At 40.8% G+C, this 72,089-nt stretch overlaps 1 long non-coding RNA gene and 1 pseudogene across 1 annotated transcript; both read right to left on the reverse strand.

The window, feature by feature from the left end:
• Positions 1 to 15,608: 15,608 nt before the first annotated feature.
• Positions 15,609 to 28,550, reverse strand: LOC137208899 (small ribosomal subunit protein uS2-like; annotated as a pseudogene).
• Positions 28,551 to 28,650: 100 nt separating this feature from the next.
• On the reverse strand, positions 28,651 to 40,884 carry LOC137218803 (uncharacterized). Its single transcript, XR_010940859.1, has 2 exons — positions 38,729 to 40,884; positions 28,651 to 37,089 (listed from the first exon to the last, which is right to left on the reverse strand). It is a non-coding gene; the product is annotated as an uncharacterized lncRNA (long non-coding RNA).
• Between the last annotated feature and the right edge of the window lie 31,205 nt (positions 40,885 to 72,089).

The raw sequence follows: 72,089 nt of genomic DNA on the forward strand, positions 1-72,089 counted from the left end.
GCTGCTCTGCTCCACAGAGTCATTCAGGAATCCAGGTTTCTTCATCTATATCTGCATTTCAGCCTGCAGGAAGGGGAAAGAGGAAGTCAGACTAAGCAACTTTGTCTGTTTTTTCTTTTTTTTTTTTTTTTTTGCCGTACGCGGGCCTCTCACTGTTGTGGCCTCTCCGTTGCGGAGCACAGGCTCTGGACGCGCAGGCTCAGTGGCCATGGCTTACGGGCCCAGCTGCTCCGCAGCATGTGGGATCTTCCCGGACCGGGGCACAAACTCATGTCCCCTGCATCGGCAGGCGGACTCTCAACCACTGTGCTACCAGGGAAGCCCACAACTTTGTTTTTAAAGTGATGACTGGTAGTTTCCATACATCATTTACACTTCCATCCTATTGGCCTGACTTTAGTCACATGACCATATCTAATTGCAAGGGAGGCTGGGAGAATGTAACCTTTGGCTGGGTAGCCATGTGACCATCTGAAACTTTGGAGGTTTTTTAATTACTAAAAAGAAAACAAAGAGAATGGATGTCAGGGCAGAGTTTAGCAGTCTTTGCCTCAGGCATGTATGAGTACATCCTCATGTTGTACTCCAAACCACTGCCTTCAGGTTCTGTTGCCAAATGTGGACCATGGCACCAGACTTCTTCCTTGTTTCCTCTAGACTCTCAACACCCCTCCTTGCAATGTCTTCCTGCTCTCATTTTACCATGCATCAAACATATCTGTAGATACTGGAACCTCAATTGTAGACAAGTTTCCACATTCTTACTGTGACACATGCAGTTCAAAATCACTGTGGTAAGTGACATAGGTGTAACCTTAAGATGTTCTGGGAACACATAGCAGAGACACATCTAACTCACGTGGAGAGGGCAGAGCTGGAGAAGGCTGACAGCAACACCTGGGAAGAGTTCTGAAAGAGCAGGGGTTCATCAATGCAAAGGCATTATGAGCAGCAAGAAGAGCGTGTGCAAAAACCAGGAAAGAGAGGGAGATAGTGCATTTGCAGAATAGCAAGTAGGACACTATTGCATGAGAGTCAAGTTTGGGTCAGAATGGGGGGTGTTTTTAGAAGATGAGGCTATGAAGGTAGGCAAGAAGCAAATGATGAAGGCCCTTGTAGACTCCAACTGTATCCTGAAGACAAATGGGATCTAATGTAGAGTTTTAAGGAGGGGAGTGACCCAAATGGATCTGCATTTGCAAAAGACACCTCTGATGGCTGGGTGAAGGAGGTATTGTAGCAGGTAAGATTGGGTGCTGCTAGAACAGTTGGGAGGTGATTAGAGAAATCCAAGGGAAAAAATTAACAGCCTGAAGTAGAGTAATGACAGGTCTGCCTCCAAAGCTCACATTCTTTCCATGCTAATGCTGGTTTTCTTCTCTATTTGTTTGTTTGTACAATGTCTCATTCCACAAAGGATATGGCATGACTTTCACAAATTCACAAGTACAGTTAGTGAATATGAATCCCGGTCTGCAAAGTCAGGTATATAAAAAGTATTGTATTCCTTTGTTTTCTATATGTCAAACTTAATATCTAATCCAAGCCCACTCCTACTGGGTAGGTGGGCTGGCCACCCTTCCCACCTGGCATCTTGCCACTTTTGTGAGCTCTGCTTCCCTCTGCTCTCTCTAAGGCCACAGATCCAAAGACTATGAGAATCACTTTGGCTTCTGGAGGAAATCCTCCTCTTTCCAAGTTTCCCTCAAAAGCCCTTTCTCTCCATGCAGGACACTTAGCTCATCCTCCTTAAAGATTTTAGGCTTTTCTAAATGAATCCAGAAAGGGAAGTCAACCATAATTTTATCACCTGTAAAGCAAGAAAGCACAGAACTTGCATGCTACTTTCAGAGAAGAAGGAAGAAAAGAAAAGTCATGAATTAACATGTCAAAAATGGTCCTGTCATGATATCATGTGATTATTTCACATATAAGTAATTCATGGAGAAGGGAAAATAAAATAAAATGAAATTAGTGAGACAGCTAGTGCTTTGAAAGCCACAACGTCAGCTCTGAGCTATCTAGTGACCAAAGCAAAAATGAAGACACAAACTAATATTGCAACTGCTCATGGCATCCACTAAAGAAAGCACATCTGTTTTTCAGAAGCAACATGGTTTTACCTACCCCTGGGATGAGAGGAAAGCTTCTCCACTGGATCCTTATGGAGTAGACACTGCATAATGCAGGCACCACCATGTTCAACAACATCCTTCCAATAATTACTTTTGTCTGATAACAATATAGGCAGCAGAGACTTAAAAAAAAAAAACACCTTATAAATGGTCTCTGCGCTCAGCGTGCCCTGGACTAGTCAGGAACACAGGTAAACAGACAATTGCCGCATGTTGTTAAAGTACCATGGTGGAGGTGTTGTACAAAGAGCAAAGGAAACACTTTTTCAAGTTCCTAGAAGAAGGAAGGATAGAGGGAGCCCAGCACCCAAAGATCATGGGGGCTGGGATGAGGATGGAAAATGCTCAGGTCATAATAAATAGAAAAAATACAATCTCACATTCAAAACAAACTTATACAAAATACTGAAAGGAAGTACACTAAATTACTAGTTGTTATTACCAGGTGATCATATTGTAGATGATTTTTTATATTTTGCCTTGAGCTTATCTATATTTTCAAATTTTATGATAAGAAAGTTATTAATAGTTAGAGACTAGTTTTAGCTGTAACAGAAGACCCAATAAAAGCAGTTTTTAGTTTCTGTCACACATGATGTAATCCAGAATGAAATGATATGAGGTCTGGGATTTGCTTCAAAATAATGTGGGGCAGAGGAAAAGTGGACAGGGGCATAGATGAGTCAAGACTGGTCATGAGTTGCTAATTGTTTAAACTGGATGATGGATGGGTACCTGGGGATTCATTATGCTGTTCTCTATTTTAATATATTCTTTAAATTTTGTATAATAAAAAACTGAAAAAGCAAATAAATAAGGAAAGTGACCTTGGCACATTAACCCCTCCCTGGTTCTGTTCACTCAATTGTAAAATAGAAACAATAAAAACACCCACTGCATAAGATAGTTGTGTGGATTAAATGAGTGAACATGTGTAAATTGCTCATAACAGTACCCAAGACTTAATTCATAACTATGATTGTATTATGATTGCTTAAACCAGGGACACAATGACCTCTTCAAGATCTCAGTTTCCATCTTTCTCCTCTGCCATCTCACGTGTGTTACCTGCTTTCATGGTTATGCGATGCTGAAGCTGTTCTAGGCATCACCTCCTTCTGTCGCCATGTCTAGAAGCAGAAAAGAGGTGAGGGTCTTTTTTGGTGTCCTCTTTTAAGACTCAGGAAACTTTCCAAGAAATCCCCTAACATGTTTCCCTTTCCTGTACTTCTCATTGGCCGGAATTGCATCATGTACCCATGCCTAAACGAGTCACTTGCCAAGGGGATGGATCTGCCAGGTGAGCTTAAACTAATCAAAAACTTATACCCTGGAGCTTTGTGAGTGTCCCTATAGTATACGGTACACAAATGCCAGAAGGAAGAAAACCATGGCTCTGTTAGGAAGGAAAAAAGTGAAAAAGTGGCTAATGGACAGTCAACAGATAGTAATTTCTCATGCCATGTTAGAAAACAGTGAGTAGTTTTGTGGGTCTGGTGCCTAAGATAATGTAAAGAACAGGAAAAAAGATGTCAGGTGATGGCAGGTGATAGACTGGGTGCCAGGCAGAAAACACTGCATTTTTTTCCTATAGGGAGTGGAGAGCCAGGAAGACTGAGGCACAGAAACTAAGGAAAGCACAATAAGGAAAAATATTACTAATTTTATTTTAACTCTGAATTTTCCTGAAGATGGTGTGTAATTCTATGCACATCATATGCAAATGCACTTATTACTCCCTCAAATATTTTACACAATTGGATGTGGTCTTTGCAAAAACAAACAAACAAAAACAAACAAACAAACTAAAACTTGGTGGAAATAATGGACTAGTGGACTCAGCAGTAATATCTCTAAGCAGGGAAACAAGTTAGCCTTGGATTTGATATTTACATCTTAACTTCATTTTCTACTAAGACCTTTTTATTTTTTTAGCTTCTCTACTAAGTTCTTTTATGATTTGTCTTCAAGGACCTGGTGAATATCCATAGTCCCACCCCAGTGTCTACCCTAGGTGCTGAGTGTAATCATGTGAAGATGAATTCCACATGAGTCTTTTGAAGAAGACAGAGCCTTTTAAGATATCATTTAATTACAAGTGAGAAATGCATTATTTGATTCATTAAAGAAGACCATCAGGCACAGAGGCTGAACTCAAGCTGATGAAGGCTTTTCAAATTAAGATGCTGGGAGCTTCATTATTGGAATAAGTGTTGCTTACTGGAGGGCCTGCACATGTGATGAAATGCAAATGGGTCAGGAAGGAGAAATTAGGAAGTATGCTTGTCACTTATGAGACGTTCTCGTATTTCTGAACAAGAAAGCATGATATCAGCCAGATCTTAGCTGAAAAAGGGAAGCTTATGATTTTTGTCTCCATGAAAGTCAAGCTGCCCCTTCTCCTCCATTGGCAGAAGTAGTGTACAATGAGAAAGGTAGTAAGTGCTTCCCATGGATCTGGTATGTATGAAAATGAGGATGTTCTTCTTGATGCACAGAACCTTGCATAAGTTAAGTATATACTCGAATTTGTTGAATAAATGAATATTACCAACCCTGGTGTAAGCCAAATTCCAAGCCTGAGCAACTGAAAAATCAAAGTATATATTACATGGATCGCTAATTGTATCCTTCTTGTTATGTATAGAGGCTTTTAATTTAAAGCCTCTGTATGCAGTTACTATTCTAGGCACTGGGAACACAATATTGAATAAAACAGCAAAACTCTCTTTTCCCTTGGAGTTTACATTCTGATGGAGGATGATATAAAACAAACAAGATAAACATGTAATATATATCTTATGTGTAGGTAGTGATAGATGCTAAAGAGATAAATAAAGTAATTAAGGGGACTAGGGAAATTGGAAGGTGGTCAGGAAGAATTGCAAATTTCATATGTGGCCAGGGAAGGTCTCAGTTACATGATGACTGATAACCATTAATATCATAGTCCTGTTGATCAATATTTCTGGTTCTTCTTCTGGGCACATGATAGATTATATTTCCTTGCTACTTTGGAATTAGAGATGCCCAGTCACTTGCTTTGGCTGATAAAATATGAGTAGAAGTGATTTGTGCCATTTTGGCACATAAGCTTTAAGAGCTAGTATAAGATTCTTCATGTTTTTCCTTCCCCCGTGCCACAGCAATGGTCCAAAAGTGCTGTTCCATCATCTTGGGACCTGGAGTGAGGATAACATGCGGCAGAGCCCAGCCACCCCAAAATGGACATGCATTATGACTTGTTTTAAGCTGCTGAGTTTCAGGGGTGCTTGTTACTGAAGCATAACCTAGCCCAACCTATCTGATACAATGAAAATTGATTAAAGACCTGAAGGAAGTTGAGGAGTAAGAAGTGTGAATATTTAGGGAGGAGCACTCCCAGCATGGGTAATAGTGCAAATGCCTCAAAGTGGGAATATGCTTAGCATTTTAGAGTCAAATGAGTGAGGAAATACAGTAGTAGAAGATGCAATATGAGAAATTATGGGCCTCCAGATCATATCGGGTTTTGTGTACCACTGTAAAGATTTTATTTTTTTCTGTAAGTGAAATGTCAGTCATTAGAAAAGGAATAACATGATCTGACTTAAAATTTTTAAAAACATTCTACTTTGTTGTTGGGGATAAATTGAAGTGGGAGTAAGATAGGAGCAGGGAGAACAGTAAGGAGGCTTTTGCTTTAAATCTAGGTGAGAGAGGAGAGTTGCTTGACTCACTGTAGTAGCTGTGGAGGTGGTGAGAAATGGTTGGATTCTGGATATATTTTTTATATAAAGCTGATATAATTTGCTGGTGGATCAGATACAGGTTGGAAGAAAAAGAATGGAGTCAAGGATGACTCCAAGATTTTTGCCATAAGTAAATGGAAGGCTAGAGTTGCTATTTCCTGAAATGGAGAAGACTGTGGTAAGTTTGTTGGGGAAAGCACAGGACCTCAATTTTGGACAATGTTGAGTTTGGGATGCTCTTTAGACTCCCAAGTAGAGATGTTGAGTAGACAGGTCCATGATGGAAACATAAATCTGGGGTCCACTGGTGTGTAGATAGTATTTAAAATTATGAGGCTCGATAATAGCACCAAGGGGAAAAGAGTGGAGAGAAAGGCATGGAGGGCTAAGGATTGAGCTTCTTAACTGAATGCTAAGAGATCAGGGAGATGAGGAGAAACAGCAAAGCAGGATAAGAAGGAGCTGCTAATGGGTAAGAAAAACAACAAGAAAGTGCATTGAAGAAAGACGTTCAGCACGTTAAATTCTACAGAAAGGTCAAATGAGATGAGGTCAGAGAATTGAGCATGGGATTTAGAAAATAGTGGTCATTTGTAACCTTGACAAAAACAGTTTGCCTGGAGTGATGTGCCAACAGCCTGATTAGACTATGCTCAAGAGATAATAGAAGAAAAGAAATGGTGACAACTCCTTCAAGGAATTTTGAAAAGGAAGTAATAAAAAATTAAAAAAAGGAGCCTTACTGGACAAGAAATGGAGTCAAGAGAAGATTGGGAAACAGATGGGAGAACTAACAGCAATTGTGTAGGCAAATGGAAAAGATCTACGAGAGAGGAAAAGATTGATAATGCTAGAGAGACAGGGGAGATTGCAGGAGCAGTGTTCCCACATAGACAAGAGGAGATGAGACCTAGTGCACAAACAGAGGGGATGGCTTTTGCTAGGAGTTCATCTGGGAGAAATATGCACAGATGCAGAGAGGTGGTTGCATATGGAGATGGGAGCATGTGCAAGTTATTATCTGAGTGCCTGTGTTTTCTTAGTGACATTGGAAGCAAGCTCATGAGCTCAGAGTAAGGGTGGCATTTAAGGAGAGATGAAAAGGTATAAAATGGTGGTTGAGGAGAGTGGGAAAGTGAATGGAATCAGAAAATAGACTGTGACTGCCAGGCAGCATTGAAGTGAGTAAACAAGAATTCAAGGGAGACCAATGAACATGTTAGTGTGGTTTTCTTGGGCCACTTTCAGCTGTGTGGGTAAATAAAGAGATGGGTTTACACAGGGTGGCGGTTTGCCATAGCAGTCTGATGAGGAAACAAAGGGGCAAGACAGCTGAGGATTTATGCAAGGGTGCAATGGTGTCATAATTAGCGATGGAATTTAAGTTGACCATTGAGGGAATGAGCAGGGTTAGTTATTATAAAATACATTAGGATCAATGAATTGTGAAAACAGTAGTAGTGGCCATGGCTAACTGAATGCCTACAATGTACCATCACTGGGGTAGGTGCTTAACATTAATTAATGCTAATTTACAACAACCTTGTAAGGTGGATTTTTTTTTTTTTATAAATTTATTTATTTATTTTTGGCTGTGTTGGGTCTTCGTTTCTGTGCGAGGGCTTTCTCCAGTTGCGGAGAGCGGGGTCCGCTCTTCATCGCAGTGCGCGGGCCTCTCACTGTCACGGCCTCTCCCATTGCGGAGCACAGGCTCCAGACGCACAGGCTCAGTAGTTGTGGCTCACGGGCTTAGTTGCTCCATGGCATGTGGGATCTTCCCAGACCAGGGCTCGAACCCGTGTCCCCTGCAATGGCAGGCGGATTCTCAACCACTGCGCCACCAGGGAAGCCCGTAAGGTGGGTTTTATAATTCCAAATGTATAGATTGCTAACAGACTGACCTCACATATTGTGACCACAAGTGAAGCAATAAGAGATAGTTGAAACTCAATCAGTTATCATTTCAATATCAAATACACAATGCATATATTCAATATCAATAACAAGGGTTATGTGACTCTAGGAACCTGGAAAAAATGGGAAGGTACTTACAGATGTTAAGGTTTTGCCAAAGAAATGCAAAACCCAACCAAGAGACTGACTTGGGCAAGAGTTACAGGCTTCCTAGAGCATACACAAAGAAATGTGTATAAATTGACTGCAGGGACGAGAGCAACACAAATAGTCACTTCTTGAAATTGATCTGCAACTATGAATAAAGTTCAGCACATCCAAGCGGAGTCAACAGGAATCCAGTCAGCATCCTGGCTGAACTCTGGAGTCTTTGGTGACAAACAAGCAAACTCAGAAAGGCAACCCACGTATGACATGGGGAGATATACTGGTTTTCTAAGTGAGTTGTGAGAGGAGTCAGTCCAGGTAGCTGAAGTTCCAGGTCTCTCAGTTGAAAGAAACCTCAGTGACTTTTGATGATATTTGTCTAAACAAATAGAGAATTGTTAAATATTAGTCTTTAAGGCTGAGGAATCTATGCAAGTTTTACATATTTCTAATGTTTACATGACTTTGGCCAAACAAAGTGACAGACTTGTGAATCCAACTTACATTATGTAATTGAATACCTGATTAAACTTGTGATTTTCATTTGAAGTCTCACTAAGTTTATCTACTGTATTAGAATATCTGAGAGTTACAGTTACCCACATTTCTAAGCTTAATTTATTAGACTTAAGGGTTTTTTTTAATTAAGGAAATTTTATTTGTTGTCAGACAACTGAAATCCCTAAGAAAGGGATGAAATACATTAAACTTATAAGTGCACTTTAAAATATTTGAAGACGTTTAATTAACCAAGTTTGTAAATGAAAGTCAAATGCTAGTCATAGGCTTCTTAAAAAGTTATTGTTAAAATTTACCAGCCTTATCTCACTCCCTCTTGAGAGAGCACCAGAATCACAACTAACCGCTGAACAATCATTGACAGGAATACACTGGAACTCACCAAAAAAGATACCTCACATCCAAAGACACGTTGGGTGACTGTTTGGGTGATTGGTTGGGTGACTCGCAAACTGGAGAACAATTATACCACAGAAGTCCACCCACTGGAATGAAGGTTCTGAGTCCCATATCAGGCTTCCCAACCTGGGGTCCTGCAATGGGAGGAAGAATTCCCACAGAATCAGACTTTGAAGGCTAGTGGGATTTGATTGCAGGACTGCAACAGGACTGGGGGAAACAGAGACTGCACTCTTGGAAGGCACACACAAAGTAGCGTGTGCATGAGGACCCAGGGGGAAGGAGCAGCGACCCCATAGGAGACTGAAGCGGACACAACTGCTAGTGTTGGAGGGTCTCCTACAGAGGCGGGGGGGTGGCTGTGGCTCACCACAGGGACAAAGACACTGGCAGCAGAAGTTCTGGGAAGTACCACTTGGTGTGAGCCCTCCCAGAGTCCTCCATTAGCCCCACCAAAGAGCCTGTAGGCTCTAGTGCTGGGTTGCCTCAGGCCAAACGACCAACAGGGAGGGAACCTAGCCCCGCACATCAGCAGACAAATGGATTAAAGTTTTACTGAGCTCTGCCCACCAGAGCAACACTCAGCTCTACCCACCACCAGTCCCTCCCATCAGGAAGCTTGCATAAGCCTCTTAGAGAGCCTCATCCACCAGAGGGCAGACAGCAGAAGCAAAAAGAACTACAATCCTGAAGCCTGTGGAACGAAAACCAGATTCACAGAAAGATAGAAAAATGAAAAGGCAGAGGGCTATGTACCAGATGAAGAAACAAGATAAAACCCCAGAAAAACAACTAAATGAAGTGGAGATAGGCAACCTTCCAGAAAAAGAATTCAGAATAATGATAGTGAAGATGATACAGGACGTTGGAAAAAGAATGGAGAAAAAGAGTGAGAAGATGCAATAAGTGTTTAACAAAGATCTAGAAGAATTAAATAACAAACACCCAGAAGAATTAAAGAACAAACAAACAGAGATGAACAATACAATAACTGAAAAGAAAAATACACTAGAAGCAATCAATGGCAGAATAACTTAAGCAGAAGAAAGGATAAGTGACCTGGAAGATAGAATGGTGGAATTCACTGCCACAGAACAGAATAAAGAAAAAAGAGTGAAAAGAAGTGAACACAGCCTAAGAGACCTCTGTGAAAACATTAAACACACCAACATTTGCATTATAGGGGTCCCAGAAGGAGAAGAGAGAGAGAGAAAGGAACCAAGAAAATATTCAAAGAGATTATCATCAAAAACTTCCCTAGGGCTTCGCTGGTGGCACAGTGGTTGAGAGTTGTCCCCTGCCTGCCGATGCAGGGGACACGGGTTCATGTCCCAGTCCAGGAAGATCCCACATGCCACGGAGCAGCTGGGCCCATGAGCCATGGCTGCTGAGCCTGCGCGTCCAGAGCCTGTGCTCCGCAATGGGAGAGGCCACAACAGTGAGAGGCCCACGTACTGCAAAAAAAACCCCAAAAACTTCCCTAACATGGGAAAGGAAATAGCCACCCAAGTCCAAGAAACACAGAGAGTCCCAGGCAGAATAAACCCAAGGAGAAACATGCAAAGACATATAGTAATCAAATTGACAAAAATTAAAGAAAAATCATTAAAAGCAACAAGGGGGTTTCCCTGGTGGCTCAGTGGTTGAGAGTCTGCCTGCCAGTGCAGGGGACACGGGTTCAAGCCCTGGTCTGGGAGAATCCCACATGCTGTGGAGCAACTGGGCCCATGAGCCACAACTACTGAGCCTGTGCATCTGGAGTCTGTGCTCTGCAACAAGAGAGGCCGCGATAGTGAGAGGCCTGCACACCGTGATTAAGAGTGGCCCCCCACTCACCGCAACTAGAGAAAGCCCTCACACAGAAACAAAGACCCAACACAGCAAAAATAAATAAATAAATAAATAAAAATTAAAAGCAACAAGGAAAAAATGACAAATAACATACAAGGGAACTCCCATAAGGTTAACAGCTGATTTCTCAGCAGAAACTCTATAAGCCAGAGGGGAGTGGAACAATATATTTAAAGTCATGAAACAGAAGAGCCTACAACCAAGATTACTCTACCCAGCAAGGATCTCATTCAGATTTGATGGAGAAATCAAAAGCTTTACAGATAAGCAAAAGCTAAGAGAATTCAGCACCACCAAACCAGCTCTACAATAAATGCTAAAGGACCTTCTCTAAGTGGGAAACACAAGAGAAGCAAAGGACCTACAAAAACAAAGTCAAGACAATTAAGGAAATGGTAATAGGAATATACATATTGATAATTACCTTAAATGTGAATGGATTAAATGCTTCAACCAAAAGACACAGGCTCGCTGAATGGATAAAAAATAAGGCCCATACATATGCTGTCTACAAGAGACCCACTTCAGACCTAGGGACACATACAAACTGAAAGTGAGGGGATGGAAAAAGATACTCCATGCAAATGGAAATCAAAAGAAAGCTGGAGTAGCAATACCCATATCAGATAAAATAGACATTAAAATAAAGAATGTTATAGGAGACAAGGAAGGATACCATATAACGATGAAGGGACCAATCCAAGAAGAAGATATAACAATTATATATGCACCCAACATAGGAGCACCTCAATACATAAAGCAAATGCTAACAGCTGTTAAAGAGGAAATCGACAGTAACACAATAATAGTGGGGGACTTTAACACCTCACCTACACCAATGGACAGATCATCCAGACAGAAAATTAATCAGGAAACACAAGCTTTAAATGACACAATAGACCAGACAGATTTAATGGATATTTATAGGACATTCCATCTGAAAACAGCAGATTACACTTTCTTCTCAAGTGCACAAGGAACATTCACCAGGATAGATCACATCTTGGGTCACAAATCAAGCCTTGGTAAATTTAAGAAAATTCAAATTGTATGAAGCATCTTTTCTGACCACAACGTAACGAGATTAGAAATAAACTACAGGGAAAAAAATGTAAAAATCACAAACACATGAGGCTAAACACTATGTTATGAAATAACCAAGAGATCACTGAAGAAATCAAAGAGGAAATCAAAAATTACCTAGAAACAAATGACAATAAAAACACGACAACCCAAAACCTATGGGATGCAGCAAAAGCAGTTCTAAGAAGGAAGTTTATAGCAATACAATCTTACCTCAAGAAACAAGAAAAATCTCAAATAAACAACCCAACCTTACACCTAAAGGAACTACAGAAAGAAGAACAAACAAAATCCGAAGTTAGTAGAAGGAAAGAAATCATAAAGATCAGAGCAGAAATAAATGAAATAGAAACAAAGAAGACAATAACAAAGATCAAGAAAACTAAAAGCTGGTTCTTTGAGACGATAAACAAAATTGATAAACCTTTAGCCAGACTCATCAAGAAAAAGAGGGAGAGGACTCACATCAATAAAATTAGAAATGAAAAAGGAGATGTTACAATGGACACCACAGAAATACAAAGCATCATAAGAGACAACTACAAGCAAATCTATTCCAATAAAATGGACAACCTGGAAGAAATGGTCAACTTCTTAGAAAGGTATAACCTTCCAAGACTGAATCAGGAAGAAATAGAAAATATGAGCAGAACAATCACAAGTAATGAAATTGAAACTGTGGTTAAAAACCTTTCAACAAACAAATGTCCAGGACCAGAAGGCTTCACAGGTGAATTCTATCAAACATTTAGAGAAGAGCTAACACCCATCCTTCTCAAACTATTCCAAAAAATTGCAGAGGAAGGAACACTCCCAAACTCATTCTACAAGGCCACCATCACCCTGATACCAAAACCAGACAAAGATATCACACACACAAAAAAAAATGACAGACCAATATCACTGATGAATATAGATGCAAAAACCCTCAACCAAATACTAGTAAACAGAATCCAACAACACATTAAAAGGATCATACATCACGATCAAGTGGGAATTATCCCAGAGATGCAAGGATTCTTCAATATACGTAAATCAATCAGTGTGATATTCCATATTAACAAACTGAAGAATAAAAACCAAATGATCATCTCAATAGATAAAGAAAATCTTCTGACAAAAGTTAACACCCATTTATGAGAAAATATCTCCAGAAAGTGGGCATAGAGGGAAACTACCTCAACATAATAAAGGCCATATATGACAAACCCACAGCAAACATCATTCTCAATGGTGAAAAACTGAAAGCATTACCTCTTAGATCAGGAACAAGAGAAGGATGTCCACTCTCACCAATATTATTCAACATAGTTTTGGAAGTCCTAGCCATGGCAATCAGAGAAGAAAAAGAAATAAAAGGAAAAAAAATTGGAAAAGTAGAAGTAATACAGTCACTGCTTGCAGATGACATGATACTATACATAGATAATCCTAAAGATGCCATCAGAAAACTACTAGAGCTAATCAATGAATTTGGTAAAGTTGCAGGATACAAAATTAATGCACAGAAATCTCTTGCCATCCTATACATTAACAACAAAAGATCAGAAAGAGAAATTAAGGAAACAACCTCATTCACTATTGCAACAAAAAGAATAAAATACCTAGGAATAAATCTACCTATGGAGACAAAAGACCTGTACTCAGAAAACTATAAGGCACTGATGAAAGAAATCAAAGATGATACAAACAGATGGAGAGGTATACCATGTTCTTGGATTGGAAGAATCAATACTGTGAAAATGACTCTACTACCCAAAGCAATCTACAGATTCAATGCAATCCCTATCAAACTACCAATGGCAGTTTTCACAGAAGTAGAACAAAAATTTCACAATTTGTATGGAAACACAAAAGACCCCGAATAGCCAAAGCAATCTTGAGAACGAAAAATGGAGCTGGAGGAATCAGGCTCCCTGACTTCAGACTATACTACAAAGTTACAGTAATCAAGACAATATGGTAGTGGTACAAAAACAGAAATATAGATCAATGGAACAGGATAGAAAGCCCAGAGATAAACCCATGCACCTATGGTCAACTAATCTATGACAATGGAGGCAAGCATATACAATGGAGAAAAGAGAGCCTCTTCAATAAGTGGTGCTGGGAAAACTGGACAGCTGCATGTAAAAGAATGAAAGTAAAACACTCCCTAACACCATACACAAAAATAAACTCAAAATGGATTAAAGAGCTAAATGTAAGACCGGATACTATAAAACTCTTAGAGGAAAACATAGGAAGAACACTCCTTGACATAAATCACAGCAAGGTCTTTTTTGACCCACCTCCTAGAGAAATGGAAATAAAAACAAAAATTAACAAATGGGACCTAATGAAACTTAAAAGCTTTCGCACATCAAAGGAAGCTATAAACAAGACGAAAACACAACCCTCGGAATGGGAGAAAATGCTTGCATACGAATCAACGGACAAAAGATTAATCTCCAAAATATATATGCAGCTCAATATTAAAAAAAACAAACAACCTTATCCAAAAATGGGCAGAAAACCTAAATAGACATTTCTCCAAAGAAGACATATAGATGGCCAAGAGGCACATGAAAAGCTGCTCGACATAACTAATTATTAGAGAAATGCAGATCAAAACTACAATAAGGTATCACCTCACACAGGTCAGAATGGGCAGCATCAGAAAATCTTCAAACAACAAATGCTGGAGAAGGTGTGGAGAAAAGGGGACCCTCTTGCAGTGTTGGTGGGAATGTAAATTGATACAGCCACTCTGGAGAACATTATGGAGGTTCCTTAAAAAACTAAAAATAGAATTAACATATGGCCCGGCAATCCCACTACTAGGCATATACCCAGAGAAAACCATAATTCAAAAAGACACATGCACCCCAATGTTCATTGCAGCACTATTTACAATAACCAGGTCATGGAAGCAGCCTAAATGCCCATCGACAGATGAATGGATAAAGAAGATACAATGGAATATCACTCAGCCATAAAAAGGAATTAAATCAGGTCATTTGTGGAGATGTGGATGGACCTAGAGTCTGTCATACAGAGTGAAGTAAGTCAGAAAGAGAAAAACAAATATCGTATATTAACGCATATATGTGGACTCTAGAAAAATGGTACAGATGTACCAGTTTGCAAGGCAGAAATAGAGACACAGATGTAGAGAATGAACGTAGGGGCACAAAGGCAGGAAAGTGGGGGGAGGGGGGTGGTGGGATGAATTGGGAGATTGGGATTGACATGTATACATCAATATGTTTAAAACAGATAACTAAAAAAACCTGCTGTATAAAAAAATAAATAAAATTCTAAATAAATAAATAAGATAAAATTTTAAAAAATGTTTACTAGCCTTATAAATGGATTAATAAGATTTGAAGCCGAACTTAAAAGCTTAAAGAACAATCCAAGTTTTCAATTTGTAACTTTAATTTTAAAAATTAATTAAAAAAACCAAAACTAAGCCTCTGATTAATCTTTCTATGCACTAAAACTTCCCTTGAGGATGCCAAAAAAACTCCTAGCAACAGAGATGAGGAAACTGTGGCAGGCAGTTACTAAGTGGCAGAGCTGGGATCTGGAGTCCTGGAGCTGCAAAAACTTTTATGCTTTTATCATCACTCTTCATCGCCTTCTCCTGACAAATAATTAGACAACAGTAACATGCAATTAACATAAAGACTTGAAGGGTTCATTCTTTCTCCCATGTCCTGCAATGCCTCAGGGTTATAATTATATAATTATCCCACAGTACAGAGTGAGGTGGAGTAGGTGTTTAAGGATTGGACTGAATTAGTATGACTTTAATTATAACATACCCTGGAAATGGCTTTTCTTACTAAATCCCTAGTAAGACGGGGCTGAGGGCTCCCGTCTTGTGCAGGAACTTCTGGGCAGGCACAGAGGCACCTGCACCTTCAGACCCGTCTGCGACCACGGGTAGAATACAGTGAACTTGGGAGCTGCAGCAGTCCATTCACCCTGATGCTCCTCCTTGGCCATGGCCTTCTCAGCATGGCCTGTTCTTCCTTTTCAGTCTCTCCGGCACCTCTGTAGAAGCAGAGATCAGGCGTGACTTCCCACGGTGTGCACACGGGATGGTACCACCCATGTGCAGAACTTCCTGGGCCAGGATCCACCACCTCAGACCCACTGAGTGAACTCCCTTGTTGCTGCAAGGATGGCAGTGTCCACAGGGCGCAGAGGAGAGTCTGTGTTACAGGGAGCAGTGGTAGGTGGGTTAATGTACAACACCTCTGTGAGAGGCTGGTCGTCAGCCCTGGGATCAGTAACCTCCAGAAGATGCGGCCTCTGGAAGGCTGCCTGGATCTGTTAGTGAAGGTTCCAGGAGTGAAGCGGACAGCAATAGGAGTGGCTCCAGTGACAGCAGCCAACTTCAGCACAGCCCTCTGGCCAGTGTTCCTGGAGGATATGACACTGATCAGTCAGTTTTTAAATGGTAACAATGGCACAACAAGAAGCAGAATCTTCTCCCAGGTCCCCTTCAGATCTATAATGTAGATGCCGTCACTTTTCCTTTAGGAGATGTATTGTTCCATCTGGAAGTCAAGGTTGGTACCACCTAAGTGGGTTCCTGCTGCTTGGAATTTGAGGACATCCTCCTCCTTCATCTGTGGGATATCAAGGGTTCTAAACTTTGTGAACGTTTCCCTTTAAGTTACAATGAGAACCCAAGACAATGCTGTACGGACTCCTCTCCGGGTAAGTGAGGAAAGGCTGCATTACCTTTCATTGGTAAGTCTGAAGTTTTCTTCATCTATCAACAAGCATGGGATCTTGAGAGCAAAATGGATCCAGAAGGAAAATGTCACTTTCAGTTATAACATCAAGTTTCATTGAGCCTAAACCAAAGTTTCAGTCTCACTCCCAAGTTAAAATTTCTGTTTTTCCCAACATCCCCTGATTTGCAACCCTCAACATAGGCCTGAGTCATGGGCAGGAATCTTCAGCGGCGAATGAGAAGTGTATGTCTGGGTGTATTCTCCTCACTTCTACTGGATCTCCAGATTTGGAGCAAAAGAGAGGGGAAGAGGAAGAAGAGAGAGAAACATCCTTTCCTAGTGCTGATGTTAATGTTTTATGTCTCCCTCGGCTACTCCTGCCTGTCTCTAGAGGCTTCCATACCCTGGTCTTTGGCCAGTTGCCTGTGGATTACTTGGAGGCACCCTGAGGACCTACACACTGTGCAGCCCCTGACATTCATGTGAGTGACACACAGTCCAGCTGATATCTTGCCCTCCTCCACTCTCAGCTTTTGCAATCACCTTACTGCCATTTTCTGCTGGGATGACCTTCAAGGGACTTTAAATCCAGTTACCTTCAAAATATCCTCTGGGCCCATGGAAAACTCAGGCATCCCTCCCATGCTGAATAGTGGTGTCACTGCTCCTCTGTGGCTTTTTCTCCTTACCCTGCTGTTGCCAACTGCTCCTCTGGCTCACACCTTCAGGGTGCTCAGACAAGCCATGCTGGGCTCACATATGCCCCCACCTATAGGGAAGGGATCATGTGTCAAAATCCCAAGAACTTTCTCACTCTCCTCTGCTTGGGAGGCAGCACCTTCATGGGCCTGAGACTGTCTATAACTCAGCCAGCATTCAGAGAGGAGTGAGAAGCCAGGTTCCTCTTCTTGCAGGAATCCCCGATTTCTTGGAGTGGTTCTATTAGAGCTAGTCTCATCTGACCTGAGAAGTGAGTAACTCATGGGGAACGGAGGAGTGATGACACAACAGTTCATATGCAGCCAACAACTCATTAGTAAGAAGTTCCTACTTAAGCAAACTGAATTTGAATTTCTTACTTTTTCTTATATAGGTGGTGGGATATTGCAAGGCTATCTGGTCTACCTTTTAACAGCGTCTGCATATGTACCTAGCATCTACATTTTAGAATGTGAGGGTTCTTTCAGCTTTGCATCTGTACCCAAAGTCCATGACAAGAGGAGCCCCATTTAACATCTTGTTAAATAAATTTAAATATATATAATATAATATTTTACCAAATTTGGATCATATATTTTATAACTTCCTTTTTCTTACTTAAAGATGTATTGCAAAATTTCCCTTGTTACGAAATGTGCTCTGAGATGTTATTTTTAATACCTGTGAGAGGGAGACAGTCTCTCACAGCGTCAGTTGTATTCAGGCTGGGTCTAAAAGGGTGAGTCACAGTTTTCTAGGGAGAGAAAAGGGAAACCTCTATTAAAAGATAAAGAATCAAGAAAGAACATCAAATGTTTTGGGAACTGGGAGGAGGAGGAAGGGACTTGATCTACACAATCTTGTGAAATTGGAGGGTAAATACTTATTACTGCTATGATTAACATTACTATTATGATTCATTTTATTTTCAAAAGAGGAAACTGAGGCTTAGAGTAAGAGATCTGTCAGTGGTAAAGCCAGAATTCAAAGTTAAGACTTCTGGAACCTAAGAGGAAACTGAATATAAGAAGGAAAGTTAGAAATCTAGGAGCCCAAAGTCATGACAAGGAGAAGGGGTACACTAGAAGTGAGAGGGTGAGAAGGGAAGGAAAACCCTCTCTCCGTTTCCAGTTCAATCCCCTTTGTTCTCAGAGAGGCCTGGGAAGTTGACCACCAACTTCCCTCATCTGATGAGTAAAGTGTAATAAATGTATGCTTTTCCTTTTTGTAGAAATGTGAAGTCATTTCCAAAATTAGCCCTGTCCAACTGTTAAAATCCCCAAGTTCCCAAACTCTCCCAACAGGAAACAAGCAGTGGACATCCAGATGTTTCTCCTCCCAGTGTTTGTGTACTGTTTGCATTTATCTTTTTCTTGTCAAATCATGACATTATGAAATGCTTTATTATGGTGATTGGTCATATGCACAGAAGTCCTAGCAAGGGGAACTGAGGGCAGCCTGGGTACGGGGTGACACGTATCTCCTTAGCCAATGATCCATCTCGGAAAACCATTTCTGAGAGCCACACTTCCAGCAAATGCTCAGAGTTCAGGAATTCACCAAGTATGTGACTCAGTTGAGACTCTGTTCCTTTTCTTTATGAAGAGAATTAGCACAAGGAACAACCCTGATGAACTGCCCTTTGGAGATAAGAAGGAGAAGGATCTGCCTGAAAATAATGCAATCTACCAAAGGCTGTCAATACCAGAAGGACATATTCCTGCAGGAAGAGAGGTGAATGGAAGATGGGATGGTAAATAATAAACAGACTATCAACTTGGGTATCATTAGTTATCTCTCACCTTGTGCCAAGGAGTGGGCTATAAAATGTCAGAATTTTACATACACTGCCTCTGCTAATCCTCAGAACAATCCTAAGAAGGAAGTCCTATTTTCCTGCCCTGTTTATGGATGAGGAAACGAAAACCCAAGACAGGTTAAGAAACTGAAAATGTTATACATCTAGTAAGTGGCTGAGCTGGGAATCCAACCTAGGTCTCAGTCCAAAGAGACTATGCATTTGACTCATCATTATGTTGTGAGTGATGGACATAATTCTATCATATGAAAAAAAAAGGGGGTGGGGACACTTTTTGTTCTGATTCTCCAAGGAGAAGATGGGATTTTGCCTCAGTTTCTACCAACACCAGAACTGTCTCTGTTTTTCTCTCTTTTAGTAACATTTTAATGAGAGTCTTTCTCTTCCTTCCTCTATGGCACCATTTTGCTTAGGCATTGGGGTCACTTTGGATCACTTTTCTTGTCTTGTTTTTAAGCTGGCATTGTTTCATCATTTCTGTGAATCCCAAAGAAAGATATGAAAGGCAAACAGCACATACCTGACAGGTCACGGCGATTAGCAATGGAAACAACAGACAAACAAACAAACAGCTACAGGATTGGATCCTAGAAGCCTTTCTCCTGCCAGGTAACTGGTGACCAAAGTGATCAGACTTTCAACCCATATCACACTGGATTATTTGATCTTTTTTCCTACTTTTTAATTATGATCTTAGCCAAAACTCCATGTTCTTTGTCCCACTAGTAAAGTGAGGGAAGGAAGAAAAAACAAAGATAAATATAACCAACTTTGGATCTGCTATGTCTCATTAGCAGTTTTATGGTTTGGGTATAGAGTAATACTTAGTCCAGAGAAGGCATTTGCTCTTTCTGATTTATTTTTTAAACTAAATATTTAATTGTTTTGTCCCCTTTGGCCTCACTAGAGAAAGGTCTATATCCTCCATGCACATACTGTAAGAATGGGCATCAACAGAAATCACACATCTGCTCACCAGACCTGCCCCTAAGTCTTCTTCTTAAGCACCAGGGGAAGAATCTCAAGTTAGTCTCCAGTTTGACTTTGCAAGAATGCTGCAGAATCCTCTGTAGTGTTTTTGCCTCTCACCTTTCTTGGGAGTTTATAGGGGGCTTTGAAGTTTCTCTGAACAAACAGGGTCTCTGTGTTTCACTATTGCTGAGCCAACCCTGGGGCCTTGGTTCCATCAGCTCCTTATTAAGTGTTTAGTAATTCCAGTTTCCACCTTTTGGTCTGGCTTGCTTTGTGCACATCTGGAGAGAATTAGCTCCCAGGCCTCTGTAACATACCCATTTTGTGGTTCTAGGGAGAACTGTGTGCTAGGGGATGTTGCTGCCATTAACGAGCTTTCTTTATGGCGTTTAACTGTAAAAGGTACCCTCATTAATATCAACAGACAAAGAGAAAGTGAGGCTATTCCACCTCTATTTAGCTCTTGCCTTCTTGACTGTGTGTGAGCCCTTCTTGCTGAAAAAGAAAGAATAAATATCACGAAAATGGGAATGAAGTACAAGATAAAAAGAGTACATCATAAGAATAAAAATAACAATAATGTCCAGACACTTGAAATGAGTAGAAGTCTATCCCTGCCCGATTCATGTGACTACATGTGCCTTTTAAGCTCTTGAAATGTGGCTGGTATATATGTATTAAGGTTAACTGTAAGTATAAACCACACTCTAGATTTGGAAGACTTAGCATAAAAAATATAAAATATCTCAATAATTTTTACATAGATTATATTTTGAAATGATAATAATTTGGAGATATAAGGTTAAATTTAATTTTACCTGTTTCTTTTTAGTTATTTAATGTGGCTATTAGAAATTTTTAAATTACGTAAATGGTTCATCTGTGTGTTTTGCATCATGTTTCTGTTAGACAGCAGTGCACTGAAGGACCAGACAAATGATTTAACAGGGTATGATTCTGGACTTCCCTGGTGGCACAGTGGTTGCGAGTCTGCCTGCCGATGCAGGGGACACGCGTTCGTGCCCCGGTCCAGGAAGATCCCACATGCCGCAGAGCGGCTGGGCCCGTGAGCCATGGCCGCTGAGCCTGCGCGTCCGGAGCCTGTGCTCCGCAACGGGAAAGGCCACAACAGTGAGAGGCCCGTGTACCGCAAAAAAAAAAAAAAAAAAAAAAGAGTCCCATGACTTGGAATCCATGTGACATCAAAGTGAACAGGAGAGATGTCAAAAGAAGTATTAAGAAAATGTCATCCTGAATCTCAACAAACAGGAAAAGGTGGCTATTGGAAACTACTGACTGGTAAGCTTTTTCTCAGTACAAAATTCTAGAATCAATTATTAAGTACAACATTTATAAGCAAATTAGAAAACAAGTAGATGAGTACAAGAAACCAGCTGAGTTCACTAAAAACAAGGCATACCACAGCAAATTCATTACCATTTTTGATGAAATGGTTGCACTGACAAATCTAGGGAATTACATAAACATGCCTGATTTCAGCAAACTATTAGACAAAACTTCTCATGACATCCCTGCAGACAAATTTCAGACAGTTGTGTTGGATAATAGTCATTAGGTAATACCACAACTGGTTGAATATTTGTATTTAGTCTTTAAATTTTACCTATAGGAAGGTCTATAGGGGAGGTCACAAAACTAAAAATTAATTGAATTAATATGATGGTTATCAAAATCAATACTCAAAAGAGAATGCATCAGTAATAGGAATATGGCATACAACCACCATAAGTGTAAAGTGCTTAGCTCATAAAATGAATTGTGTGGATATAGCACTAGGGTAGCCTGGCTTGAAAATAATTAATTAATGACAAGAATTAATTTTTTTAACTAAATGTGAACTATACTTGTGGAAAACTATCACAGGAAGCAGTAGTCTCACTTTATTGTACTTAATTGGCTAAATCCAGAATATTTTGTTCAGCTCTTGGATAACTACAATGGTGGGGGGTGGACAGTCTTGACAATGAGAAAATGAAGGCCCTACATGAAGGCTGACAAAGAGGAATCATGGTGGCTGTGACATGAGAGCTGTGCTCAATGCTATCACTTGGAGAGTGTGGACATGCTGCTTTGCTACAAAATACAGGCAGATCCCAGAACAATTAGTGGAAGTTACAGGAAAGGTAGGAACAGACCATTGTGAAGAATTTTTGGAGCTCTCCATGGGGAGAGACTGGGTTCCCATGGCATTCATTAGGAATGTTAAAGAAGATACTTCTACACTGGAGGGTGATCGAAAGAAGTGAGATCTTTAAATTTCCAATTCTAAAATCAGAAATCCTATTAGTACAGGGAGTCTTTAAATACTCTACACGTTTCTGCTTTGGTGAGATCAAGCTAAGTATCATCTGGAAGTTTCTTGAAAATGATGAGGCACCAGAAATTAGACTATCAGGAAACCTTGTACGTTCTGGCTCTCTGTGTATGTTTGGGTGCGAGGATGAAGCAAAGCCCTGCTTTATAGGATTTACCAATTTCTGTGGTGTAAATACTCCTACCACAGCAAATTTTAAGCTACCCACAGTTTAACAACTGGCTCACAAATTTCCTGAAAGTTTAACATGGCTTTCACAGTCAGTATGAGCTGGCTCTAGTTATCGGCTACTAACCCATCACCTGGTGGTCAGAATGTGGTGTCAGCAAGACAGATTCGATCAATCAAATGTTGGGTATTGTTTTTTGTTTTTTCATGTTTGCTGTGGGTCACACACTATGAAAATTGTTAACATGTGACATGATATTTTCCCTCAAAGAATTTAAGGCCACCTAGTAGGGGAGGAGAATGGGTTGGGGGGACAAAGATTAACACACACAGAACAAACAGAGTATTTTAGGACATAGTACAGGAACTGACCATATAGATCTACGCTGGTAAAGCTGTGAAGGCACAAGAGCTAATGTTTATTGAGCGTTGAAATGCTCCATGTGCAGTGCGAGCCACTTTTCATAACTCAAGACTCATAATCTTAACCCTGTAAGGTTGCCATTGTGCCATTATATGAGTGAGGAACCGGAGCTCAAAAATATCAAGACGCGTGGGCTTCCCTGATGGCGCAGTGGTTGAGAGTCCGCCTGCCGGTGCAGGGGACACGGGTTCGTGCCCCGGTCCGGGAAGATCCCACAAGCCACGGAGCGGCTGGTCCCGTGAGCCATGGCCGCTGAGCCTGCGCGTCCGGAGCCTGTGCTCCACAGCGGGAGAGGCCACAACAGTGAGAGGCCCGCGTACTGCAAAAAAAAAAAAAAAAAAAATCAGGACGCGAACCTGAGGCCACACCACTGGTAGGAACACAAGACCCGCTGAATCTACACATCCAGTTCATTCCACCGTTCTGTCCTTTGCCTCTTCAGGGAAGGAGGAGGTAAGCCTGGAATGGTGTGGCTCCTGGCCCTCGCTGACGCAGAAAGCAAGACAAGGCTGACGGCACGGAGGTCATGCTCCCAGTCTCCACCCACGCACGCTGAAATGCTGCTCCCCTCCGCTCCATCAAACTGCCTGGGATGTCGATTTTGAGTTTTTATTAAAAGTTCCAGCTGTGTGAGTTAGGGCAGTAAATAGCTCCCTGAGCCTCGGCTCCTCTTCTTCCATAAAATGAAAGGAAATACTATCTAATTTACACTTTGCTGAGATTAAATGTGTTAATTTTACAAAACACCAAGCACAATGGCCAGCACAGAGGGAGCATTCCATAAATATTAAAATCCTTTCCCTCTACACAGCTGCATGGTTCTCTCCCTAGCTGGACTGTGGTGTGTGTCTTTATGTCTTCAGCAATTAGCACAGTGCCTGGCAGAGTCTAGGTAAGCCTTGTTCAGTTACAGCAGTGATTCATTCCTCTGGGCCCAGAAATACTTTTTACATTAAATAAAACCAATATATACACACGTGTAAAGATCCATTCCAATGCTGAGAAGTCAGTGTACACTTTTCTCGGGGCTGGTCGTTCCATACAAATGAGGACATCCTGATGGTCCGCTCTGCTCAGCCTGAAAGTTGCCTCTATCTCTTTATTAACTTCGACGAGGTGTCATCTTGCTGCCATGATCTTTCCATTCTAGGGAGTTGTTTGTCCCATTACAGTAACAAGGGATGGTGCTAGGTTGCCACTAAGAGTCCAAGGAAGAGTGTCATAATGGAGGCTAGAGTTCAAGTATGATAGCTCAAGGCAAGTTCAGTCAAGGAAACCAGTGGTGAAGGTCACGGGGCTGTTGGTGAGGCCCTCGGATTTTTACTAAGGACCTCATGTCCATCACTGCAGCCTGAGAGGTCTGACCAGTAATTGCACAGATGGGAGCCGGAAGCCTGAGGCTTGTCACGACTCCAGGGGATTTGAAGAGAACAGAAAAGTGGTTGGCAAGAGACAAACTCCATAAGATCAAGCAAAGGCACCCAACCGTGCGAATTCACTCTTTCCATTAACTCATCTCCCCCTACCCAGAGCTGCTTACCAGGGTGTGCCTATAGGCAGGCGCTGCCTCACCTGTGCACGCAGGAACCAAGTATGAAATCCACCTATGTATGTTCTGTGGAATCTGGCTCTAATTTTAGCAGACAGCACGAGCTGTCCTCTGGTTTTTATTAAAATCCATAAGTAAGAGAGTAATTCATACTCCAAAATGTTACAGACTTACTATTTACATAGGGAGACGATTGAAAACTGTTTTGTTGTTTTCTGCTTTTCTCTGTTTGGCAATTGTTCTTTAATGAGTGTGGAATACTTTTGTATTTTTAAAAAATAAACATTTTTTAAAAGAGTAAGAGTTTCATGTCAGAAACAGAAGGATAGACACAAAAATTTCTATCACTAAAGACTTTGAGAAGCATATTCCTAGAGCTCTGATGATCAGAAAGTCGACTTATTAGGGCATTTTCCTCCACTTTCTGTAAATCTGAGTAAACTTTGTTCTGGGACTGCCAACTGAAGATTGAGAAATACACATTATAATTAGAGGGATGGATAATCGGTCGAATTCCCTAGCACCTACTGCCAATTGAGTTCTAGGTGAAGTGCTTGGAAGATGATGGCTTTTCAAAAGCTGGGTTTTCTCAGCATGGAATGACAGGATATGGGACAGGTCTTGGTCCGATGTTTGTCAAGCATCAGCTGTGTGCTGAGCACTGTTCTGGACACTGAAGATATAGAGATCATTCATGTCTTCACTCTAGCTAGGAAGGTAGATATGAAAGCAATATCGCAGTACCAGGGGGTGACGTATGTACAGAGGGTGTGGTGAGTGCTCGGGGCAGGTTTCACAGAGCCTGGGACACTTCAAAAAGCTTCCTTTTAGGGTAGAAATTTTCTTAGCAGACTAGACATGGTTGGGTGGTAAAGGAGTGGTTAGAGATACAGGGAATCTGGCAGAGAGAAAAAATGAAAGTATGATCAGGACCTCGGGAAAAACTCATTTAAAATTCTCCAACACACAACAGTTCTTGTCCCAAATAAGAACTGAGGCTAGTGGGCCATTCTGAGCCCCGATTCCACCCAACACCTATTAGTCCTGCCAGGTACTCAGTATATGGTGATGATTAAAGAAAACCATGTGACATCATCTTCCAAAGTCACTTGATGATCAGAGAGTTGTCTTACTGTGGTGCTTCCTGTCTTTTTGGTGAATGTGTGGAGCAAAAGTGAAACTCCGAGGCTGCCCATTCAAGAATGAGAAATTGCGTATTAGAATTAGCCTAACAAATACTTATGTTTTGTATAACCTGTCAGAGATCCTGGAATGGCTTTTCCTGAAAGAATTTACAATCTGGACACTGTCCTACCACCTAGACAGGCGGGAAGGGAAGGGAGTGTTGCCACCAAAGTTGCTTGCTCTGTCATCGGCGTCCTTCCAGCCCAAGAAATAAAAATAATCGCAAGGTAGTTTTAATCTTTACTGAGTTCTGTTGAAACATATCAAAGAGAATCCCACATGCACAGCAAAACCTCTTGAAATCGCCTTTCCCATCTCTCTCTTGTCGTATATATCCCACGTTTATGGCCCCCTCCCCCAATCCTTTCCTCCTTCTCCCGCTATCCCTCCAAACTCTCTTAAACCCAGCGACAAGAGCACTTGTCTTCTCTCCCCCAGCTCCTGTCCCGCCTTTCTGAATTTATTCCTCCTGAGGCTGGTAGCTCCCTCTCCCTTTTCTAAAGTAAATCACTTTCACCTTTCCGGCCCTATACTCCAATCAACACCACAGTATTTTTATATTTGTGGGAGAAGTTTAATAGGCAGAATGGGGGGGATGCTTTGCAGAGGCTAGAATACCCAGGGGAATGATTTGTTTTTCTTGTCATCTGAACAGCAAGCATTTGTAGCCTCTGCTGGCAAAGTTTCTCTGTGGTGGCTCCCATATTTTAGGCCTCGCTCACCCTAGAAACGTAAGCCTTCCCATATCAGAGAAGCTTGATGTAAAATGATCTCCATGAGCCTCTTTTCTGGAACTTACTTGTCTTTCCTTTTTACTCATAGAAAATTTGAGTCTCCTCTCCTTTACTCCTCAAAGGTGGCTAACTATAAGAATATTATTCATGATACCACAAAAAAAGAAGCAGACACACATGTAGAGAACAAACTAGTGGTTACCAGTGGGGAGAGGGAAAGGGGGTGCTATATAGGGGTAGGGGATTAAGAAGTACAAATTATTAGGTATAAAATAAGCTACAGGGCTTCCCTGGTGGCACAGTGGTTAAGAATACGCCTGCCAATGCAGGGGACATGGGTTTGAGCCCTGGTCCGGGAAGATCCCACATGCCGCAGAGCAACTAAGCCTGTGTGCCACAACTACTGAGCCTGCGCTCTAGAGCCCGTGAGCCGCAACTACTGAGCCTGCATGCTGCAACTAGTGAAGGCCGTGCACCGAGAGCCTGTGCTCCGTAACAAGAGAAGCCACCGCGATGAGAAGCCCGTCACCGCAACTAGAGAAAGCCCGTGCGCAGCAACGAAGACCCAACGCAGCCAAAAATAAATAAATAAATAAATTTATTTAAAAAATAAAAATTAAAAAATAAAATAAGCTACAAGGATATATTGTACAATACAAGAAGCATAGCCAATCTTTTATAATAACTATAAATGGAATATAACCTTTAAAAATTGTGAGTCACTATATTGTACACCTGTAACTTATATAATATTGTACATCAACTTCAGTTAAAAAAAAAGACACCGTTCATCCCCACAAACCCCAAGGGCAGGGGCCTCGTCCATTAGCGCTGTCCGTGGAAAATGCCACGCACACATTTCTTACTGTAGTTAGTATTTGTTGAAGTGGATCGAACGTGAGCATAAGTTTCTCAAAGGGTCTTTTAGCCTGTTGTCACTGACGTGAAACCTGGAGCACACACGATGTATCTCCCCATGTCTCAAGCCACCCTAAGAATGGGTGACCTGGAAGCAGTCTTCCCCTCACGGGGTTTCCTCCGATATCAACACTGCAAGCCGAGGGTCTTTAAGGACAGAAAAAAGCCATTTGCTTTTCCTTTCCTCTGAAAAGCGACCAGGTGCAAAGTTTTCCACCCAACTCCTGACTTCTCCGAGCCCACTCTGGCATTTGAAGAGTTAATCTGTTGCCACCTAGTGGCTCTCGGCCAACCTGCGGGACCCCCAGCTCACAGAGGAGGAGGGGCGAGGGTGGTGGGGTGAGGTTGCCTTGGTGAAGGGACAAGGTTCCACGGCGGCTTTGTCTTCCCACCCCCGAGTACTACTTAGAGGGGTTGGCTTTTTGAAAACATATTCCCTTTCTCCTCTCCCTCCCTCCCTCCCCTGCAACTGGGGCCTGTTTCCGCTAGACCTGAGGCAAAGCAGTAGTGCAGGCTAGGATTTCTTGCAAGTTTTCCGCTGTGGGGTGCCGCAACAGCTGTGACCCTGGCTTGATTTTGATGTAGACTTCAAGGGCACCGTCCCCAGCAGGGGGAACATTTTTACCTCAGGAGCCTATTCACATTGGTAGCCTTGGCAGGGAAAGTTCCAGAAGCTTTGATTACACAAATACCTCTGCTAAGTACAGGCCCAGTCTTGGCAACCTGTGGAGAGAGAATGTGCACGTGGGCTGATTAAACCAAACGACCGTTTCCTTTGCTGGGGCGGGGGCTGAGGGTCTTCAGCTTGGAAATGATTTTTTCCTTGGCTGTGTTGCCTGGAAACTTGGAGGGTTTAATTAGGACTGGGGAGGTTTTGGGCTTCTGCAGCTGCCTCTGCTCTCCCCCAGGGTTACTGAGAGTGTGTGTGTGTGTGTGTGTGTGTGTGTGTGTGTGTGTGTGTGTGTGTCCGGCAGTGCAGGCCAAAGCCGTCTGGAGAAGTAAATTGTGTACCACGGCAAATGTGACCCTTTTTATTTCAATTGATTTTAGTTAACAACTTTGAACCTTGTAAACCACAGAGAGGCTGCATGCGGTTTACATATCGCGTATTGGAGCTGGACAACTAGGTGGAAGTGGTAGCTCTTACCTTCTTACCTACATCCATCAAGGGCCAATCTTTGAAAAGTTTTCTCAATGTTCCCAAGTATGTCCAGGAAGAACGGCCCTGGGTCCATGTCTCCCTGGCTCTGTGAGTTCCAAGGGAGAAGTAAGGCAGAGCCCAGTCTACCCCGATGCAGTTATCTTACTTTGTTAGGAAAAATCAGCAAATTAAAATACAATCTATTAACCCTTTATTGACCTCAATGTACTTTATTCATCTCAACATTACCAGTTAGTTATTCTCCCATTTGGAGATTTTGAAGAATTGAGGAGAAACATTTTCTTTTCCATTTTTCTTTGGTATGTGTGTATGTTTGTATTTATTTATTTTTCAATACAAATATTATACATATGTATATTCCAGTTATAAAAGAATTAGAGACAGAAGTATAACCTCTCTTGCTCAAAGGAAGATTTTCTGGCTGGAGTCAAGGTTGATCTAGGCACATTTTGGCCCATCTCTTCTTCCTTTCCTCCCTCTTTTCTTTCCTCCCTTCCTTTTCTCCTCCTTTCAGTGGAAGATTCAGAAACATAGTCCCTCCCTTTATTGAGTCCACAGAATTGAGCTATAGCATGCCATGTGTGTTACTTCCTAGGGCTCCCATAACAAAGTACCACAGATTGGGTGGCTTAGACAACAGAGCTGTGTTTTGTCACAGTTCTGGAGGCTAGAAGCACAATATCAAGGTGTCAGCAGGGTTGGCTCCTTCAGAGGGCTGTTAGGGAAACTCTGTTCCATGCCTCTTCTCTAGCTTCTGAGGGCAACCTTTGGTGTTCCTTGGCTTGTAGATACATCACCCAGATCTCTACCTTCAACTTCACATGGCATTCTCCCTGTGTGTGCATCTGTCTCTGTGTCCAAATTTCCCCATTTTATAGGAACACCAGTCATTTTAGATTAGGGCCTACCCTAATGACCTTACTTTAACTTGGTTGCCTCTGTAAAGACCCTATCTCCAAATAAGGGCTCATTCTGAAGTAATTTACATTAGGTCTTCTACATCATTTGGGGGACCCAGCTCAACCCATAACACAAGGTAAAGCAACAGCTATGTGTACTTGGTACTGCGGTCAAATCCAGAAGGGAGTACCAAAAAAAAAAAAAGCCAATAATGGGATATATTAGCATAACTACTTTTTTCTTTTCCTCTTTATTTTTTAAATTTAATTAATTAATTAATTTTATTTTTGGCTGTGTTGGGTCTTCATTCCTGCGTGCGGGCTTTCTCTAGTTGCAGCGAGCAGGGGTCACTCTTCGTTGAGGTGCATGGGCTTCTCATTGCGGTGGCTTCTCTTGTTGCAGAGCACGGGCTCTAGGCACATGGGCTTCAGTAGTTGTGGCTCACGGGCTCTAGAGCGCAGGCTCAGTAGTTGTGGCACACGGGCTTAGTTGCTCTGCGGCGTGTGGAATCTTCCCGGACCAGGGCCCAAACCCATGTCCCCTGCATTGGCAGGCAGATTCTTAACCACTGTGCCACCAGGGAGGCCTTCCTCTTTAAATTTAATATTTATTTTCATTAACATTATACATATATGAAGGAGTCAACTATTTTTATATGGCTTATTATGAAAAATAGGAGTTAACAAGCCATGCAATGCTTCCCACCTCCATTGCACACTCTCCAAAGACAATCTCTTTCAACTTCTCTGATTCTGTTAATATTTAACTATAAGTTTCCAAATAACAGATTTATGTTGCTACATGATATTTCAATTATAGAAGTTATCTATTGTCTTCCCGACATAAAAGATGGGGACTTAGCTCTCTATAGGTCACACACACACACACACACACACACACACACACACACACGTAGTGTTCCATCTGACCAATATAGTGATGTTGTAACTCAGATCAATATCTAATGTTTCCATCACCATGACTGTGTAAATGCTGCAGGCAGCTAATTTGTGTAGGATATCAAAAATATTTTTCCTTTCCTGCACATTTTTTCCACCTAGAGTGAATAATTGGCTTGTTTTTTCCCTTGCTTGGGTTTTAATGACCTTATCCTTAATCAAATCTAAATTCTGCCCCAGTTGTGTAAAAACACATTAGTAATTATTGATTTCATTTTCTTGAGATCTCTCCCAGAACTTTCCCAACTTGGCACTGGGGGGGTTATATGACTAGACTGTTTCCTAGGGAACCCTCCATGTGGACCTTTTCTCCTGGACTGGTCAGATGTCCAGAGAAGACTCTTCAATCCCCTTCTTACAGAATATATGTCTGGCTGCTGTGCTCTGGAAGCTGAGTGAGGGAAGAAGGCTGGAGTCCAAATATTCAGTCAGCCCATCAATATTCCTTGAATCTCTCTGTTTTCAGCACAGTGATCTCCCATACCTCGACTCTCCCTGCAACCCCAGTTCAGAAATCCCCTGTTTACCGTCTCTGGGAAATAAATCTCTGCTGTCATTTACTGCTGAGGAAGTCAAGTGACTGCATGGCATGGGGAGAGTGGGAGTGGAGGCAAGGGAAACTACCTGCTTCTACGCCCTTTCTGCCAAACCTCCTGCTCCAGCCCCACCTTTACTCTCACTTCCAGAGATCCCAGAAGCACCAGTTCCTGCCCATGCTCTCTGTCCCCAAGTCCCTCTGGGGGTCTCCCCACAAGAGGCTTTGCAGGTGGCTTTTTCTGCCTTGTCTGCTAGCACAGTCACCAGCCCTTCACAGGTTTTGCTGTTTTTGCCTCTTCCATCCTCATTGCTCTGGGTTAGTGGGTTTCAGGAAGAAAGGGAGCTAAGTATATGTGTCCAGTGTGCCAGCTTTAACTCTAAAGCCATTCTTGTCCTTTCACCAGCATGTTCTGGAGACAGTTTCAAACACCGAATGAGTGATCCAATTCCTGAGCTATCTAGAAGTTGTGGGTGACTTTGGGGAGAAGAGAGGACCTTCATCATGCTCTGTGTGATCTACAAACAGGCACACGTACACACACGAGTACACATTCAGCCCAACTCTTCACTCTACGTCATCTGCAGCCAACCTGGGCTGAGTATTTGGAATCAGCTCCAGATTCTTATTTTGTTCTCCATGTAATTTTCTTACATTCCCCAATTCTCTCTTTCCCCCATCTCCAATTTATTCTTGTCACTACAGCCAAAGTGTTCCTTTTAAAAATGAAAATCCTATTATCATGTCATTCCCCTACTTTAATGTCTTTACATTACTTTTAATGTCTTCTCTTTACCCTTAGAATAAAGTTCTGTACTCTATTCTTGTCCTATAAGTCCCCACCCAACTGCTTGGGGGGCTTATATTAATCTCATATTGGTCTCCCCTCCCCGGCTAAGCTGTGGCTTCCTTAGCTATTTCTCAGTTCTGTTAGGCCTTTGCACATGCTCTATACTCTTTCTGGAGAGCTCTTGACCTCAGCCCCCTAAAGACTCTATTAGGGAAACATCATTTACCCAGGGACACCTTCTCTGACTGTGTCTCAGCCCCTCCTTACATACACTCAGCTAAATGCTGCATTATACCCTCCCATGATACCCTATACTTTTGCTTTGATAGCACTTTAGTTACATGTCCAAGCTAGACTGGAAGCATCCTGAACACAGGACCTTTTTCTGTCTTGTTTACATCATCACCCTAGTCCCTAGCACCAGATTTGGCCCATAGCATGTATTCATTCCATCAATACTTATTTAATCAACTGTACTTTTCACCTTAGAGTTTTCTAATCTTCACTCCCATCCTCACCCCAGCATACTCTCCCTTCTAAATGTACTGGTTTAATAGCAGAGAATATTAGCTAAATATTGAAAGTGTTTGGCCCGGAAAAATAGTCATAATTCCCTTCCTGGAAAACTGGGCGTGGTGCCTCTCTGTCTCTCTCCCTTGTGGAAAACAGCTCTCGTCTTCAGGATACTGGAGCAGGTGACCAGGTGTCTCTCAGCTTATTCTGCTGGCTCTCAAAGCAGAAGGTCCCCAAGATTATAAAGAGAAAGGGAAAGACTTGATTTTTGTTTTTCATAGGCAATCAGGGAAGTTGGTCATGGTCATATAGTGAGCAAAGTCATGAGGGTTCTCATAAAATAAACTGAATGGAGGTCCCCGTTACAGAATTACAGTTGCAGCATGACGTGCAAAGGTTGCCCCCGAGATTTTTCTCATTGCTTTCCTTATATGAGAAAAAAAATGCAGCTCACAGTATGCAATAATTGGAAGTTTGACACTGAAACTATTTGTTTCCTCATCTGTAAAATGAGAAAGTTGAACTAAGTGCCCTCTAAGCTGCTCTGAAACTCTGTAACCTTATTCTGAGCCTGTATAAGAGCTGTTCACAAGAACTTCTGGGTTTCTGAAAATACATTACTCTTGAGGAAATCAAAGATTTATTGGAAGGTTTTAAAAAATATATAAACACCTTCATGAACTTGGCAAAGAATCAGGTGAAGAAAAGTGTGGATTTTCAATCTGCCAACAACGGTGCCATTCTAAAGAGTTCAAAGGTCAGCATTTTAGTACTCACACACAACTACGTAAAGACTAGAAGGGCTGAAGCCTTCAGCAGCAGCTTTTGAACTTTGTGTCATTGCTCAGAGGCAAAAATGAAATACCTGCCTAACTGCAAAAGATTAAGTAGCCAAGACCTTTTTAAAAAATAAATGAAGGTACCGTGTGATACTTGGTATTATTAGTAGTAAATATTTACTCCCTTCAACATTCCATCATGGGTCTTCACTTTCCTCCCCCATTGATGTTGGGTTGCTTTGGCCACTGAAATGTTTGTGGACATGAAAAACATTGTGCTTTCCTCCATTTACCTTCAGTCTTTTGCACTGGTCACCTGCCGTGAGATACCCTGGGTAACTACTGTCTGGAGTCCAAAATAAAAAATATGGAGCAAATGTAAGCTAAATTCACAGACCCTCCCAGCTGAGCTCAGCCTAACTCAGCTGAATCAGTTGATCTGCAGACCTTTGAGCATGAGAATAAATGCTTGCTGTTTTAAGCCACTGAGTTTTGAGGTGATTGTTACACAGCATTATTGTGAAACAGCTGACTAATACAAGATGCAGTGTGGGTTCTCATGAGATATAACATGACGGTTAAGGTATGGTTTCTGAAATTTGGCACATCTTGGTTTGAATCTCACTTCTGTTATTTACTAGATGTGAAATGTCATGCAATTGACTTAACCTCTCTGAGACTCTGTTTTCTCATCTGCAAAATGAAGATAATCACCAACCTCATAGCACTGTTGTGTAGATCAAATGACCTAATACATATCGAGCAGCTAAGACAGTGCCTGGTACATACTGAGGAGCCAGTAAATGTTTGCTATTATTAACAATAATAATTATTATAATTTCTATAAAATAAATCTTACTTTCCTGTTAACTTACATTATAAAACTAGATATAAAAACTTATTTGGAATATTTGGTGAAGAAGGATGAAGAAGATAAGTATTCTACCTCATGGCTGATAAGTTCATATGATATTAAAAAGGTACATTGTCTACCAAGCAAGCGTGTCTGTGTGTATAAAAGAGTTTTGAATTACTTTGTAACAATTTCCCAAATCTGAGCTCCTTTTACAGACAGAATTTACATTTCCATGTCCCCAAGTCTAGGATATGAAGTGTGGTGTCAAGTACTAACAATCTATGTCTGACTCTACACTCTCAGCACCCAGAATTGTTCCTAAGAGTTCACATCTAATAAATAGTACATTGCTGTGGTTCCTTGCTTTCATGTACTTAACAAACATTTATTAAGTACTAGGTATTGCACTAGGTACTAGAGGTAGAGAGATAAACAGACATGGTCCTATACTCATGGCCATCATACTTTAGCTACAGGTTGCAAATCTGTTTCACTCTGGTGTCAACTCAGGGATTTAGAGGGGCTGCTCAGAGCACTAGTTAAAAACAATTCTAGGCAGCACTTGATCTTAGTGGGGAAAAGAGTCATGGGTTTGGAAGGAGGGAATGGTTTCAAATGTTTGCTAATCCAGGTTTCTCTGGGGACAGACACATATACAACAAAATATAATTTAATGCAGTAAATGCTATTTGTGAGATAAGAACAAAGTGGCATCGCACACAGAGCAAGGAGTAATTAATTTTGCCAGGAGGGGAGTGGAGTAAGGAAAGGCTTAATTGAAGAGGTGAAATTGTAGCTGGGCTTTGGTGGATGACCAGGAATTTAGTAGGTGATGAAGTGGGAAAAGATGGTTTCAGGCCAAGAGCACATCATGAGCAAAGGCACAGAGGTGTATTAGTACATGGGGCGTTGAGGGAACAGTGAGTAGTCCTGTTTGGTTAGAACGTGGGGTGTGGGGATGATGCTGGTAGGAATGAGTTACAATAGGGGGTTGGGACCAGTCTGTACTGCTTTATTGTGTAAGCCACAGGAATCCCCGAAGGCTTTTCGGTTAGAGCATGATATGGCCAAATATGTGTCTTTAAATGGTTACTCAAGAAGAACTAGATCGGAGATAAAAAGAGAAAGAGACAAGCAGCAGAGAGGAGGCTATTGCAGTTATGCAGACAAGGGACCTGGGCATTTAAACTAGGGTGGTGTGGAGTGGGGGCCGAGAGAGAGGAAATAACATCACCAAATAGCACAAGGATGCTCTTCTCTCAAAAATGACCTAGTATTAGGGCTTCAATCAATATAAAGCAAATTTAATGGTCTAATTTTTTCATAGCTCTTGTTCTAATGTTACTGTTTGAATATGTCATTAAATCACACATATAAAGGGAGCCAGATTTTAAAATTTATCCTTGAGTCAAGCCTGTAAAGTAGGTACTAAAATTTCCATTTTACAGAGGAGAAAACTGAGGCCCCGGGATTTAAAAAGCCCGCAATCAGTGATCTTAGACTACACATCTTCTAAATGTCAAAGCTAGCATTTGAACCCAGGGCAACTTGACTCCAGAGTCAATGTTCTTAATCACTATTCTATACCATGTGAACAATTAATTCTCCAGTGTTATGGTCCATTTCCACTAATTGTTAAATCTCTCATATACCTCCTCTTTTCATTCTGATATATCTTGACGCAGGAGACAAGCCAGTGAGTATCAGAGAAGTATTGAAGGCAGGAGAAAAGTACCTCTGAAATACTCCAAATAACTTGGACTTGAAGTCAAAGAAAAACTATTGATTTTCTTTTTTCCTGAGTACTTGAGAGATTTGTCAAGTAATCTCAAATCTCTTATTCTGTGGGAATCAACGCATTAATCAATCCACAGGCACTGTACCTAGCACTGTGCTGGGGGAATAAATCACCCTTGACTCAGTCCTCATTAGAAACACAGGGGAAAGAGCCCAGGACTGTGAGAGAGGAGACATAGTTGGGAGCCCTGGCTCTGCCATGAACCTGCCCTTGGCCTTGGACAAGTCACTTCACCTTTCCAGGCCTTCCTTTCACCATTGGAAATAGCCCCAATGATGGCAAATGTCCTTATCATTCCTATATTTTTGCACCCGCCTTACAGGATTAATTGAAGGAAAAATAAAAGAGCAATTAGTATTGGACAGAAAATTGTGGTACTAAAACACACTAAATTGCACGACTGTTTTAGCAATCACTTGGCGTCTTCTGAAACAGCCTCCTAAATATGCAGGAAGAGTGTTTATCATTCCTACTCTTATGGAGCCTGACACTTCACCGAGAGAACAGGCTTTACAATGTCGCGCTTTCTCAAAAATTGCTGCATTTGAAATCTTGCGGGATATTTAAAACTTGTTTTTAGAGGACCTGAGGCACTTTGAGTTTCTCAATGCTTTATCCTTCTTTCCTTTTCATCTTGCCTGGAGAATCCCCAGTGGTGATTTTTAAACATAACTTATGTACTTCATCGAGGTCTTTGGAGTTTGGAGAGTGCAGAGTTTCCTCTGAGGCAAAATATTTTGAACAGTGGCTGCCTGGGCTCACTGTTTCCTGGAGCTAAAGACTGCAAATCGATTTCTGCAGCCCACTTCTTCCAGAAGGAGACGGTGGGGGTGAGTGGGAACACGAACTTGCTTTGTCCACCTAAACAGCGCCGTCAGATTTCTCAGTCATCCTCTTGGCTTTCGGAGGAATTGCAGGAGCAATTGTTGAGCCTCGCAACAGTGAGATTCCGCTGCCTTCCAGCTCTAACAATCAAGAGACACGTCTCCAGAGAGCACAGGCTCCAAGCAGTTATTAGAGATGATGGCATTACCGGAGCGCTGGGGCCGCCTGCCCTGCCCTACAAAATAAACGGTCCTCTTACGGCTTCACACTATGCTTTACTCCCTATATTAACACAGGAGCTGACGGATCGGGTGAGAAGCTGCAACTTGTATTTTGGAGGGCATAAGAGATGATTGTGCTCGTTCTAATTCCAGAGCTGATCTTTCTAGCAGATTATGATGGATGACTCTCCACGGTGGTCAGCGCCTCCTGTATATATTTTAGGTGGAATGCTTTCTTTTGACACATACTTTACAGAGACATAAGTGTATCCTATTTTAATTAATGGAAGAAATGATTCATTCACAAGTGGAAGGTTTAATTAAAGAAAGGGTCAGCATGGGTCAGCCGTGAATTGCAAAATATCTCTGATGTTTATTATACTCTCCACCAACTCTGCATGCTGTCTGGAGTGGTACACGGCAGTAAAGGCAGGCCCTGGAAAGAAAGAAAATGAAGTGTAATTAATTCATTCATTCAACAAATATTAATTGAGCACCTACTGTGTTTTAGGTGCTGTGCTAGGCTCTGCAAATAAAATGGTGAACAATCAGACATGATTTTTTGCACTTACGCCAGGGACAATGCAGTTGGGGGCACAAGAAAATTGAGGAACAAACAAATAGAATGCTATTATTAAAGATGGTAACATGTTTTCTGGAAAAAATCATTTGGGGCTCTTCTCCTTGCAGTGTTTGGGTATTGTTTTTTAAGAATTTTAATACCCCACTTTACAGTGGGTACATTTAACTTTGGAATATATCTCTGAAGCCAATCTGACCCAAGTCTGCTAGATGAAGTATCTCATTCTTAGAAGCAGCAGTTATACATACTGAGTTACAAAATATGTAGCTTGTCACAGTAGCTCCTTCCTATGAGGAGAGAAACTTTATGCTTTAGAATCAGACAAACCTGGATTCAAATCCCGGCTTCTCAGCTTAATCGCTTTCTGGTCTGTGATATTACTTTGCTTTTCTGACCTCAGTTTCCTCGTTTACAGGGAAGAATAACAATACATAAGGCATTGAGTCATGTGAAAAAATACATGAATAGTACCTAGGGCATAGCATTCTTATTAATCAGCATTAATATTTGTAATTTATCTTCTTACATTATTATTATTAGGAGTAATATTTTTCCCTCTCTTTTGCAACTTTCTTGATTCTATGTTTGTTCTGGTTGTTCATGTTATTTTCTTATCCCCTCATTTGATGACAGAGGTCATAATTTTTAAAGCACTGGACCCAGTCTGATATATGCTTAGTGATCAATAAATAACTATCGAATGAACGGATAAAATTCTCTCTCTTTTTGGAACTGGGTAGAGAATAAGCTGATAGTAAACAAAGTCTCTCAAAGGCTTCCCATAACACTTGGAATAAAGTCTATATTCCTTATCATGGCAAACAGGAACCAACATGCCCTGACCTTTCCAGTCTCATCCAACACCATTTTCCCTCCTGTACTCAGCTTGAGCCACCAGCCTTGCCTGGAATGCCCTTCCTCTAGAACTGTGCATGGCTCACTCGTTCCAGATCTTCAGCTCTCTGTTCAACTATTTTCTCTTCCTGGAGACCTTCTCTGACCACCTTGCCTATTCATTTTCTATCTCCTCACCCTGCTTTATTTTTTCTCAAAGCATTATCACTGTCAGAAATTACATGATATATTTCAGAGTTTACGAATTTGTTGTCTATCTCCCCCACTTAGCACATGTGAACTCCTGAGAGCAGGAACCTAGACTGCTGGTGTCCAGCCCTAAGTCACCATGATACTGAATGAATCAAACAAATGAAGTATCTCTTTTCATTTTTGTAGGGAAATATATATATATATACATATATATATATGTGTATATATATATATATATATATATATAAACTATCCAAATAGTTTCTATAGTACAGTACTCTACAAAACATAAGAAATCTTTCCCCCCAAATTTTTGCTTGCAGCACTGAATTTAATTTTTCACCACAGAATGACAGGAAGTGGTATGGAAAACGAAGACACAGCCAATAGGAGGTCTCCCAAAGCCCCAAGTTTAATAGGATTCCTACTCATTTTACTTTCTCACCGTGAGTCTGGCGCTCCTTGTAAGTTGCTTCCTTTGTGCTTAACAAAGTAGTTACTCCTGTTCTCAAAGCCAGCAAACATAGATTTTCTTTAGTTTTCACATGATCTGGCTCAAAACAGCAGGAAACATGAATGTTTCGTTTGGCGTCTTTCACTGTCTGAGAACAGAACTGCAAACAAGAGAGGAGTCTCCTCTTGCCCAGGTGGTCCTAGCGCTGGAGAGGACAGGCCAGAACCGTGTCCTCCACCACGCGGTCCGGGGACTGGAGGGAAGGTGAGGACCCTGGAGGCGTCCCTCGGAGGGCAGGCCTGAGCCTGGGTGTGAGAGCGTGGTGTTGCATGGTGTGAGGGCTTTGCTGGCCTCGTCTGTCTCTCCAAAGAGCCAAACAATGCCGGCTGTTCCTGGCAAGGCCGAGCCTGGCTTACTCAGATTCGTGTTTTAGGAGAGGTGCTTTGGGGTAACTGAACAGGCTCCATTTCCACCATGAGCACATCAGCCCTGGTTTCCGCTGTGCAAAAACAAAATTCTCAAAAATGTTACCGTATCAAATCGATGTGGCTTTTGTTTTATAAACAACTTTTTTTTTTTAGTCTGTGGAAACTGTAATAAAGACCAACACCATATCCAGTTGTTTTCCAGAGAACCGACTCCACTTGGGAGACTTTCTCTCAGCATGAGGGGCTGTTCTTTTTTTTCTAGCAGATATTCCTAAAATTTGACTCCGTGTGGTCAAGGGCATAGCAGTGGGTCCTCAGCACCTCAGCTTGGAACCATGGGCTTCTTTCTGCTTCTGAAAGAGGGCTTCAGAGCCACTAATGGAGCACTGGTGGGAGACAGACAGTCAAGGAAGTGATCTCACAGAGGAGCTCAGTTCTGCTGGAGAAGGGGAAGACTCCCTTGTGAAGGAGGCCATGAATTTGGGGCCATGAATTTGGGGCCCACACATCCCACAGGCAATGAGAACACTTCACGAAGGCTGTGATATTCCGAGATGCCTGGAAGACTCCCTGAAGCTCATTGCTTCCAAATGCCTTCCTTCTTTCAGTACAATTTCATTGAAGACAATTAAGATGAAAGCTTACAACGGGACGTCACTGATTTTCCAACACAAAACAGGCAAGGGTGATAATATTAATGGAACAAATACGTTTTGGGAGAAAATTCTTATTATTTGCACACATTAAAATTCACAAAATAGAGTTGAGCACCAGAAACCTTTCCCTTGTGACGGACAAACCATGGGTTATCTGCAATAATCCACTGAGGACGGATCCCATCTAAAACCCACTCCAGTGGAGAATCGACTACTGAGGGAATGTGTGTAGTACATTTTCACTCCCAGATTTCATGAAGAAATGGTTAAAACTCAGCCCTTTTCAAATCTGGCTCTGTCACCTACTAGTCATGCCTCAAATCCCACATCTATAAAATGGAGATAATAATATACTTATCTAAATGTTTTGTTATGAAAATTAAATGAGATAATCTGTGAAAGTCCTTGGCATAAGGTCTGACACTTGGTCAAGTGCTCAATAAAGGTTATTTGTAAAAATAACTATTATAATAATTATAATTTATGACATTATTATTAAAATTAACATTTGTTTGTAATGATTCCTATCCATTTCATTCTATACTTTCTTCCATTTTTCACTGCCTTTTGAATTCAGAATGTCTGGTAACCTGCATATTAAGTGGTAAAATACAAAATAACTGTTCCTCAACATGAATTTCTCTGAAAAATACTGTAGGTTATGCTACAGATTCCTGTAAGCATTTTTCTAATTTGAATAGCAAAATAACACTAAAATCAGCATGCTTTTCTATCTAGACTATAAGCCCCTTTTTAGCATCTTCTTTACTATTCTCTCTTCAGCTCCTAGCACATGGGGCTGCTCAAAATATGTTTGTTGAGTAGATAAATGTTCTTTGGTCATACAAGAGAAACAACAACAACAATAAAAATAACTGCTTGAGTAGCCTCTACTTCTCTTCCATCTAACACTTTTCCAACAAAGAAATTTCCCTGGTTAGTATGGAAGTTCTAAGATAGAGGTGATCATGGGCAAAGGAAACTCTGTTCTTGTATTTCACTCTTCCTGGTGGTCTGTGTTAAAAATAAGGTCACTCTGAAGTGACAGAGTGGCATGGACATATATACACTACCAAATGTAAAATAGATAGTTAGTGGGAAGCAGCCACATAGCACAGGGAGATCAGCTCAGTGCTTTGTGACCACTTAAAGGGGTGGGATAGGGAGGGTGGGAGGGAGACGCAAGAGGGAGGAGATATGGGGATATATGTATATGTATAGCTGATTCACTTTGCTATACAGCAGAAACTAACACACCATTGTAAAGCAATTATACTCCAATAAGGTCACTCTTAAGAAAAAGCTATCTGATTGCCTAGTGCCCCTCCTTTGATATGTCATTTGAAATACTGACATTATTTTCATAGTGTCTTTCTTAAATTAGGGTTGGAATTCTTTTCTCAGCATCATCCTTTTCTTTTCATCCATTCTAGGAAAGAGCTGTCATTGTCTCATGTCCCCAGTAATTGGATAAGTGATTCTTCCTAACCTTGAAACAGCTAAGTAGAAAGTATACCCAGTGACCTTAAAATGGACAGCCCTTGCCTTTTCTAATTGGCATGTGTATTCTAGAACTCCTTGAACAATACTTTGAGTTCCTAAACCTTCTTAGAAAGGGGTGTGTGTGTGAGTTGTTGAAAGATGGGGAGTTGGTGATAGAGGGATCCACCTCCTTCATTTCTAGCTAAGTGACGGGGCTTCCACTTGGCCACAGGGAGAGAGCAACATGTTGGCACATATAACCATGGCCTGAATGCTGACATCCACTGGGAAATCTAGAAGCTGAGAAACAGAATGACTGGCCACTTTGATGGTGGAATCAGGAGAGGGCTGCTGAGCTGGGGAAAGTCCTGCACACCCTTAATTTGATGAGACAAGGGATGAGTATTTCCCATGGACCAGATGTGGGAAATGCTGAAGAGAGAGCTAAGCTCCAGACCTTTTAAGATCTGTCCAGTTGAACCTCCTGGGAGAAGGGACTCCAGCAAGTGTGAGTCCATGGAGAATGGCCCCTCTTGAGCCAGGGTCAGCAGATAGGAGAAACATCAAGCCAAAGGAAAATGTGCATTGAAGTTGCAGTTGGAAGGCCCAAATGGGAACTTCCAGAAAAACCCTGGAAAACACTCCACTGGAGAAAGGGGTAGCTTTAAACATTTGTCAGGCCCAAGAGCATGAGGCCAGCCTATGATAGAACCAACTCAAATAAGGGTTTTCTTGACCTTTATCTCTTCTTCCCTCCCTTGCTAACAGACCATAAGAGTCAGAAATTGGATAGCAGGCTGGGGGTTAGGGAAAGGGAGAGCCAGGAAGAAGAAAAATGCAAGGCCTCACAGACCCTATACCCCCTTGCTCAGTATGACATACTTCATTTTTTGTTGGAACATGATCTGATTTACATTTTAGAAAAATTATTCTGGCTACCTTGTGGAGAAATGACAGAGAGACAATAGAGAAAACACAAAGACCAGATGCAGGCCTATTTCACTTGTCTGCAGGAGGCATAAGGATGACTTGGACCAGGGTAACCAAGTGGAAGTGTTGAGAAGTGATCGAATTCAGAATACATTTTAAAGCTACTAAGGACTTGATGCCTGTGAGGAAAAGAGAAGAGTTTTCTCTGACTACAACGTTTTTGACCTGAGCAATTCTTTGAGTGAATGAATCCATTACTGAGTGAATGAATGAATTGGGAGTCATTAAAGAGTTTTCAAGTAATCAGGTCAGATTTATATTTCAGAAACCTCACTTTAGTGAGGTTTAGTGAAGGATGGATTGGGCACTGAAAGCCAGGTGACTAATTGGAAGGCTATTGCAATAGTCCAGGGGAAAGACATTGAGGTTCTGAGCTCAATGTCTAGGTAGTAGGTATGGAAAGGAAGGGATAGATCAGAGAAATATTTGGGATATTAAATTATTAAAGTGTGGTGATATGATAATTGTGAAGGAGGAGAAACATAATGGCTTCCAGATGCCTGGGTGAATAATAGTTCCACCCTAATGATGAAGAACATGGAAGAAAAAGGTGTAAAGGAAGAAAAGAGAGGATAGATGTTATGATGGTTAATTTTGTCAACTTGATTGGGCTAAAGGATGTCCAGATAGCTGGTAAAACATTATTTCTGGGTGTTTCTGAGGGTGTTTCAGAAGAGACTAGCATTTGAATCCATAGACTGAGTAAAGAAAGGTTGCCCTCACCAAAGAGGATGGGCATCATCCAATCTTTTGAAGGCCTGAATAGAACAAAAAGGTTGAGGAAGGGTGAATTTTCCCTCTGCTTGAGCTGACACATCCATCTTCTCCTGCCCTCAGACATCAGTGCTCTGGGTTCTCGGGCTTTTGGACTCAGACTGGGACTTACACCTTTGGCTCCCCTGGTTCTCAGGCCTTTGGGTTTGGCTGGAACTCCACCACTGGTTTTTCTGGACCTCCAGCTTGCAGACAGCAGATCATGGGACTTCTTAGCTTCTATAATGAAGTGAGCTGATCCTTCATAATAAATCTCTTTCTATATTTATGTGTATGTGTGTGTGTGTGTGTATATATATATATATATATATATATATATATATATATATATGACAGTTACTCTGTCTCATGCTGGAATAACACTAACAGATCATACACACTCTAGAGCTTCCTGTGGAATTGGCTGAGGTTTTGTCAGGCCTGCCATCACAGTTGGACTTCTCTCTCTGCCCAATTCTGCTTCCTCACCTGCCTGCCACAGGTGTTGATCCCTAATAAACATCCTGCATGTCAATCTCCATCTCACTCTCTGCTTCCAGAGAATCCAACCTGTGACAGTTGACACCAGGAGTGGTCCAAAAGAGTAGGTGATTATTGGGGTTTGGGAGCTGAATCACTTACTGGCTGACTGGCAAGAAGGACTCCACCACTGGTGGTAGGTAGGAGACAGACAGACTCTGGCAGTGGGTGTTGACCCTGTTGTTCACAAGCTCCTGGATTGTGAATTGAAATGATGTATCAGAGGAGGGGATGGTATTAGCTGGTGTAATGCATTAGGCATTTGAGACGTATGGGGTAATTACTAATTATTAGGACAATGGGATTGGATACTTCTTGCTAAGTGTAATTGATACACTGGAAAAAGATAATGAAAAGCAATGAGAGATAAACAAGCAATTGCAAAACCAACTGTGAAAGCCAGAGGGGCTCCCTGGTAATATGATGAGGCTCTCATTTGCTACAGTAGGAGGACAGAGAAAGATGAGGCCTAGGCCCAGGACTTCATAGTCAAAGTGGCTGAATTCTAGAAAAGGTTAAATTACTAACCAAAGCATACATGTTATGCAGGGTTAGGGCCCTGGTTGGAAAAAAATTAAAACCTCACACTTGGGATTGTCTGACTGAATGCCCCTTCAAATTTTGAACTCCTAGACTCATCTGAACTCTCTCCGTCTTGAGAAATGGCCCACTGTCCTTAGTAAGAATGAGAACTCCCCCATGCTTGAAGACAGTACAGAGAATTCTGCCCTGCAAGACAATAAATGCCCCCTCAGGACCTTTGCCCACCTCCCCTCCTTGCCAGTAGGCCTATAACTAGGATTGGGTCAGAGCAATGCAGCTGGAGATGTACTAGGTCTCATAAAGAAAGGAAGCAACTCTTCCCCAAAGGTGCAACAAGACATAACCGATATGTACAGCAGAAGCTGTGGAGTAGGTGTGGAGCTAGATTCTGAGGGTGCATGATCAAGGGGACTGGAACATAATATTGGATAAGGTTGAGTTTACTGATTCGGAAGCACTCTGCTAAAATACAAGATATAATACACTGACGAGGACTCCAAGAGATGATACAAACTCACTTCTAGGACAGCTCCTAAAAGTATTGGAAAAAGCAATGGGCCCCATTAACTGAAATCAAAATGTCAGAATTGCTATTCCAGATGGTTGAGAAAGTTGTTTAAAAGGTTCACAGAAGTAGGCATGCTGGAATGGATATACTAAATAAGGCTAGAAGACTCACCAAATGGTTGTGCTCCATGAGAAGGCCAAGAAGATACACGATTTACCAAGACCAGAAAGAATGTTCTGGTGAGAATGTCAGAATGCCTCAAAGACACAAATGTGACCTTATTACCCACTGCTTAAAAACTCTTTAGTGACTTCCCATTCTATTGGGCATCATGGAAATGTTCCAGAGCCTTGTCCAGTAGGCTAAGTCTCTCAGTGGGACAGGCCAGTTCAGAAATAGACTCACATAGCAATGGGCATAATGGGATCCCCAAAGCAGTAGAGGTTAGTGGTGGTGCTTAACTGCTTGAAGTTGAGTGGACACAATTATAATGAGACCATAGTTAGAGCAGTGGCCAAGAGGGCTTGACCTGCAGAGATTTATTAGGATACTTAATAGAATATGGCATCCCTCAAGGCAAAAGAGATGGACAGCCAAAAAGTGTCTTAATCAGATTTTACCTCCAAAGAAATCAAGGATAGATGATCACGGGGCTGAAGGCAGTTACCCTCATTTTAAAAAGGCACAGTATCTTGTCTAGTTTCTGGACTTGAATCTATTTTCAGACCCAGACTCACTAATTCAACAGGAGGCCAGGTCTCCAGGAGGAAGAACCCTGTAACACCCCAGCAAATGGTAATGATTTCCCTGGTCCTTCTCCAAAAGGAATAATGGCCATGTAGGACCTAATTACACACTGAGGAAAAGGAAATACCCAAACATTTCAAGGACTATCAGACACAGTATGAATAGTCAGAGATCTGAATCATCATCATGGAGCCTCTCTTAGAGTAGGGGACTATAGGTGCCAAGTAATAGATGGAATCCTGGCTAAAGTCCAGTTTACTCTGTGTTCACTGGGTCCATGACCCACCAGTGGTCACTTCCCCTGTCCCTGAATTTATAATTAGATTTGATATACTTGGTGCCACTCCCATATTGGGTCCTTGATCTATAGGATCAAAGCTACCGTAGTGGGTAAAGTCAAGCGGAGGTCTCTGAAAATGTCCTACCCCCACCCCATCCAAAAGAGTAAATCAGAAACAATATCACGTTCCAGAGGGATGGCAAAAATTAGTCGAGTAATCTATTGTCATCATCTAGGAGCCATCTGGTCTCTGCAAGGACTAGAGTGGGGAATTAAATGAAGATATGGTGGGATCTCCATGAGGAGGCTACCAAGCCAAGTGAGAAGTAGTGGCAAGAGAGGAGGGAGGAAACCAGGAGCCACGAAAACCAAGGGGTGAAAGCATCAATACCAGCAGAGAAATATAGTAAGGTCTGAAGGTGTCCACTGAAATTGGTAAATAATATATCACTAATGACCTTAGAAATAGGAATTCTAGCCAAATCAGTCATTTAACAAACATTCATTGCATATGTTACCTACTGCTAATAGGTGGTTGAAATAGATATGATCCCTTAACCCATGAAAATGTATAGTCTAGTGCAGGTGTCCCAAACCCCTGCACCGTAGACTGGTACCAGTCTGCAGCCTGTCACACAGCAGGAGGTGAGCGGCAGGCAGGTGAGCAAAGCTTCATGTAAGCTCCCCATTGCTCCCCATTGCTCGCATTACCACCTGAACCATCTCTTCTCCCCCGCCCCCTTCACGGAAAAATTGTCTTCCACGTAACAGTCCCTGGTGCCAAAAAGGTTGGGGACCACTGATCTAGTGGATAGTGGTGAAAGCCAAATTTGTGTGGAATAAAAGGAAAGGAAATAAAGTCAGTAAGTGTTTATTACTTAAGGTTTGGAGATAATAGAAGTATAAAAATATATGGACACTTAGAGCTACAAGTCCACACCCAGCTCCATAAGCACATATTCATGAAGCCCAAAAAGAACCCCTTGGCTCATTCCTAGTTGGTTTCCATGTGAGAGGGGCCAGCTTACCTACCCTCAAACATCTTGATCCTGAGAAGTTGATTCTTGAGCCAAGATACAAAGGATTAAGTGTGAAGTGTTCAGGGGGCTGCGGGGCTGAAGGGGGAGTGTTTCCCTCTTCCAGTTACTTTAGTTGGGAAGGAAGAGAAAATTCTGTGGCATTTATGCCTGATACCTGCAACTTTTTGATGAGATAGAAGCCAGAACCATCTTAATGGTTGGGTGTGGGCTTCACTGTATCTGGGCAGACAGGTCTGGGTTGGCTGTATTCAACCAAAGTAACCACAGGTTTCTTCTCAGCCTAAATGGAAACCAAGCTAGGTATTTCAAACAGAGGGGACTTAAGACAGAGAATTGGTTACAAAGATGATGGAAAGTTGTGAGGGCAAAAATGGCAAGCAGAGGTAACCCAAATATTTGTAACTACAGAAAGCAGCTATGAGTCAAATGTTATGGGAACAAAAGAGAAGAGAGAGGGCCTAGAAGAGGTCAGAAGAGGTCCCCACATACATGCTGGTGCTCAAAACTTGGGGAGGGTGTGGCTGGCTGGTGCTGGTACTTTTAAGAGAGAACAACGCAACTGTTTTGGGGAGTGCCAAATGAAGCTGGGAACTGAAGCCATAGCTATACTTTGCTGCTGTTTTTCCTGTAGTGACACCAACACTAGAAATAGAAAAAGTCCTTCTACTTCCTTCCATCTTCCAATGTCCCTCCAGTTCTCCCCACTGACATTCCATCAGCTAATAGGAAGCCACCTGGCAAAAGTTTCTCAGAAGCATAGTTTGCAGACCCTGACCCCAGCATCACAGAGCAGAACGTAGAGGAGTGGTTTTGGAGCTGAACAACAAGAGGTAAACACCACGACCATACCAGAGAAAATGGGTGACTGGAGGGCCTGACCCTTTTGGCTTAAACAAAGAGACTGGTGCACTAGAAGGCCAGTACATGTAGGTGCTTGTACAGCCAGCAGGTATGAGGTATGACCAGGCATTTCTCTTCCTCTTTGTTGGCTGGTACTGGCAGTTGCCAAGATGCCACAGAGCCTGATTACAGTGAGAATATAGCATTGGCAAGGGTACTGAGCACATCTGGCTGGTGCCACTTGTGGTCCCAGAACCTACATCCTCTGTGCAAAGGAGTTCAGGTAGACCACCACAGTCTCTTCCTCATGGTTAAGATTTTCCTAGGTAGAAAACCAGTAGAAGAGCTTTCTAGGGCAGCCAGACCATATGAACAAAATTTAGAGGAGAATAAATTATACGGCATGTTTGGAAGATAGTCAAAGCCTCTCCTCCTTTTTAAATTTCCTTTACAAGATGGGAAGGAGACTTTAAAAATATTTTTTAATCTATAGTTTTCTTATGTAGCAGAGGTAACTAATTAGAAAATACAATGTGAAAAATATCCCATTCTCAATATCAGTTGAAATTATAAATACTTAGGAATAAATTTAAGAAATGTGCATAACTTGTCTATGGAGAAAAACTTTGAAAATTTAAAGGACCAAAAATAACACTGGAATATGTGGAGAGATACAGTCTATTGGAAGTTTAAATATTATTAAAATATAAACTATTCTCCAACTTATCTAGATGTTTAGTAAAGTTATCCCCAAAAAATCACTTGACACATGCTTAAATATCCTGAAAATTAATCATTCTCATGCAAGTTGATGATGTTTGTACTCATATAATTTGATGAGAACATGAGTTGATAAAATTATTCTAGAAACAACTTGGCTGTCTGAATCAAGGATTCTTTTAACTATCTATATATTTTGATCCAGAATTTTAGTTTAAAAATTTATCTAAAGAAATAATCAGACATGCTGATAAAATTTGCCTTCAAGTATGTTCATTATAAGATATTCATAATTTACAAAAACTAAAAACACCCTACAGATCTAGCTACAAGAGAATGTTAAGTAAACTATATACTCAATAGATATTTATATAGAAAATTAAAAAGTATTATCCATGAGTATTCAAAGATTGGGGGAAAGTTTAGGATAAATGTTAAGTGAGAAGAACATAATTCAACATTTTATATAATGAGATTCATGTGTGCACATATGTGTGTGTATATGCATACATATGCTTCTACATACATAGACAAAATTTGGAAAGAAATTCACCAAACAGTTATCAATGGTTAATCCTGGGTGATAAAATTATATGAAATTTTTACTTTACTCTTTATATATTTTTGTTTTAATTTTACCATGAAAACATTTAATAAGAAAAATGAAATCATTTCAAAAAGAGGGAGAGATATTTGACTTCCTCCAATTTTTCTTTCAAAAATTCAATAAGTCCTTAAGCGCCAATATGTGCCAGGCACTTTTTCACAGTGCCATTTGGAGGTTAGACCACCTGGATAAGAGTTGAGTATCTAGATCAGAGAGTGGTAGGAAATGGGACTGGAAAGATGGGTTGGACCAAGTTGTTCATGGCCTTGTAGGTCAGACAGGTCAGAAAGCTTGGACTCCATCTTGTAAGTTTTGAAGTGTCTGAGGCGATCCTTATGAAGAAAAACTATAGGAGAGACCTTCAAGATGGCGGAGGAGTAAGACGTGGAGATCACCTTCCTCCCCACAAATACATCAGAAATATATCTACATGTGGAACAACTCCTACAGAACACCTACTGAACACTGGCAGAAGACCTCAGACCTCCCAAAAGGCAAGAAACTCCCCACGTACCTGGGTAGGGCAAAAGAAAAAAGAATAAACAGAGACAAAAGGATAGGGACAGGACCTGCACCTCTGGGAGGGAGCTGGGAAGGAGGAAAAGCCTCCACACACTAGGAAACCCCTTCACTGGTGGAGATGAGGGGTGGGCTGAGGGGAACTTCAGAGTCAAGGAGGAGAGTGCAGCAACAGGGGTGCAGAGGGCAAAGCAGAGAGATTCCCACACAGAGGATCGGTGCCGACCAGCACTCACCAGCCCGAGAGGCTTGTCTACTCACCCATTGGGGTGGGTAGGGGCTGGGAGCTGAGGCTCCAGCTTCGGAGGTCAGATCCCAGGGAGAGGAGCAGGGTTGGTTGAGTGAACACAGCCTGAAGGGGGCTAGTGTACCACAGCTAGCCGAGAGGGAGTCCAGGAAAAATTCTGAAACTGCCTAATAGGCAAGAGACCATTGTTTCAGGGTGTGCGAGGAGAGGAGATTCAGAGTACCACCTAAACGAGCTCCAGAGACGGGTGCGAGCCACAGCTATCAGCATGGACACCAGAGATGGGCAAGAAATGCTAAGGCTGCTGCTGAAGCCACCAAGAAGCCTGTGTGCAAGCACAGGTCACTATCCACCCCTCCCCTCCCAGGAGCCTGTGCAGCCCGCCACTGCCAGGGTCCAGTGATCCAGGGACAACTTCCCCAGGAGAACACATGGCACACCTCAGGCTGGTCCAATGTCACGTTGGCCTCTGCTGCCGCAGGCTTGCCCTGCATTCTCTACCCCTCCCTCCCCCCCGCCTGAGTGAGCCAGAACCCCCGAATCAGCTGTTCCTTTAACCCCGTCCATTCTGGGGAAAGAACAGACGCCCTCAGGTGACCTACACGCAGAAGCAGGATCAGATCCAAAGCTGAACCCCAGGAGCTGTGCGAACAAAGAAGAGAAAGGGAAATTTTTCCCAGGAGCTTCAGGAGCAGTGGATTAAATCTCCACAATCAACTTGATGTACCCTGCATCTCTGGAATACCTGAAAAGACAACGAATCATCCCAAAATTGAGGCAGTGGACTTTGGGAGCAACTGTAGACTTGGGGTTTGCTTTCTGCATCTAATTTGTTTCTGGTTTTATGTTTATCTTTGTTTAGTATTTAGACCTTATTATCTTAAACAGTTTATTGATTTGGTTGCTCTCTTCCTTTTCTTATATATATATATTTTTTTTTTTTTTCCTTTTTCTCTTTTTGTGAGTGTGTATGTGTATGCTTCTTTGTGTGATTTTGTCTGTATAGCTTAGCTTTTACCATTTGTCCTAGGGCTGTTTCTGTCCATTTTTTTGTTTTGTTTTATTTTAGTATAGTTTTTAGCACTTGTTATCATTGGTGGATTTGTTTTTTGGTTTAGTTGCTCTCTTCTTTCTTTCCATCATTTTTTTCTTTACTTTTTAATTTACTTTATTTTTAATAATTTTCTTAATTTTAATATCTCTTTCTTCTTTCTTTCTTCCTTCCTTCCTTCCTTCCTTCCTTTCTTTCTTTCTTTCCCTTTCTTTCTTTCTTTCTTTCTTTCTTTCTTTCTTTCTTTCTTTCTTTCTTTCTTTCTTTCTTTCTTTCTTTCTTTCTTTCTTTCTTTCTTTCTTTCTTTCTTTCTTTCTTTCTTTCTTTCTTTCTTTCTCCCTTTTCTTCTGAACCGTGTGGCTGACAGGGTCTTGGTGCTCCAGCCAGGTGTCAGGCCTGAGCCTCTGAGGTGGGAGAGCCGAGTTCAGGACACTGCTCCACAAGAGACCTCCCAGCCCAAGTAATATCAAATAGCGAAAGCTCTCCGAGATCTCCATCTCAATGCTAAGACCCAGTTCCATCACTGACCAGAAAGCTACAGTGCTGGACACCCTATGCCAAACAACTAGCAAGACAGAAACACAACACCACCCATTTGCAGAGAGGTTGCCTAAAATCATAATAAGGTCACAGAAACCCCAAAAAAACACCACCAGACATGGTCCTGCCCTCCAGAAAGACGAGATCCAGCCTTATGCAGCAGAACACAGGCACCAATCCCCCCAACCAGGAAGCCTACACAACACACTGAATCAACCTTACCCACTGGGGGCAGACACCAAACACAACGGGAACTACGAACCTGTGCCTGTGAAAAGGAGACCCTAAACACAGTAAGTTAAGCAAAATGAGAAGACAGAGAAATACACAGCAGATGAAGGAGCAAGGTAAAACCCCACCAGGCCAATCAAATGAAGAAGAAATAGGCAGTCTACCTGAAAAAAAATTCAGAGTAATGATAGTAAATATGATCCAAAATCTTGTAAATAGAATGGAGAAAATACAAGAAACGTTTAACAAGGACCTAGAAGAACTAAAGAGCAAACAAACAATGATGAACAACACAATAAATGAAATTAAAATTTCTCTAGAAGGAATCAATACCAGAACAACTGAGGCAGAAGAAAGTATAAGTGACCTGGAAGATAAAATAGTGGAGATAACTACTGCAGAGCAGAATAAAGAAAAAAGAATGAAAAGAATTGAGGATAGTCTCAGAGACATCTGGGACAACATTAAATGAATGAACATTCAAATTATAGGGCTCCCAGAAGAAGAAGGGGGAAAAAAAAAAGGGACTGAGAAAATACTTGAAGAGATTACAGTTGAAAACTTCCCTAATATGGGAAAGGGAATAGTCAAGTCCAGGAAGCACAGAGAGTCCCATACAGGTAAATCCAAGGAGAAACATACCAAAACACATATTAATCAAACTATCAAAAATTAAATACAAAGAAAAAATATTGAAAGCAGCAAGAGAAAAGCAGCAAATAACATACAAGGGAATCCTCAAAAGGTTAACAGCTGACGTGTCAGCACAAACTCTGCAAGCCAGAAGGGAGTGGCAGGACATCTTTAAAGTGATAAAAGAGAAAAACCTACAACCAAGATTACTCTACCCAGCAAGGATCTCACTCAGACTCGATGGAGAAATTAAAAACCTTATAGATAAGCATAAGCTAAGAGAATTCAGCACCACCAAACCAGCTTTACAACAAATGCTAAAGGAACTTCTCTAGGCAGGAAACACAAGAGAAGGAAAAGACCTACAACAACAAACCCAAAACAAATAAGAAAATGGTAATAGGAACATGCATATCAATAACAGCTTTAAATGTAAATGGATTAAATGCTCCAACCAAAAGATAGAGATTGGCTGAATGGATACAAAAATAAGACCCATATGTATGCTTTCTACAAGAGACCCACTTCAGACCTAGGGACACATACAGACTGAAAGTGAGAGGATGGAGAAAGATATTCCATGCAAATGGAAATCAAAAGAAAGCTGGAGTAGCAAGTCTCATATCAGACAAAATAGACTTGAAAATAAAGACTATTACAAGGGATAAGAAGGACACTAAATGATCAAGGGATCAGTCCAAGAAGAAGATATAACAATTTAAAATATTTATGCACCCAACATAGGAGCACCACAATACATAAGGCAAATGCTAACAGCCATAAAAAGGGAAATCGACAGTAACACAATCATAGCAGGGGACCTTAACACCCCACTTTCACCAATGGACAGATCATCCAAAATGAAAACAAATAGGAAACACAAACTTTAAATGATATATTAAACAAGATGGACTTAATTGATATTTATAGGACATTCCATCCAAAAACAACAGAATACACTTTCTTCTAAGTACGCATTGAACATTCTCCAGGATTGATCATTTTGGGTCACAAATCAGGCCTTGGTAAATTTAATTGAAAACGCATCAAGTATCTTTTCCGACCACAACGCTATGAGACTAGATATCAACTGCAGGACAAAATCTGCAAAATATACAAATACATGGAAGCTAAACAATACACTCTAAATAACCAAGGATCACTGAAGAAATCAAAGAGGAAATCAAAAAATACCTAGAAACAAATGACAATGAAAACATGATGACCCAAAACCTATGGGATTCAGCAAAAGCAGTTCTAACAGGGAAGTTTATAGCAATACAATCCTACCTCAAGAAACAAGAAACATCTTAATTAAACAACATAACCGTACACCTAAAGCAATTAGAGAAAGAAGAGCCAAAACAACCCAAAGTTAGTAGAAGGAAAGAAATCATAAAGATCAGTTCAGAAATAAATGAAAAAGAGATGAAGGAAACAATAGCACAGATCAATAAAACTAAAAGCTGGTTCTTTGAGAAGATAAACAAAATTGATAAACCACCTGCCAGAATCATCAAGCAAAAAAGGGAGAAGACTCAAATCAATAGAATTAGAAATGAAAAAGGAGAAGTATCAACTGACACTGCAGGAATACAAAGAATCATGAGAGATTACTACAAGCAACTATATGCCAATAAAATGGACAACGTGGAAGAAACGGACAAATTCTTAGAAAAGCATAACCTTCTGAGACTGAACTAGGAAGAAATAGAAAATATAAACAGACCAGTCACAAGCACTGAAATTGAAACTGTGATTAAAAATCTTCCAGCAAACAACAGCTTAGGACCAGGTGAATTCACTAGCTTCACAGGTGAATTTTATCAAACATTTAGAGAAGCGTTAACACCTATCCTTCTCAAACTCTTCCAAAATATAACAGAGGGAGGAACACTCCTAAATTCATTCTACAAGGCCACCATCACCCTGATACCAAAACCAGACAAAGATGTTACAAAGAAAGAAAACTACAGGCCAATATCACTGATGAACTTAGATGTAAAAATCCCCAACAAAATACTAGCAAACAGAATCCAACAGCACATAAAAAGAATCATACACCATGATTAAGTGGGCTTTATCCCAGGAAGGCAAAGATTCTTCAGTATATGCAAATCAATCAATGTGATACACCATATTACCAAACTGAAGGAGAAAAACCATATGATCATTTCAATAGATGCAGAAAAAGCTTTCAACAAAATTCAACACCCATTTATGGTAAAAACCCTCCAGAAAGTGGGCATAGAGGGAACTTACCTCAACATAATAAAGGCCATATATGACAAACCCACAGCCAACATCATTCTCAATGGTGAAAAACTGAAAGCATTTCCTCTAAGATCAGGAACAAGACAAGGTTGTCCACTCTCACCACTATAATTCAACATAGTTTTGGAAGCTTTATCCACAGCAATCAGAGATGAAAAAGAAATAAAAGGAATCCAAATTGGAAAAGAAGAAGTAAAGCTGTCACTGTTCGCAGATGACATGATACATAGAGAATCCTAAAGATGCTACCAGAAAACTACTAGAGCTAATCAATGAATTTGGTAAAGTAGCAGGATACAAAATTAATGCACAGAAATCTCTGACATTCCTATACACTAATGATGAAAAATCTGAAAGAGAAATTAAGGAAACACTCCCATTTACCATTGCAACAAAAAGAATAAAATACCTAGGAATAAACCTACCTAAGGAGACAAAAGACCTGTATGCAGAAAATTATAAGACACTGATGAAAGAAATTAAAGATGATACAAACAGATGGAGAGATATACCATGTTCTTGGATTGGAAGAATGAACATTGTGAAAATGACTATACTACCCAAAGCAATCTACTCATTCAATGCAATCCCTACCAAACTATCAATGGCATTTTTCACAGAACTAGAACAAAAATTGCACAATTTGTATGGAAACAAAAAAGACCCCAAATAGCCAAAGCAATCTTGAGAAAGAAAAACGGAGCTGGCAGAATCAGGCTCCCTGACTTCAGGCTATACTACAAAGCTATAGTAATCAAGACAATATGGTACTGGCACAGAAACAGAAAATTAGATCAACGGATCAGTTTAGAAAGCCCAGAGATAAACCCACGCACATATGGTCACTTGTCTTTGATAAAGGAGGCAAGAATATACAATGGAGAAAAGACAGCCTCTTCAATAAGTGGCGCTGGGAAAACTGGACAGCTACATATAAAAGAATGAAATTAGAACACTCCCTAGCACTGTATATAAAAATAAACTCAAAATGGATTAAAGACCTAAATGTAAGGCCAGACAGTATAAAACACTTGGAGGAAAACATAGGCAGGATACTCTGACATAAATCACAGCAAGATCCTTTTGACTCACATCCTAGAGAAATGAAATAAAAACAAAAATAAACAAATGGGACCTAATGAAACTTAAAAGCTTTTGCACAGCAAAGAAACCATAAACAAGATGAAAAGACAACCCTCAGAATGGGAGAAAATATTTGCAAACAAAGCAACTGAGAAAGGATTAATCTACAAAATATACAAGCAGATCATGCAGCTCAATATCAAAAAACAACCCAATCCCAAAATGGGCAGAAGACGTAAATAGTCGTTTCCCCAAAGAAGATATACAGATCATCAACAAACACATGAAAGGATGCTCAACATCACTAATCATTAGAGAAATGCAAATCAAAACTACAATGAGATATCACCTCACACCAGTCAGAATGGCCATCATCAAAAAATCTAGAAACAATAAATGCTAGAGAGGGTGCGGAGAAAAGGAACCCTCTTGCACTGTTGGTGGGAATGTAAATTGATCCAGCCACTGTGGAGAACAGTAGAAATTCCTTAAAAAACTACAAATAGAACTACCATATGACCCAGCAATCCCACTACTCGGCATATACCCTGAGAAAACCATAATTCAAAAAGAGTCATGTACCACAATGTTCATTGCAGCTCTATTTACAATAGCCAGGACATGGAAGCAACCTATGTGTCCATGGACAGATGAATGGATAAAGAAGATGTGGCACAAAATATACAATGGAATATTACTCAGCCATAAAAAGAAACGAAATTGAGCTATTTGTAATGAGGTGGATAGACCTAGAGTCTGTCATACAGAGTGAAGTAAGTCAGAAAGAGAAAGACAAATACCATATGCTAACACATATATATGGAATTTAAGAAAAAAAAAATGTCATGAAGAACCTAGGGGTAAGATAGGAATAAAGACACAGACCTAGTAGAGAATGGACTTGAGGATATGGGGAGGTGGAAGGGTAAGCTGTGACAAAGCGAGAGAGAGGCATGGACATATATACACTACCAAACGTAAGGTAGATAGCTAGTGGGAAGCAGCCACATAGCACAAGGAGATCAGCTTGGTGCTTTGTGACCACCTGGAGGGGTAGGATAGGGAGGGTGGGAGGGAGGGAGACGCAAGAGGGAAGAGATATGGGAACATATGTATATATATAACTGATTCATTTTGTTGTAAAGCAGAAACTAATACACCATTGTAAAGCAATTATACTCCAATAAAGATGTTAAAAAAAAAAAAAACTACAGTGAGGTATCACCTCACACCGGTCAGAATGGCCATCATCAAAAATCTACAAACAATAAATGCTGGAGAGGGTGTGAAGAAAAGGAAACACTCTTGCACTGTTGGTGGGAATGTAAATTGATCCAGCCACTAGGGGGAACAGTATGCAGGTTCCTTAAAAAACTAAAAATAGAACTACCATACAACCCAGCAATCCCACTACTGGACATATACCCTGAGAAAACCATAATTCAAAAAGAGGCATGTACCACAATGTTCATTGCAGCTCTATTTACAATAGCCAGGACATGGAAGCAACCTAAGTGTCCATCAACAGATGAATGGATAAAGAAGATGTGGCACAAAATATACAATGGAATATTACTCAGCCATAAAAGAAACGACATGGAGTTATTTGTAGTGAGGTGGATGGACCTAGAGTCTGTCATACAGAGTGAAGTAAGTCAGAAAGAGAAAAAGAAATACTATATGCTAACACATATATATGGAATATAAAAAAAGAAGGTTCTGAAGAACCTAGGGGCAGGCCAGGAATAAAGACTCAGACCTAGAGAATGGACTTGAGAACATGGGGAGGGGAAAGGGTAAGCTGGGACAAAGTGAGAGAGTGGCATGGACATATATACACTACCAAATGTAAAATAGATAGCTAGTGGGAAGCAGCTGCATAGCACAGCGAGATCAGCTTGGTGCTTTGTGACCACCTAGAGGGATGGGATAGGGAGGGTGGGAGGGAGACACAAGAGGGAGGAGATATGGGGATATATGTATATGTATAGCTGATTCATGTTATAAAGCAGAAACTAACACACCATTGTAAAGCAATTATACTCCAATAAAGATGTTAAAAAAAAAAAAAGTATGACTGTACCAATTGCCTCCTGGAAAACCAAAAAAAGATAATTCCATTCTTGTCCCTACCCTATTTGTAGAGGAAATGATTAAGCACCATTCCACTTTTTATATCACTAGGCTGCTCTCTCTAAATTATGATGACTAAATCAATGATGCATAAGGTCTGAAATTCTCTCCTCTCTGTATGAGGTCCGCAGATATAGGAGCAAGCTGCGTTAAAGCTGTATCAGAAATAACAAAAGTCACAGGAACTTCTGATAATAGGACGGTAGATACAGTAGCCCCACTATCCATGGGACATATGTTCCAATATCCCCAGTGGATGCCTGAAACCACAGATAGTACTAAACCCTATATTTACTGTTTTTCCTTTACATACATACCTAGGATAAATTTAATTTATAAATTAGGCACAGTAAGAGATTAACAACAATAGCTAATAATAAAATAGAACAATTAAAACAATATATGGTAATAAAAGTTATGTGAGTGTGGTCTCTCTCACTCTCAAAATATCTTATTGTACTGTACTCACTCTCCTTGTGATGATGTGAGATGACAAAAGGCCTCTGTGCTGAGGTGAATGAGGTGAACGATGTAGGCACTGTGATGTACAGTTAGGCTTTTACTGACCTTCTAACAATACGTCAGAAATAGGATCATCTGCTTCGGGTGATCCTGGATCATCGAGCTACAATGATGTCGATGCTTGGATGTCAGGAGCAGACGATGTTGGTGGTTGCCGAATCCCAGGAGGGACAGCATGGGAGGGCATGAGATTTCACAACAATGCAGAATTCTAAAACTTATGGATTGTTTATTCCTGGAATTTTCCTTTTAATATTTTCGGACTGTGGTTGACAAAGGTAACTGAAACTGCAGAAAGTAAAACCGTGGAGAGGGGGAGACTAGTGTGTGGTTAAAAATAATTAGATGGCTTCCCTGTTGGCGCAGTGGTTGAGAGTCCGCCTGCCGATGCGGGGGACACGGGTTCGTGCCCCGGTCCGCGAAGATCCCACATGCCGCGGAGCGGCTGGGCCCGTGAGCCATGGCCGCTGAGCCTGCGCGTCCGGAGCCTGTGCTCCGCAACCGGAGAGGCCACAACAGTGAGAGGCCCACGTACACACACACACACACACACACACACACACACAAAAAAATTAGAGATGCACTTTTTACTGGGGTGAGGCATAAGCCTCATGAAAAGTCACCTGTCCCCACCTTTGCTGCAGACAAAAATGTTTTGTGCAATATCTCTCATGAGTCCTTTAGCTTCAGGTTTGCATCATGAAGATGACTGTCCAAACCAAAATTCATGACCTTACCTAAAACTTCTGGTTGTTTATATTGGTGAATTACAGCACGTCCTAAACGAGTTTCCAAAGGTAGAAATCTTATAATCATCTCAGACTCCTCCCTTTCTCTCACTGACAATATCCAGTCAGTTGTCAAGTCCTATCAATAATATCTCCTAAATTGCATTACTTAATTAGGTGTTTACCATTCTTACTCAGGTTACTGCATTAGGTCTCTCCCTCAGTTCCTGTGCCTTTTAATCTATGCTCCACATGCTGCCATAAAAACACAAGCTGGGGACTTCCCTTGTGGCCCAGTGGTTAAGAATCCGCCTGCCAATGCAGGAGACATGGGTTCAATCCCTGGTCTGGGAAGATTCCACATGCCGCAGAGCAGCTAAGCCTGTGCACCACAACTACTGAGACAGAGCTCTAGAGCCCGTGAGCCACAACTACTGAAGCCTGCATGCTTACCCCATGCTCCGCAACAAGAGAAGCCACTGAAATGAGAAGCCCGCGCACCACAACAAAGAGTAGTCCCTGCTCGTCACAACTACAGAAAGCCCGCGTGCAGCAACGAAGACCCAAAGCAGCCAAAGATAAAAAGAAAAAAAAGAAAATTTATAAAAATAAAAACACAAGCTTGATCAAATAACTCTCTTACTTTAAATACCTTAGATCCTTTGTAGTCATGTAGCTCCCTCATAGTGTAGCCCTGTATACTTTGTTAGACTTTTCTCCTGGAATTCCCTAGGAACTGCTGCCCTCCAGCCATTTCAAACTATTTCAAGTTCCTCAAACAGCCCTTATGCTCTGTCATCTCCCTGCTTTCATTTGTGCTATTTCTACTGGCAAGAAATCTATTCTGCACTCCCCCATTCTCCTGATAAACCCTGTTTATTTGTCCATCAAGACTCAAACAGAAGGTGTGCTATACAGGAAACAGTCACTGACTCCTGCAAATCTTGAGTTGTAGGTCCCCATTCTGTGTTCATATAGTACTCTGTGCTTATCTGTAGTGTATTAGCTTCTATCTCACCATTGCAGTTGTTTATATGCCCATCTCCATCATCATCCTCAGAGTTTCTTGAGGAAGGGACTAAGTCTTTTATTGTGGACATCAATTCTGTCTCCCCAGGACCATTCTTTCCACTGGGGAAGTACCATGCCTTTATCCCATGTGGTTCTGCATAGACTGTTCTTCACAGTGCCCTGCAGGTGTGGGCATGTGATCCAGGGCTGGCAATTCCTGGTACCGTATAGCCTCTTGACGACAATGACTGATATTAAGCATAGGCATGTGATTGAACAGAGTCTTTCCATGGTATTAATATATAAATCCTAGAAAGACAAGATTTCTCTTTTCCTTTTGGATTGAATACTATAATGATACAGGCCTTGGACTACCAACAGTCATCTTTCCCATTTCATGAAGAGAGCATGTCCGTGGAGTTGAGCTAACTCTAGAGAGGGATGCACAGTTAGAATATGGAACTAGAGCCCAAATAACATAATTCAGCCCCTGAATCTAATAAATGAGAAACAAGTGCATTCTGCATTTCCCAGTTATATAAGCTGATAAATTCCCATCTGCGCTTAAGGCAATTGAGTTATATTCTGATACTTGCGACCAAGAATCCTGATGAATACATCTTTAGAATTTATGTCCCCTCTGAATCACAGTAATTGGCACATAGGACTCAATAAAAACATGTTACATGGATGAACAAATAACAGCAAAAGGTTTAGGAGTTACCTCTGTGTAAAGGGAATTTCTTCTGCCCCAAAACTGCTTAGTGTCTGCTGTTCATCAACAGCACCCCCAGTTCCTGCATCTTGTTGTAGAGGCCACACCATCTGTGTCGACATGCGGTTTCTCCTTAAACAGTATTTGCCTAGTTAGCAAGTGCCTAAAATGTCTATTAATCTGTAAACACTCGGAAAGACTCCAGTTTGTATTCTTATTTTCCTAGTTTAACATGCTAAATGGACCTCAAGTTAGGGAAGCTCTTATCAGAAAAGCCATGACGCCTGGTCCAATTCACTGAACGAAAACGACTGAGGAGCCCTCTATCCGACATTGGACTTTGTAAAAGGAGCCTCGGCTTCAGTGTGCTTGAGCCTCGTGATTGTGGGTCATGGAGTCTGAGGAGTGATTTTCTCTCTTGTAGGAATCGATTGGGTATATCCTCCACTGTGTAGCTACTGAGGACTCTGCCTTAAAGGAAAGGAAGTAGAGCTTCTAAACCATTAGTAGATTAATCCCCTCCTTTGGTTTTTAGAGAATAAAAGACAGTGTTTTTTTAATGAGCAAACTTTATTTGATTTTGAAGCATTTTCTCCATATAAGGTAAATGTGCTATTCAAAGTTCTCTCCCCTTTTTTAAATATAGAAAATCTAATCCTCTTTCAACATACACGTGAAAGTCATAGCATTTTATATATTAAAAACAATTCAAGGTTCTTTGCATCAGAAACAATCCTGCTTGTATCCACTTAACTCATATAAATATTTAGCAAGGTCAGCAAGGATGCTTCTGAAATTTTCCCTTTCAATTATTTCTTAAGGTCAATAATCTAAAATCCCCCAAATAGTGATGTACTTTTACAGCAAAAGATAAGTACATAAAGAAAAATAAAAGCAAAAATTAGAACTGCCTTGTTCATGTGCTTTTGAGTGGTTAGGAAAATGTGTAAGCATCTGATGGCTTCTGCCTGAAAAGTAAGTGTAATGAAAGAGCCAAAACCAGGCATGACCCATCCCCCCGCAGAGAATCAAAGAATATAGTGGTGTGGGCTCTTACATGCAGTGTAAGACGGAGTTCCTGCATTTACAAAGAAAAGGCAGGGATTGCGGGGATTTAGAGTAGGGTGAAGAGGGTTAGGTTGCTCTGCATAGATGTTGGGAAGAACTTGAGAAAACCTTTTGTTCCTGAGAGGAAGGGAGAACAGGAGAATGCAGGGGATAATGGGCAAGGAGGTGGAGGGCTAGCAGAAAAACTTTTAAGAACAGGTCTAAGTTTTCTTTTAATCTATCTATATTGCTCTATCTCCCATTTGTCTTAGTGAACTTGAGTTTGCCACATATACAGAGGTCTTTGGTGAATAATGGGTGTATATATATATATATATATATATATATACACACACATACATTTGTGCATAGTATTATATATACACACATATGTATATGTATTATATATACACATGTATATGTATGTATGTGGAAAAGAAAGCATATTTAAATTCCTTTGTGATCAATACCAAAGTGAAGGAGACAAATGACCAGCCACAAAGAGGCAGAATGGAAAATAAGAACTGAGTAGAAATATGTGACTGGATTCAAAGATGACTATAAGAAATTAAAGTCCCTGAGAATTTGCACAAATGCTGAGGAGGGCATTAGACTTTCCCATGAGGCATGGAATGTGGTTCAGGTTAATCTTAGGAAGATGTTAAGGGGTAAGGAAGCCCCAGATAACAAAACATCTATATGATATGATTGCCCACAAACCCTGAGATCTAAGCACTCAACTAACTAGGGATGGGTCATATTGATGATACAAAAGGAGGATCTTTGTTGTATATTCTATAAATAACACAAACAATAGAATTGACAGAAATAACCGAAGATGATTGAAGATAAGGCCAGAAAGCAGAGAGGCATAAAAGTGTGGAATAGTAGCCTTTCAAATCATGATAGAAATAGGAAGGAAAGAGTCCATGAGGGTGATTGTGAAGGGCAATAAAAAACTATAGATAGGCTTGGGCAAAGAAAGTCCAGATTGAAAAAAATCTACATATTCTGTATAGGAATGAAAATGGATTAATACCATATATTATTTCACTCTGCATGTAGACACATCCTTTGTAAATAGAGCTAGAAACTGTAATTATAGAAAACATCTCACATGGTCTTTAATATTTAAGTAGTCTCCCCACTGGAAATCAACCATGTAGAAAAGAAACACTTTCTCAATATGTTAATATTAATTACTTAACAAACCTGACATCGATATTTATGGAATACTTAAGAAACAAGCATTCATGAAGTGGAAGCATGTTCATCCGTCTACTGGGAGGCTTACAGCATTTTTCAAAGTGTCAAATTCACTTTGCGCTCTGCCTCTTTATGTTGTGAAAATTTGAAATTACTGTTGATTTGAAGGCTCTTCAAAAGGCTCTTTTTTTATTCCTAGCTGAGAAAAAAAATCAAAACAGATTAATCCGGTATTCTTTAAGTATGTCATTTCTCAATCTTGCAAAAAGAAGACAACCATATGAGGAAAGGAAATCTAATGGAGTAGAAGAAACTAGAGAGGTAATAACATTCGTGTATGACAGTCAAAGACACAAAAGTAAAAATTATTTCAAGGCAGCAACCAGCCTTAAGAAGAAATGGAGGAGGAAGGTGAGTATCTGATGTGATTTGAAGAATGTCAGAAAAGATGCTTACCAATAGAACAACCATGTCAGAACCACAAAAAGGTGATATTTAAGACTCTATCTCCTGGGGCTTCCCTGGTGGCACAGTGGTTGAGAATCTGCCTGCCAATGCAGGGGACACGGGTTCAATTCCTGGTCCGGGAAGACCCCACATGCCGCGGAGCAACTAAGCCTGTGCGCCACAACTATGGAGCCTGCGCTCTAGAGTCCATGAGCCACAACTACTGAGCCTATGTGCCGCAACTACTGAAGCCTGAGTGCCTAGAACCCATGCTCCACAACAAGAGAAGCCACCGCAATGAGAAGCCCAGGCACCGCAACGAAGAGTAGCCTGCACTCACCGCAACTAGAGAAAGCCCGCGCACAGCAGCAAAGACTCAACTCAGCCAAAAATAAATAAATAAAATAAATAAATTTATTTAAAAAAAAAAGACTCTATCTCCTGTGCCTGGCAATCATTCATTTGTTCATTCATTCTTTCAGCATTCATTCAAATCCCCACTCTGTCCTACCTTGGCCTGGGTGCTGGGATACAATAATAAATAAAGCCCAGTCCCCATCCTTAGGAGCTCAGAGTCCAGCTGGGGAGACACATGAGTAAGAAACAATTGTAGTTTTCTGTGCTAAGAGCACCACAGAGAGAAATACTGGTGAGAATAGGAATTCTAGGTAAGGAGTGATAACTTTGTATGCAAATGTATGTTGAATATTAAATAAATACACATCTCAAAATATTTTTCTCCCTTAGTACCTGAAAATTCTTTAATTATTTATGTTGTGAGAGCTTATGTGTAAGGGTGCAAGGTGCCCTAGACCCCAAAGCGGTTCCGGTTTTTGCTCTGCCCCTTACTAGCCCTGAGATCTCTGGCAAGTCCTGTGAGGCCTCGGAGCCTCAGTGGCCTCCTTTGTAAAGTCAGAGCATTTGTCCTGATGATCTATAAGCTACTTGCTGAGCTTGACATCTAAGAAGCTTCATTTAAAATGCAAATGTTATCCTCAAGGAGTGATCCATGAAGCCAATGAGACTTTATCGTGCATTAGTTAATTAAATTTGCTAGCCAGTCACCTTGCAGAGCCCTGAGAGAAAGAGACACAGGTAGGATTCGTCTCAGAAATGGGAGAAAGGGCCCTAGATTTGGGTGGGGAAGAGAATAGGAGATCTTGACAAATAGAGTCAGTGAAAGGCATTCGGGCTGAGGAGGATGTATCAGGGAGAAAGGAGAATAATAGACAATATTTTTAATACGTTATAGGAAAGTGTTTTTCAATTTTGTTTTCAGGATAAAGCATTAGAACATGCATATGTTCTATGTGATCAGACTATAGTAGCTGCAGATTATCTACATTGGAAGGACTTAGGGCAACTGCTGGTTGAAAAAGGTTGCTCAGGGACCTGTTTTCAGGGCACACTGGCACTACATTTGCACAACCGCTCTTAACTGGATTGTGGGTTTATATAGGATAATGGATGTGCAAGGAGTTGGGGATGAGATTATATGGGACAGTTTAGGACCTAACCAAGTGACCTCTTGACACCAAGAGTAACCAAAGAAGAGGAAGAGGGAAACTGGAAATCCTCTTACTTCCCCTTGGAAAGCTCCCTCCAAATCACCACTCCCCTCAAATGTTCTGCTCAACCTTCACACCTCTGCTCCATCTGGGAAGACACGATCACATCATCTAGAGAGAAATGACTCACCCTAATTTCCTTACACACAAGAGCCCCCGTCCAGGTGTTTTATTTTTATTTTTTTATTTTTTTATTATTTTTTTTTTGCGGTACGCGGGTCTCTCACTGTTGTGGCCTCTCCCGTTGCGGAGCACAGGCTCCGGACGCGCAGGCTCAGCAGCCATGGCTCACGGGCCCAGCCGCTCCATGGCATGTGGGATCTTCCCGGACCGGGGCACGAACCCGTGTCCCCCGCATCGGCAGGCAGTCTCTCAACCACTGCGCCACCAGGGAAGCCCCTATTTTTATTTTTTGTCCAGGTGTTTTAGACCAGCAGTCCTAGCAAAAGACAAATGTGAAGGCAGGCTGCATTCTGCCCTAATCACCTGCTTTTGGTCTTCTTACATGACCTAGTCCAAAATGTCTGTTATTATCCCATCCACTCCTAATTTTTTTGTACATTTTTACAGTGGATATAACCTCATTGTTATATTATTGTATTTTTCTATAATATTGTATTATTTTTGCCAACTAAAACCAATTTACTTTTCACGGGCTTACAAAGGGCCACGCCCACCGTGGCGAGAGTGAAGTGATGGAGACCCACTGACCAGCGGAATGGAGGACTGTGTGTAAGAGCCAGGCCTGAGTAGAGCAGTGTGGAGTCCTGACTGATCCGTTGATCCAGTGTCTGGCAGCAACACACATTCACGAGGGAAAACAAAGTGGTTGTGGAACAGTGCTCATATTTTACATGATACAGGTTGGATTTGATCTGTCCTAAGTAAATATCTTGAGAACAAGCAGTTAAAAATATTCGAAAGATGGTTTGACCCCAAATAAGTTCTGCATTTCCAAAAACTGAAACTACATGCACATCTCATCATCTATTTTACACAAAATACTCGTATGACTGAAGTAAGCTTGTGTTCGCCTATGATCAAGCTCCCTGATCTCTCACACCTGGAGGATCCTTGCATGTGTTAGATCTTTGTGTGTTCAAGGTCCTGGCATGACTCTGTGGAGTAAAGCTGCTTCTCTTTTTGGAGCCAATCCCAAAGCTTATAACCTTGATCCCTCCCTTCCCACCTCCTCCAGACCTTATTAGATCAATTGCCCCTGATGTCCTATTCTAAATCCTCAACAAATCTCTTCTCTACTCTTCCCTCCCCCTCCCCATTCCACTTCTTAAATCTCTTACTTCTAAATAGAAACTCTTTCCTCTGAACTTTCCCACTAATTACCATCTCATCTCTCACCTCTTCATACACAAATTCTTTAAAAGAGTATGCTATTTTTGCTGTTTATATTGCCTCCTTTCCATTAACTCTTCACCTCACTACAGTTTATCTCTGATTTTGCATAAAACAACAGAAACTGACTAACATATGCCAATTTTTTTTTTTTTAGTTTTTTGACATACTGAATAGTATCCATTCTAACCCCCTCAGAGACCTTAGAAAGTGAAAAACTACATCTCTCAGACTCTCTTGCAGCTAGGGTTCTGTATACAAATAAGCTTCTGCCAATTAATACATTCCCAAAATTTTGGAAGACAAATATGGAACAGAGGCACTCTTCTGTTGTTATTTCTGCTAACAAGCAAGCTCATGAAATGAAAACTTGAGTGTCAGAAGCAGGAGGCAATGACGACCAGACTCAGTGTCTGGTTATCACCTTTATGGGTGGCAAGAAAGTTTCAACGGTGACAGAGGAAGTGGCTTCCTAACCCCAAATACCTGATCTCTGAATAGCATCTGTGATGATGAGCATTGAAATTAATAGTGCCAGTGGTGGTTTCCTGATTCATGCTATTCTAGCATCTCCAACCGTTTTAAAAGCACCCAATTTCCTATATAAAATCCTTTTTTGTTTAAAATACCTAGGGTATTTTCTATCTCCTATACTGAGCCCTAGTATAGTTTGTGAAACTGGAAGTGGTTATAGATAACTGACTCTCAACAACAAGAATTTGGGAGTGGTTATATTGGTTTGGTTGGATGTGAAGGTAGAGATGATTCATTCCCCACTGAGAAATGGGAACTGGCAGTCCATGAGAGTTGCAAGCAGAATTACTTAAATTATCACATTTTTGGACTTACATTAAGTACCTATTGAAGGCAAGCCTTTTGGTGGATTAGTATGGTAGAAATGGGGCAGACAAGGATGATGGTTCAAGCTGGACAATTCTGAATCCCTGGAGAGCTTAAAGAAAGGCGCTATAAGCTCAGGCCTTACATTTCTTTGAATTCTACAACCTAGGCAAAATTAGAGGATTAGAAAGTTATTGTAACTGCCATCAAACAATATGTAATCTCTTAAAGGCAGTAGGCTGCCATGTCCAAATAAGATGCCAAGGCTGATCATGTGAGTTTTGAAATGAAATTGAAAGCCTTACAAGAGGAAACTTGCACAATCCTCTTAGATAGCCTCATCCACCAGAGGGCAGACAGCAGAAGCAAGAACTACAATCTTTCAGCCTGTGGAACAAAAACCACATTCACCGAAGGATAGACAAGATGGCAGAGGGCTATGTACCAGATGAAGGAACAAGATAAAACCCCAGAAAAACAACTAAATGAAGTGGAGATAGGCAACCTTCCAGAAAAAGAATTCAGAATAATGACAGTGAAGATGATCCAGGACCTTGGAAAAAGAACAGAGGAAAAGATCGATAAGATGCAAGAAATGTTTAACAAAGACCTAGAAGAATTAAAGAACAAACAGAGGTGAACAATACAATAACTGAAATGAAAAATACACAGAAGGAATCAATAGCAGAATAACTGAGGCAGAAGAACGGATAAGTGACCTGGAAGACACACGGTGGAATTCACTGCTGTGGAACAGAACAAAGAAAAAAGAATGAAAAGAAATAAAGACAGCTTAAGAGACCTCTGGGACAACATTAAACACAACAACATTTGCATTATAGGGGTCCCAGAAGGAGAAGAGAGAGAAAAACGACTTGAGAAAATATTTGAAGAGATTATAGTCAAAAACTTCCCTAACATGGGAAAGGAAATAGCCACCCAAGTCCAGGAAGCACAGACCGTCCCATAAAGGATAAACCCAAGGAGAAACATGCCAAGACACAGAGTAATCAAATTGGCAAAAATTAAAGACAAAGAAAAATTATTGAAAACAGCAAGGGAAAAATGACAAATAACATACAAGGGAACTCCCATAAGGTTAACAGCTGATTTCTCAGCAGAAACCCTACAAGTCAGAAGGGAGTGGCATGATATACTTAAAGTGATGAAAGGGAAGAACCTAAAACCAAGATTACTCTACCCGGCAAGGATCTCATTCAGATTCGATGGAGAAATCAAAAGCTTTACAGAATAGCAAAAGCTAAGAGAATTCAGCACCAGCAAACCAGCTCTACAACAAATACTAAAGGAACTTCTCTAAGTGGGAAACACAAGAGAAGAAAAGGACCTACAAAACAAAAAAAAACCCATAACAATTAAGAAAATGGTAATAGGAACATACATATCAATAATTACCTTAAACATGAATGGATAATATGCTCCAGCCAAAAGACACAGCATTGCTGAATGGATACAGAAACAAGACCCATATATATTCTGTCTACAAGAGACCCACTTCAGACCTAGGAACATATACAGACTGAAAGTGAGGGGATGGAAAAAGATATTCCATGCAAACGGACATCAAAAGAAAGCTGGAGGGCTTCCTTGGTGGCGCAGTGGTTGAGAATCTGCCTGCCAATGCAGGGGACACGGGTTCGAGCCTTGGTCTGGGAAGATCCCACATGCCGTGAAGCAACTGGGCCCGTGAACCACAACTACTGAGGCTTCGTGTCTGGAGCTTGTGCTCTGCAACAAGAGAGGTCTCGACAGTGAGAGGCCCACGCACTGCGATGAAGAGTGGCCTCTGCTTGCTGAACTAGAGAAAGCCCACACACAGAAATGAAGACCCAACACAGCCAAAATTAATTAATTAATTAATTTTAAAAAAAGAAAGCTGGAGTAGCAATACTCATATCAGACAAAATAGACTTTAAAATAAAGAATGTTACAAGAATCAAGGAAGACACTACAAAATGATCAAGAGATCAATCCAAGCAGAAGATATAACAATTATAAATATATTTGGACCCAACGTAGGAGCACCTCAATACATAAGGCAACTGCTAACAGCTATAAAAGAGGAAATCGACAGTAACACAATAAAAGTGGGGGACTCTAACACCTCACATACACCAATCGACAGATCATCCAAACAGAAAATTAATAAGGAAACACAAGCTTTAAATGACACAATAGACCAGATAGATTTAATTGATATTTATAGGACATTCCATCCTAAAACAGCAGATTACACTTTCTTCTCAGGTGTGCTCGGACCATTCTCCAGGATAGATCATGTCTTGGGTCACAAATCAAGCCTCAGTAAGTTTAAGAAAGTTGAAATCATATCAAGCATCTTTTCTGACCACAACGCTATGAGATTAGAAATGAATCACAGGGAAAAACACATAAAAAACACAAACACATGGAGGCTAAACAATACGTTACTAAATAACCAAGAGATCACAGAGGAAATCAAAAAATACCTAGAGACAAAGGACCATGAAAACACGACGAGCCAAAACCTATGGGATGCAGCAAAAGCAGTTCTAAGAGGGAAATTTATATCTATACAAGCCTACCTCAAGAAACAAGAAAAATCTCAAATAAACAATCTAACCTTACACCTAACGGAACTAGAGAAAGAAGAAAAAACAAAACCTGAAGTTAGCAGAAGGAAAGAAATCATAAAGATTAGAGCAGAAATAAATGAAATAGAAACAAAGAAAACAATAGCAAAGATCAATAAAACTAAAAGCTGGTTCTTTGAGAAGATAAACAAAATTGATAAACCGTTAGCCAGACTCAAGAAAAACAGGGAGAGGGCTCAAACCAATAAAATTAGCAATGAAAAAGGAGAAGTTACAACAGACACCGCAGAAATACAAAGCAACCTAAGAGACTACTACAAGCAACTCTATGCCAATAAAATGGACAACCTGGAAGAAATGGACAAATTCTTAGAAAGGTATAACCTTCCAAGATTGAACCAGGAAGAAATAGAAACTATGAACAGAACAATAACAAGTAATGAAATTGAAACTGTGATTAAAAATCTTTCAACAAATAAAAGTCCAGAACCAGATGGCTTCACAGGTGAATTCTATCAAACATTTAGAGAAGAGCTAACACTCATCCTTCTCAAACTCTTCCAAAAAATTGCAGAGCAAGGAACACTCCCAAACTCATTTTATGAGGCCACCATCACCCTGATACCAAAACCAGACAAAGATACTACAAAAAAAGAAAATTACAGACCAATATCACTGATAAATATAGATGCAAAACTCCTCAACTAAGTACTAGCAAACAGAATCCAACAACATATTAAAAGGATCATACACGATGATCAAGTGGGATTTATCTCAGGGATGCAAGGATTCTTCAATATACGCAAATCAAACAATGTGATACACCATATTAACAAACTGAGGAAGAAAAACCATATGATCATCTCAATAGATGCAGAAAAAGCTTTTGACAAAATTCAACACCAATTTATGATAAAAACTCTCCAGAAAGTGGACATCGAGGGAACCTACGTCAACATAATAAAGGCTATATACGACAAACCCACAGCAAACATCATTCTCAATGGTGAAAAACTGAAAGCATTTCCTCTAAGATCAGGAACAAGAGAAGGATGTCCACTCTCACCACCATTACTCAACATAGTTTTGGAAGTACTAACCATGGAAATCAGAGAAGAAAAAGAAATAAAAGTAATACACTTTTGAAAAGAAGAAGTAAAACTGTCATTGTTTGCAGATGACATGATGCTATACATAGAGAATCCTAAAGATGCCAGGAGAAAACTACTAGAGCTAATCAATGAATTTGGTAAAGTTGCAGGATACAAAATTAATGCATAGAAATCTCTTGTATTCCTATATAATAATGATGAAAAATCTGAAAGAGAAATTAAGGAAACACTCCCATTTACCATTGCAAGAAAAAGAAGAAAATACCTAGGAATAAACCTACCTAGGGAGACAAAAGACCTGTATGCAGAATATTATAAGAACTGATGAAAGAAATTAAAGATGATACCAACACATGGAGAGATATGCCATGTTCTTGGATTGGAAGAATCAATATTGTGAAAATTATATACTACCCGAAGCAATCTACAGATTCAATGCAATCCCTATCAAATGACCAATGGCATTTTTTACAGAACTAGAACAAAAAATCTTAAAATTTGTATGGAGACACAAAAGATCCCGAATAGCCAAAGCAGTCTTGAGGGAAAAAAGTGGAATTGGAGGGATCAGACTCCCTAACTTCAGACTATACTACAAAGCTACAGTAATCAAGACAATATGGTACTGGCACAAAAACAGAAATATAGATCAATGGAACAAGATAGAAAGCCCAGAGATAAACCCATACACCTATGGTCAACTAGTCTATGACAAAGGAGGCAAGGATATACAATGGAGAAAAGACAGTCTCTTCAATAAGTGGTGCTGGGAAAACTGGACAGCTACATGTAAAAGAATGAAATTAGAACACTCCCTAACACCATACACAAAAATAAACTCAAAATGGATTAGAGACGTAAATGTAAGACCAGACACTAAAAACCTCTTAGAGGAAAACATAGGAAGAACACTCTTTGACATAAATCACAGAAAGATCATTTTTGATCCACCTCCTAGAGTAAAGGAAATAAAAACAAAAATAAACAAATGGGACCTAATGAAACTTAAGGTTTTGCACAGCAAAGGAAACCATAAACAAAATGAAAAGACAACCCTCAGAATGGGAGAAAATATTTGCAAATAAATCAATGGACAAAGGGTTGATCTCCAAAATATATACACAGCTCATGAAGCTCAATATTAAAAAAAAAAAAAACCCAATCAAAAAAGGGGCAGAAAACCTAAATAGACAGTTCTCCAAAGAAGACATACAGATGGCCAAGAAGCATATGAAAAGCTGCTCAATATCACTAATTATTAGAAAAATGAAAATCAAAACTACAATGAGGTATCACCTCACACCAGTTAGAATGGGCATCATCAGAAAATGTACAAACAAGAAATGCTGGAGAGGGTGTGGAGA

Source organism: Pseudorca crassidens, chromosome 2, assembly GCF_039906515.1.
Source record: "Pseudorca crassidens isolate mPseCra1 chromosome 2, mPseCra1.hap1, whole genome shotgun sequence".
NCBI classification, from domain to species: Eukaryota; Metazoa; Chordata; class Mammalia; order Artiodactyla; family Delphinidae; genus Pseudorca; species Pseudorca crassidens.